At 45.1% G+C, this 72,089-nt stretch overlaps 1 protein-coding gene across 1 annotated transcript; it reads right to left on the bottom strand.

Annotated features, from left to right (window-relative positions):
* Nucleotides 1-12,571: 12,571 nt before the first annotated feature.
* Nucleotides 12,572-37,490, bottom strand: LOC126482149 (peptidoglycan-recognition protein SC1a/b-like). The gene is made up of 4 exons (XM_050106126.1): nucleotides 37,487-37,490; nucleotides 37,248-37,358; nucleotides 24,905-25,122; nucleotides 12,572-13,074 (listed from the first exon to the last, which is right to left on the bottom strand). The coding sequence occupies exons 1-4, from the start codon at nucleotides 37,488-37,490 to the stop codon at nucleotides 12,670-12,672; spliced, it is 738 nt and encodes a 245-aa protein (XP_049962083.1). The 3' UTR covers nucleotides 12,572-12,669.
* Nucleotides 37,491-72,089: the final 34,599 nt, after the last annotated feature.

Here is a 72,089-nt window from a genome sequence, read left to right as displayed (position 1 = left end):
TCGACAACTGTAGATATTTCGACAGGTGCACGAAGGTAAAATTGAAGCAGTTAAGATTTATGCAAGGGGATTAAAAACCACGGTTTGCAGAGCAATTTCGGAAAGATATATTCACTGTGAACACTAGTGCCATCACACAACCAAAGATTACTGACGTCAGAATTTAGCGTTGTGAAAATTAATAACCAACGGTGAGGTGGAATTAACTCTGTCCCCTTTTCTGTTGTTGATAACGGAGAGAGCAGGACTCCATCCAGAATTTAAAGAAAAACTTCCATCTCTATTTATAAGGATACTTGCTGATTCAATTTCAGATGCATCCGTAATAACGCTACCCCAATAGTTGGAAATCACCGTGTTCGTATATTTCATGGATTATCGGTGTAAATCTGATTTGCCCGGCTGTTGTAAGGGTGTGTGATGCTTACGCTCAGTACACTGTTCCTCCACAGTCCAGGTAGTCTGACCAATATACGACATAACACAACTGCGAGGAATACGGTAGATATCCAAATTACGCAAACCGAGATCATCCTTTACGGAACCTAAACGGAACCTAATCTTAGATGGTGGTCGAAAAACACATTTCACGTCACATTTCTGCAAAATACAACCAATACTGTTGGAAATGCTCCGTGCATAAGGCAAAGAGAATATTTGTTTCACGATGGAGGTGAGAAAAAGTGGCTGCCTTCCCCTCCTCACACTGACTTGCATCTTCAGGCTGATAGATGTCAGCCCAGCTAAGAGTTAGGGGGTACTTCGTACCTTGGTTCACAGGGCACGCTTCATCTCGGATTCTGAGAGTGTTTCAGCTGAATTAGCCCATCTTGAAGTCACCTCCTGTCAGAATGGTTGTAGTGAAAGATCAGATGTGCATTGCGCTATCGACCAACCGTGCGCCGGGTGAGTGATGACAATACCAAGGTGGGACCACAGTCTACGGTCCTTTCTACCTTACGCAGGGAGAAGTTCCAACGATATTGGTCGTATTTTGCGGAAATGTGATGTGAAATATGCTTTTCGATCACCATCTAGTTGGTATCCTCTTCGTTTCCGTAAAGGATGATCTGGTTTGCGTAAGGTGGGTGTCTATCGCATTCCTTGCAGTTGTGCCATGTCATACATTTGGACTATCAGGACCGTGGAGGAGCGATGTATTGAGCATAAGTGCCACACACGCTTACTAGTTATGAACTTCTTCTTTTACCTCGTCGTCGGAGCTGAATCGGTTTCTGGCCAAATGTTCTTTTAACCTTGGGAACTGGGCGCCAAGTCAGGACTATAGGGTGGATGGGTGATAATGTTCCACTGAAACTGTTGCAGGAGAGCAACGGCTTGCCGAGCGATGTGTGGGCGAGCGTTGTCATGGAGAATGTGAACGCCCTTGCTCAACATTCCTCTTCTCCGGTTCTGAATTGCCCGTTTGAGTATTTTCAGAGTCTCACAGTACCTGTCAGCGTAAATGTGATCCCAGCGATTCAGTTCCGACGATGAGGTGAAAGAAGAGGTTCATAACTTTCTGAACAGCATGGCAGCGAGCTGGTATGACATGGCCATACAAAAACTGCCACAGCGCCTACAAAACTGCATCGACAAAAATGGTGATTATGTCGAAAAATAGCTTAATGTTCAAGCTGTAAACTGATGTAAACCATTGTAGAAACAAACAGGTCTGTGTACTTATAAAAAAATAGGAGACCTTACTTTTGGAATTAATCTCGTTTCAAAGCGTGTTTTAAGCCGTGAAGTAACGTCAGAGCTTATAGTCACAACCATCCTCATTACTGTATTTGCAGAAAGCCATGCACATCTAATAGCAGAATTTACGTCAGTTTTATTTTTGAAACTACCAAATAATGAAACTGCAGCTTATACAAACCGTCTTCGTGCGGTTTCTCATTATGTGCAGTAATTTTTGAAACACGGAATGACGCCTCAGTTGCTGCTTTATTTTTGTGAAACGATTACAAAAAAGTTGAGTGTTGAGCATCAAATTGAGTTTTAGCTGCTTTACCTTTTCTTTCGTTAGAGCAGCATCCAGTAGGAACCTTTTTTCAACTCCTGAGTGAGAAGTTTTGAAGTAACGTTCGACGTTGCCGCTCTTCCCAACTGATAAGCTTGCGTAGCACAGTAAACATGCTCATTTGTCCTTCACCTGGTTAAAGATGTAATTGGTTTCCCATTCCGAATTAAAGTGATAGGGTTTTTTTCTTTTTGCTTGAACACGCCCTCATTAGAACAAACTTAGCTTGCAAGAGAAACTCCACATCGCATCCCCCTCAGATTTAGTTATAAGATGCCCCAGTGGATAGCACGTCAAAAGCACAGACCAAGCATGAAAATAGGAAGAAGGTATACTGAACTGTGAAAAAAAGAAGCAAAATCGAAACGATGAACAGTCCAAGCTCAAGCTGTGCAACAGCGACCAAATCTGAGTAGCCACGACGTCGCCGTACGAGTAATGTGGTTACGGTGTTTGGACTGCCAAGGCGAAGATCCGCTTTCATATCCCCCTCGTATCCCATATATACATTTTTTTCACAAAATTATGAACTGTCAGATTTTAGACATTACCTCTCATCACGGATAATTCAGTAGCCGACGGCTTTCCCTTTACGGCCTCGAGCAACGGCGTTTGCGTAGAGCTGTCAGTGCTAACAGACAAGCAACACTGGGTGAAATAACCGCAGAAATCAATGCGGGACGTCCGACGAACGTATCCGTTCGGACAGTGCAGCGTGATTTGGCAATAATGGACCATAGCAACAGACGACCGACACAGCGCGACATCGCCTCGCAGTGCCTCTCCTTCTCTCGTGACCATATCGGTTGAACCCTAGACGACTTAAAAAACCGTGGCCTGCTCGAGTGAGTACCGATTTCAGTTGCTAATAACTGATGGTACGGTCTGAGTGTGGAGCAGACCCATCGAAGCCATGGACCACAGTCGTCAAAAAGGCACTGTGCAAGCTGGTAGTGGCCCCATTATGGTGCAGGCTGTGGTTACATGGAATGGACTGGGTCCGCTGGTCCAACTGAACCACTCATTGGCTATAAACGGTTACGTTCGGCTACTTGAGGACCATTTGCAGCCATTCACGGACTTCATGTTCCCAAGCGGCCATGAAATTTTTATGGATGACAATGCGCCATGTCACAGACCACAATTGTTTTAAGAACGCTCTGGATAGTTCAAGCGAAGGACTTGGCTGCCCAGATCGCCTGACATGAACCCCATCCAACATTTATGGGACATAACTGAGAAGTCAATTCTTGTACAAAATACTGCACTGCCAACACTTTCGCGATTAAGGACGGCTACAGAGACAGCATGAGCCGATATTTCTGCAGGGGACTTCCAACGAGACCTTGCCACGACGACTAGCTGGTGCACTACTATGGGCAAAAGGACGACGGGGACGACATAAGGAAGTATGCATGTCTTTTGCAACACCAGTTCAGGAACAAGTCAGAGAGAGAGAGAGAGAGAGAGAGAGAGAGAGAGAGAGAGAGAGAGAGACTGGTGTTCATTGTCGCACTGCTAAGTGAAATATTGATAATGTGTAGCGCCTTCTTCTAGTTATATCGTGTAAATTATTATTATTATTGTTGTCACTTATGCTGAAGTGATGTGCTAAGCACTAAACTAAACAAATTCATAGATTTTACAAAAGCATATGATTCAGTATTACAATAAAAATTGTACAGAATTCTTTTGGAACGTGGAATACCAAAGAAGTATGTTAGACTTACAGAAGTGAGTTTGAAAAACACAAAAGGTAGAGTACGCGTGGGGAAATTGGAGTCAGAAGAATTTGTAATAAAGAACGGACTTAAGCAGGGAGATGCCCTGTCTCCGCTACGTTTTTAATTTAGTCCTAGAATATATTGTACGAATGGCAGCAGATAATTCAGAGGGTGTGGAGTTAAATGGAAATATTAAGATATTAGGGTTTGCAGATGATCTAAACATCATTAGCGATAGGAAAGAATCTGTAACAGCAAATGTGAATGCGTTAATCAAGGCTAGTGAAGATGTAGGTCTAAGGATAAGTGAAGACAAAACTAAATACCTGGTTACTACTAGAATGCCAACAGCAGTAGATCAGGAAATGTTAAGAGTTGGAGACTTGCAGTTTGAAAAAGTGAACACATTTAAGTATCTAGGAGTGGACATCTCTTTGAGAAATGAGATTGAATCCGAACTGAAGAAGAGATTACGGGCAGGAAATGCGTGCTACTTCTCACTGAATAGATTACTTTCATCACGGATATTGTCTAGGAATTTAAAGATTAGAAAATACAAAACTATTATTCTATCCAGTTATGCTGTATGGGTGTGAGACTTAATCTCTCACTGTGCAAAATGAAAAGCCGTTTCGAGTATTTGAAAACAAAATTTTGAGGAACATTTTTGGAGCAAAAAGGGATGACATTAGCGGATAGTGGCGAAAACCGCATAACGAAGAAGTTCACGAACTCTATTCAAGCCCTGACATAATCAGTATTATTAAATCACGTAGGCTGCGATGGGCGGGTCACGTAGCTCGAATGGATGAGGGCAGGGCAGCGCGCAGAGTACTGGTAGGACACCTAGAGGGAAAACGTCCGAGGCGTAGATGGGAGGACAATGTGAAGGCTGATTTGAGGAGCCTAGGTATTGAAGGGGAATGGAAGGAAATAGCCCAAGACAGGGACAGATGACGAAAATACGTTGCTGCGGTAATGGACTCTCGAGTCCGGTATGACCAGTGAGAGAGAGAGAGAGAGAGAGGCTGGTGTTCATAGTCGCACGGATAAGTGAAATATTGATAATGTGAAGCGCCTTCTTCTAGTTATATCGTGTAAATTATTATTATTATTGTCACTTATGCTGAAGTGATGTGCTAAGCACTAAACTAAACAAATTATTATTACAAAACAGTAGTTAAAATAAATGTTGCATATGCCTTTACTGTCAATCTTGGATATAACAGGAAACAAAACTGATTTTGTTCTGCCAAGTACAGACATAAGAAAGGAAAAAGTAAGAAGATAGACACTTTTCCGCTTGATAAACACCAACAAAAAACAAAAACAAAACCTCACAAATGATTCCACTACAAACGCTACCATTTCTTTTCACTGTCACCTTGCGGAACACATCGTTTATGGACCAATCGACCCACCTCGTAATTGAAGAAACTTTGGAATGCAGTTTAGGCAAACTCCTTACCAAACTGTCCAGAGAAGCCTGTGGGATATTGACCCATTCCTCCATAGCGGCTTCTTTGATGCCCTGTAAGGTCGGTGGTGGGACAGGACGATTGCAAACCGCTCGTTTAACATGGCCCATGCATTCTCATTACAGCTGAGATCTGGAGAATATGGAAGCCGGTCCATCCAACTGATTCAATATGGGAGCCTTTCCAGCCAACTGATTGTATGCTCCACTAGGGAAACGTTCATAAGACTGTGACGACTGGGGCGTCCGTTCTCATCCATCACCGTGAATCCCGCTCCAGTATGTTGCCCAAATGGAGTCACAATGGGTGGAAAGATGTCCCGTTACTTTACACCAGTCATCCTCCCATGTACTGGTACAAGGGCTGTCTGCGGCCACACATGATTCCACACCAAAACATGATGGAATCGCCATTATAACGGTAGCGGTTTGCGATACAGTTAGATTGTAAAAGTTGTTCTCGTTGCCTCCACGCAGGAGTATTAATATTGTCAGGGCGCAGACCGATACGAGTCTCAACAGAAAAGAGCATGTTCCCCACTGCTGCCTAGTACACAAAGAGTGACTTTGTGCCCATGATACACGAGTGCTTCACCGAAACCCATTTAGAGGAGGAGCTTGGAGGGGCCTTCTGGCATGTAATCCCAGCTCATGGATCTTATTTCGTATCGTCTTAGTTGACACCCGCACTCCTATAGCTGTTTGGAACTGCCACCGTAGACACGTTGCATTGTATTGAGGGTTTGTGCCTGCCGCTATACGCAGATATCGGTCCTGCGCCCTTGTTGTTTTTCATCTGCGGCCACTTGAAGATCCTTAACTGATCTTGTCGCTAGAAACTTGTTCGACTGACTCACATGAAGATTCGCTGCAACACCCATCTGTCTCATTCCCTCCTCCGTTAGAGTGCCTATATGGAGCCTCTGACCGTTATTGTTCTCCGAACCATCCCAAAGCAACTCAAATCTCCTGATTACAAAAAAATGGTTCAAATGGCTCTGAACACTATGGGACTTAACATCTGAGGTCATCAGTCCCCTAGAACTTAGAACTACTTAAACCTAACTAACCTAAGAACAACACACACACATCCACGCCCGATGCAGGATCCGAACCTGCGACCAAAGCGGTTGCGCGGTTCCAGACTGAAGCGTCTAGAACCGCTCGGTCACTCCGGTCGGCCTCCTGATTACACACAGCTCAAGTACTACAATGTTTACATGTGAAATGGTTAGCACAGACTGCACATAATGCTCCCTCACGATAGAAACATGAACTGTTTCTGCTAGACTTGCATTACAAAACAAACCAATGTAGATATTGTAACACATTTCTGCATCGCAACGTTCGATATTAAAGTTTCAGAGAAGTGCGACATTTATTTTGACCACTGTATTAAAATGTTACTTGTTATGTTGTTTTTATTATTAAAATCTAAAGCAGCTAAGGTATGTTAAAAAGTGGGGTAACAAGATACTATATTAAGAGGGGGGTGGGGGCAGCGGAAGAGAAAGTAAGAAACTGTGACACCCATTCCCGCCCTTCACAAGCTCATTCGCTTGTGTTTAGGTGTAAACAATGCTTATAACACTCGCCAAGCCCGGCTGAGTATTAAACTACTGTGTGTACTTGCCATCATCCTGCTGGATCTCAACGGATCCATGTTTCTGTGAGCCGCTCACCGCCTTGAGAATGCGCATCTTGCCGACTGACGACATGTACTCAATGCAGACAGTTCTGTTCGCGCTCCTTTATTCGCCACACGCCAACCTAGTGGTGGGGATGTGTTCCGTAGTGCTCGCTGATTTGCTCAGCACAAACAATACGGAACAGTACTTCCCCTTCCTTGCCTGCAGCGTGACTCAGCGCGGGCAACGGCAAGGCTGAAGGGTCAAAGCTGCAGAACCATGGCGACGCAGTACTTCGATGACCTCACCGGAAAAAATACCAGTCACTCACTCAAAAGAGGACATAATTTGGAGTGTTGCAGATGGTGTAGGACTGGTACGAGGCGTTCACGTGACCCTCAGCAGCTGAAGTAAGTCGTGGCATTAAAGTGGTGCGTATGTGCCAGTCACCATCATCATCTTCAATTTGTGGAGTAAGCCGCACAATTTGTACCGGAAAAATCTCGTCCTGGGACGTTCGACAGACACATCGCTGTCTAGTTCAAGGCGATTCTAGGCCGTGCGGTTTTGTTGCATTCTATCTAAATGGTTACACTAGTTGACTCTATAATTTTTAATTTTGCTTACCAAATCGCAAATCTGTACCTCTTGTCTTGTTTCTGTGTTTCGTATTTTGCTTTTAACTGCCCTGAGAAGTTTCGTACCGCTGTTGCCTTATAAAGCTTCAGTATAGTCTCCTTTCTGGTTTCTAGAGTTCTGTAAATTGAGCCACACATATTATATTATATATTATTTATATTATATATATTCTTTTGTTATATGTCTAAAGTTTACGAAGTATTGTTTCTATGTCACGATCTACCGTTGGCGACATTTCACATCTAAGTTAGTTAAAGCTTGATTCCCTCTCCAATATTTTGCCATTTTTCTCAACTTTGGATCATCTCGTTTTTTTCCATAAACATGCCATTGCTTTTGATATATATGGAGAAATTTTCAGTCCATTTTCTTCTGCTATATTTCTTAAGAATATAGCCCCCTTTGTAAATTATCCTCTCTGTCATTCAATAACAACGTCTTTTCCTATTTGTGTTAATAGTCATGTAGCACAGGGAAACGGTCCTTACGGAATTTATGTCTCTTTTATCCTTTTGACACGAAATGTTTGGTTTGGTTACATGACAACACTGAGGCGAGTATAGCCTCAGATAGTTAAGTGTTTTTATCTTTTACACCAGATTATGTAACTTTAAGCGTTCTGGAACTGGTCGTGTACAAAATAAAGTATTTTGGGTTAAGCAACTGTTGTGCTGTTTTTTCAATTTACAAAATTTTAAAAAATAACAACGTCGTCTGCACATAAAATACTGCTCAATCTATAACGCGGTTAAAAGCATTGTTCCACACGTGAAAATTTGTTTCCATCTTACCAGGAATGCGGCCATATAGTTGTGCAAATGCCAGTCATTGATATGGAATCGTTGCTGAAAGATGTGTCGATGGCAAAAAGAAAGTTGGACATGCCTGTGAGTAACAGGGAACGAAGTTGCCCCATTTATTTATGTATAGTGCTGAGAGACCAACGTGGCTACAAGGATTGCAGTATCGCTTTCAACCAAATAACATGTCGTAAGAAAAGTGGTCGTACAAAAATCATATCTGACAGAGACCAGAGGCGGGTGTTGTGACTTGTTACTGACAATTGATTACAGTTGCTGCTGTCAGTAAATGCAGCACCATGTCAACTAATTAGCCATCGAACATTACGAAGGGAATAATAAAAATTGCAGAAGTAGAAAACATCGCTGTTCAGTCGTATGCTGCCATTATCCACTAACGCCAAATTGCGCCGTACTGTCCGGTGGATACGTTCGTCGTACATTGATTGCTGCGGTTACCTCACACAGTGTTGCTTGTCTGTTAGCACTGACAACTCTATGCAAACGCCGTTGCTCTTGGTCGATAAGTGAAGGCCGTCGGCCACTGCGTTGTCCGTGGTGAGAGGTAATGCCTGAGGTTTGGTATTCTCAGCACACTCTTGACACAGTGGATCTCAGAATGTTGCATTCGCTTTCGACTTTCTAACTGGAATGTCCCATGCGTCTTGGTCTAGCTCCATCTGCCATTCCGTGGTCTAGGTCTGTTAACTCGCGTCGTGCAGCCGTAATCACGTTGGAAACCTTTTCACGTTACTCACCTTAAGTACAAATGACAGCTTCGCCAGTGCACTGCTCTTTTTTACCTTGTGTACGCAATACTGATCCCCCCCCCCCCCCAATTCCTTTTACGAGGGTCACTCCAAAAGAAATGCACACTATTTTTGTAATAATACAGTTCATTCTGCAAGTGTGAAAGTTTTACAGTGTGTAGATACATCCTTCCCGCTTGTTTTCAAACTTAGTTCAACATGTTCCCGAGAGTGGCGGCGTCACAGCATGTCTTCAAGATGGCTGCTACACTTGACGTTCGTTAGAAGCAACGTGCTGTCATAGAATTCCTGTGCTGTGAAAACGAAACAGTGGGAAACATCCACAAGAGGTTGAAAAAGGCGTACGGAGATGCTGCTGTCGATTGCAGTACAGTTATTGGGCAAGCAGGTTACGTGATGAAAGCAATCACGGCTATATCGAGGATTGTCCTCATAGCGGCAGGCCTCGTACTGCACACACTCCAATGTGCTGAGAGTTAATGAGTTGCTGACTTCTGACAGACGCATCACAGTGAACGAATTGTCACGCTACGTTGGAATAGGGGAAGAAAGTGTTTGCAGAATGCTGAAAGTGTTGGCGTTAAAAAAGGTTCGTGCCAGGTGGGTTCCCAGGATGTTGACAGCGGCTCACAAAGAAACAAGAAAAACGGTATGCAGCGAACTTTTGGAACAGTACGAGAATGGTGGAGATGAATTTCTTGGAAGAATTGTGACAGGTGATGTAACATGGCTCCATCATTTTTCACCAGAGACGAAGAGGCAATCAATGGAGTGGTATCATGCAAATTCACCCAAGAAAAAAAAGTTATGGCTATGGTGTTTTTCGATTCCGAAGGACTCTTGATTGTGGACATTATACCAAGTGGAACCACCATAAATTCTGATGCATTTGTGACGACACTGAAGGAACTTCAAGCTCGACTGAGTCGTGTTCGACCACATCGGCAAAAGCAGGATGTTTTGCTGTTGCACGACAATATACGGCCAATTGTCAGTCAAAAAACCACGGAAGCGATCACAAAACTGGGATGGACAACACTGAAACACCCGCCTTACAGTCCTGACCTGGCTCCACGTGACGATCATCTCTCTGGGAAACTCAAAGACTCTGTTCGAGGAACAAGGTTTCAAAATGATGACTCCCTTGTGCACGCTGCCAAACAGTGGCTCCAACGGGTTGGTCCAGAATTTTACCGTGCGGGTATACAGGCGCTGGTTTCAAGATGGCGTAAGGCAGTTGAGAGGGATGGAAATTATGTGGAGAAATGAAGATATTGTTCCTAAAGGACGTATCTAAACACTGTAAAACTTTCAAACATGTACACTATTGGCCATTAAATTTGCTACACCAAGAAGAAATGCAGATGATAAGCACCAAGAAGAAATGCAGATGATAAACGGGTATTCATTGGACAAATATATTATATTAGAATGACATGTGATTACATTTTCAAGCAAATTTGGGTGCATAGATCCTGAGAAATCAGTACCCAGAACAACCACCTCAGGCTGCAATAACGGCCCTGATACGCCTGGGCATTGAGTCAAACAGAGCTTGGATGGCGTGTACAGCTACAGCTGCTCATGTAGCTTCAACACGATACCACAGTTCATCAAGAGTAATGACTGGCGTATTGTGACGAGCCAGTTGCTCGGCCACCATTGACCAGACGTTTTCAATTGGTGAGAGATCTGGAGAATGTACTGGCCAGGGCAGCAGTCGAACATTTTTTGTATCCAGAAAGGCCCATTCAGGACCTGCAACATGCGGTCGTGCATTATCCTGCTGAAATGTAGGGTTTCGCAGGGATCGAAAGAGGGGTAGAGTCACGGGTCGTAACACATCTGAAATGTAACGTCCACTGTCCAAAGGGCCATCAATGCGAACAAGAGGTGACCGAGACGTGTAAACAATGGCATCCCATACCATGAACGCCGGGTGATACGCCACTATGGCGATGACGAATACACGCCTCCGATGTGTGTGCACCGCGATGTCGCCAAACACGGATGCGACCATCATGATGCTGTAAACAGAACCTGTATTCACCCGAAAAAATGACGTTTTGCCATTCGTGCACCCAGGTTCGTCGTTGAGTACATCATCGCAGGCGCTCCTGTCTGTGATGCAGCGTCAAGGGTAAGCGCAGCCATGGTCTCCGAGCTGATAGTCTATGCTGCTGCAAACGTCGTCCAACTGTTCATGCAGATGGTTGTTGTCTTGCAAACGTCACCATCTGTTGTCTCAGAGATCGAGACGTGGCTGCACAATCCGTTACAGCCATGCGGATAAGATACCTGTCATCTCGACTGCCAGTGAAACGAGGCCGTTGGGATCCAGCACGGCGTTCCGTATTACCCTCCTGAACCCACCGATTTCATATTCTGCTATCAGTCATTGGATCTCGACCAACGCGAGCAGCAATGTCGCGATACGATAAACCGCAATCGCGATAGACTACAATCCGACCTTTATCAAAGTCATAAACGTGATGGTACGCATTTCTCCTCCTTACATGAGGCATCACAACAACGTTTCACCAGGCAACGCCGGTCAAATGCTGTTTGTGTATGAGATATCGGTTGGAAATTTTCCTCATTTCAGCACATTGTAGGTGTCGCCACCGGCGCCAGCCTTGTGTGAATGCTCTGAAAAGTTAATCATTTGCATATCACAGCATCTTCTTCCTGTCGGTTAAATTTCGTGCCTGTAGCACGTCATCTTCGTGGTGTAGCAATTTTAATGGCCAGTAGTGTAGAATGAAAGATGGATTTAAAAGAAATAGTGTGCATTTCTTTTGGAGTGACCCTCGTATATGTGCATATCGCTGCCCCATGACTTACGAACACCACTTCACTGCCATCACTTGCGTCTGTGTTGGAGGCTCACATAGCCACGTGGTTCCAGTTCCACGCCGTTGACAGCACACCAAAGGAGAGCGACTTAACAGTTTGTCTTTGCCCTTAGTCAGAAACTGAAATGCAAACGGTGGTTTTTGTTTGTTGTTGACATACAGTTTTATGTTTTCTTTACAGAGATTATGATGATTTCGAACAGGACAATGTAGAGAGCGAATTTGACCTGTCAGGGTAGCCGAGAGCGCTACTGCGCTTCTTCCTGGACTCGTACAGGCGTGCCGGCCCCGGATCTAATCCGCCCGGCGGATTAACGACGAGAGTCCGTGTACCGGCCAGCCTGGATGTGGTTTTTAGGCGGTTTTCCACATCCCGCTAGGTGAATACCTGGCTGGTCCCCACGTTCCGCCTCGGTTACACGCGTCGCAGACATATGGAACACGTTCGCACTATTTCACGATTTACACTAGATGCAGCCAGCTGGGGTACACTGATTCCATCCCTGGGGGTTCGCGGTGGCAGCAGGAAGGGCGACCGGCCACCCCTAAAACTTACCTTGCGAAATCCGTTCTCACCACGCCGACCCTGCGATCGCTGTGGGACTATGGCGTAAGGGAAACAAGAAGAAGAAAGAAGAATGTAGAGAGCGTATTTACTAGGAAAGTTTACATTTATTTACATGTTTGTTGTCAACTGTGTTACATAATGATATTTCGTGATGACAAGATTGGATTGTTGAACAAGCAGATCTACTGGCCGGAGCTGTCGTCGCCGTCGGCTGGACGGATGCAGTGGACGCCCCGGTAGCAGTACCACCGGCACCGGTGCGGCCAGTCGGCGATCTCCATCAGCGCCCAGCGGCCCGGGCTCAGCGTTTTCTTGAGCTGGTTGTGCGCCAGCAGGCGGTACTCGGCCGCCAGCATGCCCGTCCTCACGCCCTCGTCCAGTACCCACCGCAGAGCCGACGACATCTGCCTCGTCACGTTGTGCTCCGCGTAGTTGCCGATTAGCGCCACCTCCACTTTGCAGCTCTGCACGAAACTACTACTGGTGTTCGTGCCGTTCCAGCCCCGGCCCTCGTAGATATTGCCGCTGCTGTCGATCAAGAAATTGTAGGAGATCTCCGGCTGCTGATACTTCTGCCAGTGCAGCTCCTGCGAACAAGGAAGACTTCTTGACTGGGGGGAAAAACGCAATTATGGAGTGACACAAGTTTCAGTTCTGGATCCACTATCTATGTATGCTGCCTTGAAAGGTCTCTGTTGGATTCCTTTCATGTTAATTTCTTAAATCTGTTGTCATTTGCGGCATACATTCCACTTCTAAATTTACTGTGGTGTGTCTGACTCTATCTGGGAGGAGACTGAGCAGTGGAACATGTTACTTTTACACATAAACAAGAACGATCTGTCACACTACTACACTTTAAAACACAGTTTATATGTAATTCATGTCACACAGTCTCATAAAGAACCTACATCCGCTTTCTTTTATATGCTGTGTATGATAAGATACTGTCATCCTCCTTCCCTTCTGTGTGAAAGGATGAATGAGCAAATGTATTTCTACTTGCATGCTTGATGGTAGCAGACAAGCCTGTCTGCTAGAGAATAGTGGGACCAACGTCGCAACAGGTAGCTACGCTTTCTAAAAGCAAAGAGGTTTCTATTCTTAGTATGGTCCTGTCTGTCCCTTGTCATGTTGGTATAGGAAGCTGCCTCTCTGGTCACTTCCGTTTGTATCTGTGAAGCACCCTCGTTAGGGGCCCACACCAGTCTGTCTGCGGCGAGCGTCTGAAGTGGTAAGATCTCCGGCTAAGCGCGTGTCTGCTAAGTCTGTAGGACAATAGATTTCTTAAGTTCAGCCTAACTGGAAATTTAATCACCTTTGTTTCAGGTTTAGATGTAAAATATCTTATGTCATCTTAAATTGCACCGCAGTGTAATTCGAGTGTGAAGTTCAAAATATCGTCCAGTAGTTGCTTTGTCACTACTTTGTGAGCAAAGTGGAACCACGTGTTGATGAACCGTAACTCTAACTAAGATCATCAATCTTAAATGCGAATGTGCGTGAGATATAACGTCTCGTCTTGATAATATTTTTCAATATAGCAACTTTTCTTTATGTTCAACCCACGTTGGGTGTACTTTGTGAGACCAGTACCACGTGCTTATACAATTGTTTGACCCATCAGATTAATAGTAAGACGATAGCAACCAGTTCGAGGTTTTTCTTTTGTAAATTGCGTTTCGATGTAATTTATTTTAATTATCAAAATTATTGTGGAGTTACACTCTTTGTGTAAACCAAGTTGACCACGTGAAGCATGTGGTGTAATCATCAAAGTAGCCCTCAGCTATTCTTTTCGGGAAGATTTCACAGAGAGTTACTATGAATTTAGTATACCAGTGTGTGGTAATTTCATGATGGACAGGATTGCGCTACGAACGTAACTTCTTTGGGTGAAAATTGAATCGGTTGGTTGTGGTTAATTTCCTCTTTCATATGTTTCAACGTTCTTCATGTGTTATTTTATGAATGCAGTGTTGTATGCAGTCTCCCAATCTTGGCTCCATATTTGATGTGTTCCGTAAGATTACAAACTCGCAGTTTCACAATCCTAAATAAGGCACCAGTTTAGTTACGAATCAAGTTTAATATGCTGAAATTTTAACGGAACAATGATCAATGTTAAAATAAATGTCCAAATATAAACCGATTTATATATATATATATATATATCACCGGTTGTCATAAGATGACTATTAAAAGATTATGATTAATGTTAGTATGGTTGGGAATTTGGTAAGCTACACTCGATACCTGGTGAAACAGTTGCTCAGTAATGCAAGGTTAACTTCCCCAGATAGCTCACAGCTTTTAACCCGCTTTTATTGTCTTGAATATCAGCACCACTTTCAGAACTACTTAATGCATCAACATTTCAGCCTTTCATAAAGAAAAGAAAAACAAGCGTCCAAATTCAGCCTCCAGACCGCTTTCCTTTATTTCCATATGACCGGTTTCGGGCAAGCTGCCGATCATCAGATCTTTTTCAAAAATTATTTTGTAGTTATAATTGGTGCATATTACAAGTGGTTTAAAATTTAAGTTCAGAAAGCTTCAGCGTTCTTAAGACATTACTTCTAATAGAAATTTGTTGTACATATCATCTGATACAGGTGCAGAGTAACCTGGCGAATATGAAATTGAAAGTCCACCGTCATAGCTACCCATACACTAGTCTACTGAGGCTTCATATACTTTTTTAAGAAGCCTCATTGGTGCAACATATACAGCACTAATGTAATTCGTAAGAAAAGTTCCTGTGTATAACATTAAACACTAATGTGGAATTTAATAGCAATAAAATATTCTAAATGAACTTTATACACAAATTATCAAAACATCTGCTGCGCTAATATAATTCAAATGCTTCGAGAATCAGATTTTCACTCTGCAGCGGAGTGTGCGCTGATATGAAACTTCCTGGCAGATTAAAACTGTGTGCCGGACTGAGACTCCAACTCGGGACCTGGCCCGCGAAAGGCAAAGGTCCCGAGTTCGAGTCTCGGTCCGGCACACAGTTTTAATCTGCCAGGAAGTTTCATAATTCAAATGGTTCAAATGGCTCTGAGCATTATGGGACTTAACATCTGAGGTCATCAGTCCCCTAGAACTTATAACTACTTAAACATAACTAACCTAAGGACATCACACACATCCATGCCTGTGGCGGGATTAGAACCTGCGACCGCAGCAGTCGCACGGTTCCAGAGTGAAGCGCCTAGAACCGCTCGCCCACACCGGCGGGCGCAATATAGTTCTTAAAAAAAAGTTCCTACGTATAACATAAAACAGTGATGTGGAAATTAATAGCATTACAATATTTTTAAAAGAACTTTATAAAACAATTATCAAAAAAATTTTAAAATATTTCTTCTAGGGAAGCAAGAGATGCAAAGTTTGTAGCGCTTGAAAGTGCCCTTTGTGAACTGATGCAATTGATAGAAAGGTTCCTAAATGTAACGTCGATGAGGGAATTATTATTGTTAAAAAGTTCGAAAAAGCTTTAAAACAAGTCAACAGTATCTTTTACAGTTTTTATAATAATAATGTCGTCATTAATGCTTCATTTGTTACATTTAGGAACATCTTTTCAGTATTATATCAATCCATAGGGGGCACTTTCAAGCGCTACAAAAGTTTCGCGTGCTGGAATACATATAAAAATATCTCAAAGAAATTTTGATGATTGCTTTACAAAATGCTTTTAAAATATTTTAATGCTATTAAATTACACAACAACAGTGTTTTATGTTAGAAGCATTTGTTATGAATTACATCAGTCCAGTCTCTACAAATAGAGGAGGCTTTTCAGCGCTGAGGTGTTGCTCAAATAACGTTTCTTAAAAAAAAAAAAGGATAAAGCTGCAGCAGGTTAGTCTACGGCTAGTTATGAAAATGAAATTTCAGTTCCACACTCTACAGGTTACTCTGTAACTATAACATAAGGTACGTTGCAGAAACTTATAACTAATTTCTTAAGAATGTAGGAGCTTTCCGAACTTAAATTTTGAACCATTTGTAATTTGAACCAATTTTAATTACAAAATATTTTTTTATAATAGATGTGAAGATGGGCAGTTCGCCATAAAACAGTCATATGGAAATAAAGGTAAGCTACCTGGAGACTAAATCTGGACACATTTTTATAAGTAACGATCGCGGTAACTCCATGAAGACGAATAAGTCTAGTTTTGATAAAATTGCCTTTCATTCAGTTCATAGAATGCAGAATTATTTCTCTTTGCGGGTACAATGACAGTTTAAAATGAAACGCTTTCATTCTACGGTTAAATCTGCCTCCTTCCTTACCTACAACTGAGCTTATGTCATCATTACATATCCCTAGAAATGGTTAAATGCAGGTAATTGTACGAGTTCACTGATTCCAATTGTGATTCAGTGATATTGTACGAGAGCGTGCTGAAAAGTAATGCCTTCGAATGTTTTATGTGAAAACTGCTAGAACTTTTCAAATAAAAGAAACGTTATTAACATTCTACATCTTTATTATTCATATCTACATATTTATTTCTCAACGTAGTCACCCTGGCGACGACACACATTTCTTCCAATGAGAGACCGGTTCGTTGATTCCGTAACTGTATAATCTTTGACTTTTTTGACGGAGCCACAACCTCACCTCTGCTTGCACCGCTCTATCACTACCAAAGTTACCTCGTCGAAGAAGTTTCTTAAGTTTTGGAAGCAGATCAAAATCGGATAGCGCAGAGTCGGGACTTCATAGAGGATGATCGATGACAGTGAACCCAAGGCGTCAGATCGTTGTAGATGTCTCAGTGCTCTTGTGTGGTCTAGCATTGTCTTGGTGATTGAGACGGTGCTCCATCTGTGAACGAGCTCTTCGAATTCGAAACTCGATTGCAGCACGCTGTTTCAAACGCACCGCCATGCATGGTGTCCATAATTTAAGCTCCAATATCGAAACGCTGTAGATGTCAAATTTTCGCTGCATATTGAAACGTCACGGAACAAAAAAATTGCGAACATTTTTTACCAATAGATGGCACTGTAGTCATCTTTACGTAAAGGGGGGGGGGGGGGGTGGTCGGCTATTAATGACAGGTGAATCACAATACGACGACTACTATAGCTGCACACTATATCACACGTACTGTTCACTGTGCATGACTACACTAATTCGGCAGGCTACAGTTATGTTATGTTAACTGGGGACCTAGAAACGACGGAGAGGCTCCGTCCCCGCCGCAGCCGCAGTAGTCCGCAACCCCACGACGACTACCGCAGTCCACTTCACGCCTCCGCCGCCTCACACCGAACCCAGGCTTATTGTACGGTTCGGTCCCCGGTGGACACCCCCCCCTCCCCGGGGAACGTCTCACACCAGACGTGTGTAACCCCTATGTTTGCGTGGTAGAGTACGCGTACGTGGAGAACTTGTTTGCGCAGTAATCGCCGATATAGCGTAACTGAGGCGTAATAAGGGGGACCAACCCGCATTTGCCGAGGCAGATGGAAAACCGCCTAAAAACCATCCACAGACTGGCCGGCACGCCGGACCTCGACACAAATCCGCGGGACCGGCGCTCCTTCCTGACCGGAAAGCCGTGCGTTAGACCGCACGGCCAACCGGGCGGGGCGGGCTACACTTGTGACACTGTTCAATATGCTGTCTAACACTTTCTCCCACAAGCTGAAATCGAGAAACAGCATTTTCCGCAACAGGTCGGAGTGTCTCGGGGGTCACGCTCAGAATGCGTTGCTCAATACGTGCCTTCATTTCAGCTACGTTCGTAATTGGAGCACTGAACACAACTTCTTTCAGATAAACCCAAAGTCAGAAGTCACAATGATTACGATCAGCTGATCTGGATGGCCAGACTGTTGAGCAATGACGACTGATATTCCTAGCATTTCTGAAATGCATCTGCAGCAGCCGCGTCACTAGTTGTGCAGTGTGCAGAGAAGCGCTGTCTTGCAAATATACACTCCTGGAAATTGAAATAAGAACACCGTGAATTCATTGTCCCAGGAAGGGGAAATTTTATTGACACATTCCTGGGGTCAGATACATCACATGATCACACTGACAGAACCACAGGCACATAGACACAGGCAACAGAGCATGCACAATGTCGGCACTAGTACAGTGTATATCCACCTTTCGCAGCAATGCAGGCTGCTATTCTCCCATGGAGACGATCGTAGAGATGCTGGATGTAGTCCTGTGGAACGGCTTGCCATGCCATTTCCACCTGGCGCCTCAGTTGGACCAGCGTTCGTGCTGGACGTGCAGACCGCGTGAGACGACACTTCATCCAGTCCCAAACATGCTCAATGGGGGACAGATCCGGAGATCTTGCTGGCCAGGGTAGTTGACTTACACCTTCTAGAGCACGTTGGGTGGCACGGGATACATGCGGACGTGCATTGTCCTGTTGGAACAGCAAGTTCCCTTGCCGGTCTAGGAATGTTAGAACGATGCGTTCGATGACGGTTTGGATGTACCGTGCACTATTCAGTGTCCCCTCCAAGATCACCAGTGGTGTACGGCCAGTGTAGGAGATCGCTCCCCACGCCATGATGCCGGGTGTTGGCCCTGTGTGCCTCGGTCGTATGCAGTCCTGATTGTGGAGCTCACCTGCACGGCGCCAAACACGCATACGACCATCATTGGCACCAAGGCAGAAGCGACTCTCATCGCTGAAGACGACACGTCTCCATTCGTCCCTCCATTCACGCCTGTCGCGACACCACTGGAGGCGGGCTGCACGATGTTGGGGCGTGAGCGGAAGACGGCCTAACGGTGTGCGGGACCGTAGCCCAGCTTCATGGAGACGGTTGCGAATGGTCCTCGCCGATACCCCAGCAGCAACAGTGTCCCTAATTTGCTGGGAAGTGGCGGTGCGGTCCCCTACGGCACTGCGTAGGATCCTACGGTCTTCGCGTGCATCCGTGCGTTGCTGCGGTCCGGTCCCAGGTCGACGGGCACGTGCACCTTCCGCCGACCACTGGCGACAACATCGATGTACTGTGGAGACCTCACGCCCCACGTGTTGAGCAATTCGGCGGTACGTCCACCCGGCCTCCCGCATGCCCACTATACGCCCTCGCTCAAAGTCCGTCAACTGCACATACGGTTCACGTCCACGCTGTCGCGGCATGCTACCAGTGTTAAAGACTGCGATGGAGCTCCGTATGCCACGGCAAACTGGCTGACACTGACGGCGGCGGTGCACAAATGCTGCGCAGCTAGCGCCATTCGACGGCCAACACCGCGGTTCCTGGTGTGTCCGCTGTGCCGTGCGTGTGATCATTGCTTGTGTCTTGCAGTGTCCGGAGCAAGTATGGTGGGTCTGACACACCGGTGTCAATGTGTTCTTTTTTCCATTTCCAGGAGTGTATATATATAGCGTGAGTCACCTAACGTTACCGCTGGATGTATTTCGTAAACCACATCAAATATTGACGAATCGATTCCACAGACCGAACGTGAGGAGAAGGGCTAGTGTAATTGGTTAATATAAACCATAAAAAAATGCACGGAAGTATGTTTTTTAACACAAACGTACGTTTTTTTTAAATGGAACCCCGTTCGTTCTGTTAGCACATCTGAACATATAAACAAATACGTAATCAGTGCCGTTTGTTGCATTGAAAAATGTTAATTACATCAGGAGATATTGTAACCTAAAGTTGACGCTTCAGTACCACTCCTCCGCTGTTCGATCGTGTGTATCGGAGAGCACCGAATTACGTAGGGATCCAAAGCGAACGGTGATGGACCTTAGGTACAGAAGAGACTGGAACAGCATATTACGTCCACATGCTAACACCTTTTTATTGGTCTTTTTCACTGACGCACATGTACATTACCATGAAACTTTGCCAAGAACGAACTGCAGCTGTATCCTTAGAAATTTACTGTAGTGCACGAGTCAAAGCGTCCAGAAAAACTTTCGCTTGTTGGTGTTTTCTCAGTGAAGTGTAATCAGGATTTTTGGATCCTCATATTTTCATTTCTTCAGATGAGGGATGGTTCAGTCTGCCAGGATGTGCGAACTAACAACCAAGTGCCATTAGGCTTCGGAAAATCACCATCAGAACGCGGATCTCAAGATTGCTATTTGGAGCGCAATGTCTAGTGTCCGCATCGTACCTCAATTCTTTCGCCAAATTGTTAATGCTAACCAGTAAGTCCATAAATTGTTTAATCCACATGTGGACCAACTCACAGAAGATGATGAGGTCCCATACTCCGAGGAGTGTAGTGGACGATACGGGAGACCCGCACCGCTGTATTTGGGGAGGTCCTAGTGGAGGTGGTTTGTCATTACCTTCCTCCAATGGTAATGTGGATGAATGATGATGATGAAGACGACACAACACCCAGTCATCTCCAGGCAGCAAAAATACCTGACCCCGCCGGGAATCGAGAACGCTACCGCAAGACCACGAGCTACAGACAAAAAGCATGAAGAACTGCATTTATATTTTCGTACGGAGCAACACCTCACACCACCTTAACAAGCTCGTAACTTGTGCTGGGGCTGTGTGGTGAGTTGAAGACAGAAGCGGCGGTGCAATCTCCTGGTCGCCTCAATCGCTTGATGTCTTTCCATGTGAGTTTTACCTGTGGAGCAGATAGAATGGTCAGGTTTACTTAAATAATCTTCACACACTAGAAGAGCTACTGCAGAAGATCGAAAACGCCATTGCTGCCTTCCCTCTAGCAAAGATGCTACGTGTGTCTCTCACTGATAAATCGAGCACAGCGCTGGACTGACGTCAACGGTAGTCATTTCCAGCATTTTCTGTGATGTTCATTAACAAAGGTCAGTCCCGTGTCGTTATTACTGAAAATATTTTTTCGGATCAGTTTTATTTTGTAGACCCTGTATGTACGCAGAACAGTGCTCTGCGATAACGATAAATACGTGCGAGAGTTTTCATTGTTGTTATAACTCGTTCTATAGACTGACTAACAGATTCATTTTGGTGAATAACGTGAGAAGAGTACGTTTGGTTGCATAGTGTCGGTTATGGCGATGTCTCAAAAACTGACAAGAAAAACAATTATATAGAATTATTCACAGAAAACAAAACTGAGCAACAGTGGGATGAACAGACTATTATTTGAAAGTTTAAATTTTAACTTTTAGTTAAATAATATATCTCCTGAATAAAAGTGCTTCCAATCGAAGCTTGTTATTGTAATATACTAAGACAAGCCGGCCAGAGTGGCCGAGCGGCTTTGGGCGCTACAGCCGGAACCGCGCGACCGCTACGGTCGCAAGTTCGAATCCTGCCTCGGGCATGGATGTGTGTGATGTCCTTAGGTTGGTTAGGTTTAAGTAGTTCTAAATTCTAGGGGACTGATGACTTCAGCAGTTAAGTCCCATAGTGCTCAGAGCCATTTGAGCCACTAAAAAAAAAAAAAGAGAGAAAAGAAAAGCGATGCACCACGAAGGATTTATCCGAATGTGACAGAAATCGGTACATATGATGTACATGTACTGACGAACAAATGATTACAATTTAAGAAAAATTGGATGATTTATTCAGAGGAAGTGCTTCACAGAAACGAACACGCCAATACTACGTTGGTCAACCTCTGGCCCTTATGTAAGCAGTTATTTGCCTCGGCATGGATTCATAGAGTTGTTGGATGTCTTCCTGAGAGATATCGGGCCAAATTCTGTCCAGTTAGCGGTTTAGACCTTCAAATTCCCGAGATGCATGGATGGCCCTACCCATAATGCTCCAAGCGTTCTCGGTTGGCGAGCGATCAGGCGACTGTGCTGGCCAAGGTCGGGTTTGGCAAGCACGAAGGGAAGCAGTAGAAACTCTTGCCGTATGCGGGCGGTTATTATCTTGCTGAAATGTAAACCCAGGATGGCTCGCCATGGAGGGCAACAGGCCGGGACGTAGAATATCGTCGACGTACTGCTGTGCTGTAAGGGTGTCGCGGATGACAACCAAAGGGGTCCTGCTTTGAAAACAAATGGCACGTAGACCATCACTTCTGGTTGTCGGGCTGGATGGTGGGCGACAGGTTGGTACCACTCCGCTGTCCGGAGCGTTTCCAGACACATCTCATTGAATGGAGTATAATTGTCTTCAGTGATGAGTCCCGCATCGAACTGAGTCCCGAAGATTAGCACAGACGTGTCTGGAGATGCCTTGGACAGCGTTGGGATACCAACTTAACTGTCAGCCATCATACGGCCAGACAACCAAGAGCGATGGTATTTTTATAGCATAACCCCTTTGGCCGTCATCAGCGGCATCCTTACAGCACAACAGTACGTCGACGATATTCTACGACCTGTTTTGTTGCCCTTCATTACAAGCAATCCTGGGCTTACATTTCAACAAGATAACGCCCGCCTGCGCACGGCTAGAGCACGTTTTTAGCATTATGGACAGGGCCCTCAAACTATCTTGAGAATTTGGCGATCTAAAGCGCCAACTGGACAGAATTTGGCACGATATTCTTCAGGAGAATATCCAATACCTCGATTAATCAATACCAAGGGGAATAACTGCTTGCGTAAGGGCCAGAGGTGGACCAACGCGTTATTGACCTGTTCATTTTGTGAAGTTCTTTCTCTCGAATACATCACCCAATTTTTCTGAATTTTAATCATTTGTTTGTCTAGAAATATACATCAGATCTGTAGGTTTCCATCGCTTTCGGATAATTCCCTCGTGGAGTGTCGCTTATTTGTCTTTTTTCTTTCTTCTGTTTTTAGTCTTAGAGTGTACTTTAATTTCTTCAGACACTTTTTCGGCATCCTTGTGTAAAACAGGGTACTTGAGATAGTAATTTATCTTTTTCTGTTTTCCAATAAATATGTAATAGTACTCATTAGTTTAATACTGATACACTATGTGATCAAAAGTATCCGGACACCCTAAAAAAACATACGTTTTTCATATTAGGTGCATTTTGCTGCCACCTACTGCCAGGTACTCCATATCAGCGACCTCAGTAGTCATTAGACATCGTAACAGGGTAGAATGGGGCGCTCCGCGGAACTCACGGACTTCGAACGTGGTCAGCTTGTGTCATACGTCTGTACGTGAGATTTCCACACTCCTAAACATCCCTAGGTCCACTGTTTACGATGTGATAGTGAAGTGGAAACGTGATGGGACACGTACAGCACAAAAGTTTACAGGCCGACCTCGTCTGTGGACTGACAGAGACCGCCGACAGTTGAAGAGGGTCGTAATTTGTAATAGGCAGACATCTATCCAAACCATCACACAGGAATTCCAAACTGCATCAGGATCCATTGCAAGTACTATGACAGTTAGGCGGGAGGTGAGAAAACTTGGATTCCTAGCGGCTGCTCATAAGCCACACATCACGCCACTAAATACCAAACGACGCCTCTCTTGGTATAAGGAGCGTAAACGGTGGACGATTGAACAGTGGAAAAACGTTATGTGGAGTGAGGCATCACGGCACACAGCGTGTCGATCCGATGGCAGATTGTGGGTATGACGAATGCCCTGTGAACGTTATCTGCCAGAGTGTGTAGTGGCAAAAGTAAAATTCAGAGGCGGTGGTGTTACGGTGATGGTCGCGTTTCTCATGGATGGGGCTTGCACCCCTTGTAGTTTTGCGTGGCACTGTCACAGCGCAGTTTTTGCCGCGTAGGATTACCGAGCGGTCTAAGACGCTGCAGTCATGGACTGTGCAGCTGGCCCCGGCGGAGGCTTGAGTCCCCCCTCGGGCATGGGAGTGTGTGTTTGTCCCTAGGATAATTTAGGTTAAGTAGTGTGTAAGCTTAGGGACTGATGACCTTAGCAGTAAAGTCCCATAAGATTTCACACACATTTGAACATTTGTTTATGTTTTAAGCACCTTCTTACTTCTCACTGTTGAAGAGCAATTCGGGGATGGCGATTGCTACTTTCAACACGATCGAGCACCTGTTAATAATGCACGGCCTGTGGCGGAGTGGTTACACGACACTAACATCCCTGTAATGGATTGCCCCTCACAGAGTCCTGACTTGAATCCTACAGAAGACTTTTTGGATGCTTTGGAACGCCGACTTCGTGCCAGACCTCACCGACCGACATCGATACCTCTCCTGAGTGCAGCACTCCGTGAAGAATGGCCTGCCATTCCTCAAGAAACCTCCCAGCACCTGACTGAATGTTTGGCTGCGAGAGTGGAAGCTGTCATCAAGGATTAGTGTGGGCCAACACTATTTTGAATTCCAGCATTACCGATGGAGAGCGCCGCGAACTTGTAAGCCATTTTCAGCCAAGTGTCCGGATACTTTTGATCACATAGTGTACGAGTGTAGCAGTATGGCTTATTAATGTGGAGCGGGCAAAAGTCGCGGGCCTGGTGTGACCCGGTGTCGTATTATTGATGCAGGGAGCTGAGAACTGGCAGAAACTAAGCAAACACACCTGTATGGCTTGCAGCACCGGTGTACAATCGGAGAGACCGAAGCAGCGCCCACCCGCCGTGTGCTTCACCACCACGTACGGCGTCGGATGCGCCAGCTGCAGTCCCTGTCGCTGCGGCCGCAGGCTCCAGGACGAGTGCGGCACGATGTGCCGCTCCGAGTTGTACTTGGCCTGTGACACGTCCTCCGAGACCTCCACCGCGTCGTCGGGCCCGCAAACTGCACAGGCCAAAAGAGCGACATTACTCTCCACACACAGCTACCAGACCAAAATAGAACCCGATCTCAGCAGTAGCAAAGCAGGCGGTAACTAAGAGGGAGCAACCACTCGCTTGCCTTTAAATATACTTGGTGTTCCAGGAGCAACAGCCAGTTTTCAGGGATGTGACAGAAACGATCATTTGAAGCAAAAAGTTTCATATGGATATATGCACTGTTCCGAACGGCTTCCAAGACAGAACACATTTAATGTACCGGGTGATCAAAAAGTCAGTATAAATTTTAAAACTGAATAAATCACGGAATAATGTACTCGTAGATAGAGAGGTACTAATTGACACAGATGCTTGGAATGACATGGGGTTTTATTAGAACCAAAAAAAATACAAAAGTTCAAAAAACGTCCGACAGATGGCGCTTTATCTGATCAGAATAGCAATAATTAGCATAACAAAGTAAGACAAAGCAAATATGATGTTCTTTGCAGGAAATACTCAATATGTCCACCATCATTCCTCAACAATAGCTGTAGTCGAGGAATAATGTTGTTAACAGCACTTAAAGCATGTCCGGAGTTATGGTGAGGCATTCGCGTCGGATGTTGTCTTTCAGCATCCCTAGAGATGTCGGTCGGTCGATCACGATAAACTTGCGACTTCAGGTAACCCCAAAGCCAATAATCGCACGGACAGAGGTCTGGGGACCTGGGAGGCCAAGCATTACGAAAGTGGCGGCTGACCACACGATCATCACCAAACGACGCGCGCAAGAGATCTTTCATGCGTCTAGCAATATGGGGTGGAGCGCCATCCTGCATAAACATCGTACGTTACAGCAGGTGTTGATCAGCCATGCTGGGGATGACGCGATTCTGTATCATATCGGCGTACCTCTCACCCGTCACGGTAGCAGTCACAAAACCAGACTCACGCATTTCCTCGAAGAAAAAAGGCCCGATAACGGTAGATGTGGTAAATCCAACCCATACCGTGACTTTCTCGTCGTGCAACGGTTTCCACGACAGTTCTAGAATTTTCGGTAGCCCAAATTCTGCAGTTGTGGGCGTTGACAGACCCTCCGAGCGTGAAATGAGCTTCGTCGGTCCACAACACGTTACTCAACCAATCGTCATCTTCCGCCATCTTTTGAAACGCCCACACCGCACTTGCCCTCCGCTTCACTAAATCGCCAGGTAGCAGTTCATGATGCCGACGGATTTTGTACAGATAGCATCGGAGGGTACGCCTCCGTGCCAACCAAACAGTAGTGTATGGAATGCCGGTGCGACTGCACGGGCGCTGACTTCCCCGTGCATAGACGAACCCGCTACAGTCTCCATTTCTTGCTGAACTGTCTCAGCAGCATTACGCCTTGTGCTCGGTCGGCCACTACGGGGTCTATCGTCTAAACAACCCGTGGCTTCGAACTTCGAAATCATTCTCGCCACAGCTGCATTTGACAATGGATCTTTATCCGTTCGAATCCCCTTCCTATGGCGATAGCATCGTAACGCTGAACTAGCACATTCCCCATTCTGATAATACAGCTTCACTAAAAGCGCCTTTTCAGGTAACGTCAACATGCTGCGACTGCTGGCGCATCTGATTCTCTCTCTCATTACAGCTCCTTGTATATACGATTGTCATGCGCAGTCACTGACGTTTTTGCTGTCCAGCGCCATCTGTCGGACATTTTGTGAACTTTTTTTGTTCTCTTAAAACCCCATGTCATTCCAAGCATGTGTGTCAATTTTTACCTCTCTATCTACATTATTTCGTGGTTTATTAAGTTTTCAAATTTATACTTACTTCTTGATCACCCGGTACATTGTTGTTTATTTTTTGTATCATTCTATATACTGCCAGGTTTACACATACACACATGTACAACAGTCAGTAAACAGCACAACATGCCTTTTACAAAGCATCAATTGAAGAATATTGTTAAGACATTGACCTCTAAGCATTATCGAACGCGTCACGTTGCAGCTGTTGTACGGTCCACAATAAATATTCCAATATCCCACCGTCAGCTTCACTGCATTTGTCCACTCTTGCGAAAGCCGGTTGTGCAGCTTGTCTGAGTGCTTCTACTCGTACCCTAATGAGGGCAGCAGCGTCCGTTATGCGACCAAGTAGTTCATCTCGAGTATTCACCCTCCGTTTGTACACACCAGATGAACCAACCCCATACACAAAAGTCTAACGGCATAAGGTCTGGCGAGCTTGGTGACTATCACGACCAAGCCAGCGATCAGGATAAGTGTGGTTGAGATTTCCCTCACACGTCAGGTAAAATGTGGAGGGTCTTCGTTATGCTGGAAGTACAGTGCAACGCACGTCCTCAAAGTGGTCAGCCTGCCGCTGTGGCCGAGCGGTTCTAGACGCTTCAGTCCGGAACCGCGCTTCTGCTACGGTAGCAGGTTCAAATCCTGCCTCGGACATGGGTGTGTGTGATGTCCTTTAGGTTAGTTACGTTTAAGTAGTTCTAAGTTCTAGGGGACTGAAGAAATGGTTCAAATGGCTCTGAGCACTATGGGACTTAACTACTTTGGCCATCAGTCCCCTAGAACTTAGAACTACTTAAACCTAACTAACCTAAGGACATCACACACATCCATGCCCGAGGCAGGATTCGAACCTGCGACCGCAGCAGTCGCGGGGTCCGGACTGCGCGCCTAGAACCGCTAGACCACCGCGGCCGGCGGCACTGAAGACCTGAGATGTTAAGTCCCATAGAGCTTAGAGCCATTTGAACCAACGTGGTCAACAAACAAATTTTCCACAAAATGCAAGTAATTCTGTCCAGTCGTTCGCTCGTCTGAAATGAATGGACCTATGAATATCTTACAGATCATGCACCACCTAAAAAAAAAAAAATAACGTAACGATGGGATTATTTCCTTTCGATCATGGGTAAAATTCTTATTTCTCATTCGGTGACATAACTCGATTAACACGCAGCAAACAAAACTGTCATATTTCGGCCTAATCTTGACCTGGGTTACGCTACTATCACCACAACCATATTCGCCTCGCAAACTAATGACCACTCTGTTTCCTACCAAACAAATAAACTACACTAGACAGTCGTCGTCTCTGAGCATAACCACGAATTACTTATTATCCATATACTAGATATCTAGTGATTAATATCAGTCCTGCAAACTGCCTTAGTGCAAGGTTCTAATCCGGGTATATCTGGCTGGCATCTATTGTGAGGACAATTTAATAGACAGCTTGTGAAAGTATGCGGAGTTGTGAATGGCGAACGAACGAATTACCGAAAAGTGGCAAACCATAGCGACGGTTTCTTACCAGCACCATTTGAACATCCAGCTACTCAGGCGATGTGCCGCTAACAAGCCTGTGTGTCGCTCACTGAACGCGCGCGCGCGCACTCACTCTCTCTCTCTCTCTCTCTCTCTCTCTCACACACACACACACACACACACACACACACACCATATGCATTCCTCCAATCTTCCAATAGCAACGGAAGCCACTAGTTGTGGTGCTTGTACGCTACATATGCGTGGAATTCAGATTTATAAACTCCCGAAAATCGTTTGGTACGGTGCACCACTGCAGCCTGTTAACGAAAGTTCGAACTTATGGAGTACGCTCCCAGAGAGGTGAGTGGCTCGAAGACTTCTTAAGGGGCTCCGGAACGCCCTATACTTGCAATGTTAAAATAACGCTTATAAATTACATCTTTCCTCACAAAGTATTTGAGGTAGGAAGTTGAACTTTTTACAGATTATTTATGGGAATATGGGCTACAACTTAACACAGAGATTTTACAAAATTTTAGTTTAGTTATTAAAGATGATTTTTTTTTCAATTGTAATGAAAATCCACAACATTTTTTTGCAATTTTTTATTTATATATTCAAAAATATACAGTTTTTTTGGAAAAAGGCTGTGTTAAATTATGCAGAAGGTACTGTGTAACATTTACTGAAAGTTTGAAACAAACATGTTTGGAAGATCCTTAGAAAACATGTAATTAGTATGAGAAAATAAAAGTTTTGGGAATCGAGCGACAAAGATTGGATTAACTTTTTAGTGCATTCCAGGTCCATAGGATGGATTATCTTCATCCTCTGCAAACACCTCCTCCAGCTTCCTCTTGTTCCTCCTCCTGTTTACTCTTGCTTGTGTTTCTAGACTCTTTACAGCCCTGTCTGCAGCCCGAAGGCGTTCCTTGTCTAAAGCAAGCATCGCTCGTTGTTGTGTTCGTAGATTTTGCTACCATTTTCTTCAGTTGCAGTTACTGCAACACTGTTCCAAAAGGTGGTCATGTATGAACACTTATCACATTTCAGTTGTATTTCACTAGCAAGTCCTACGTGCTTTATTATGGAGAGTTCCAGACCAACTTCACTACAATGAATACATCTTAGACAGTTTGAAAAAATTCCTTTGAGAACCGACATATCAAATATTTCATTCACATCCGATTCGCCCATAAAACATTCATAGTTTTCACTCGTTGAACCAAGCTTCTTCTGTGAAGTATTTTCTTTCCCACTTTGACTGCTATGGGCAGGTGTACTTGAGAGGTTAGGTTCACTCACTTGGTTATCGTCTTTATTGTTTACAGTAATAACACATACCTTTGGCTTTCCAACATTTCTCCTTTTCTTAAAAGCCTTCAGAGGATTTCTAATAACTTTACTTTTACTCATTATTATACTTCAACAAAACAGAGACACAAGAAACAGAATTAATTACGAATATTTTCGAGATAACGACAGAGTAAATAAACATGAAACAATCGACAATCACACCAGCGATATATATTGAACCATCACGGGTTAGCCACAACACATACTTTATCTCACATCACTAAAATGTACCTGATGAACACGGACGTTAATAATAACACCATTTGACAGCAGTTTAACAGCGCCACAGTGGGTCACGCCCATGTAGAACACATTTCAAAAAAAATTTAAAAATAGTTGTAGTCTTCGGAATTGAATAAATTATATATCTATTAAAAGGTAATAGTCTGCAGATTCAGAAAACGCAAAAAAGTAAAAATTGAACTTTTCATGATTTTGAGCCTCTCTGGAGCCCCTTAAGTAATAGAACCCAGAATACTGTACTCGACGGCCAGAGCTCATCAGACACTTGGGTCACGTCAGGAGTGCCCCAGGAAAGTGTGACATGACCACTGTAATTCTCTACGTACACAAATAATCTGACGGACAGGGTGAGCAGCAGTCTGTGGCTGTTTGTTGACAATGATGAAGTCTGATTGTAGGAGGATACAAAATGGCTTCGACAATGTTTCCAGTTGGTGTGATTAATGTCAGTCAGCTCTAAATGCAGATGAGTTGGAGAAACAATCCCATAATGCTGGAATACAGTATTAGTAACGTGCTGCTTGACACAGTTCCGTCGGTTAAATACCTAGGCGAAAAGCTGCAAAGCGATGTGAAATGGAACGAGCATGTAACGATTGCAGTAGGAAAGGTAAATTGTTTATTGGGAGAGTTTTGGAAAAGTGTGGCTCGTCTGTAAAGGTCATCGGGTATACAACAGTAGGGCGATCCATTCTTTAGTACTGCTCCAGTGTTTGGGATCCACTTCACGTCGGATTAAAGGAAGACATCGAAGAAATTCAGAGGTAGGTTGCCAGATTTGTTACCGGCAGGTTCTATCAACATGCAAGTGTTACGACGATGCTCTGGGAAGTCAAACGGGAATCCATGGAGGGGAGGCGAAGTTCTTTTTGGGAAACTCTATTGAAGCTGAATGCAGAACGACACTACTGCTGCCAACACAAATTTCACGCAACGACAACAAAGATAACAGAAATTATGGCTCGTACGGAGGCTATCTTTGCGAGAGGAACAGGAAACGAAATGACCAGTAGTGGTACAGAGTACCCTCCGCCACGCACCATACGTTGGCTTGCGCAGTACTTATGTAGACGTAGATGGAAACGTTTTCTTATGAGAGGACGGCCCACTCTCTGACTTGGTATTTACGCTATATTTCAGTCAATGGTGGACGCTGTGAAGCGCCCACTAAATTTTACGAGGGTGAGTCAAATGAAAACCTTAAATTTTTTAAAAATATTATTTATTGTGCAGAAGTGGTACAAAGCTGTATCACTTTCCAACATGATCTTCCCCACGCTCGACGCAAGTCTTCCAGCGCTTACAAAGTGCATAAATTCCTTTAGAAAAAAATTCTTTTGGTAGTCTGCACAACTCATGCACCGCGTGGCGTACCTCTTGATCAGAACGGAACTTCTTTCCTTACATTGCGTCTTTGAGTGGTCCAAACATATGGAAATCACTTGGGGTAAGGTCTGGTGAATATGGTGGATGAGGAAGACACTCAAAATGCAGGTCTGTGATTGTTGCAACTGTTGTACGGGCAGTGTGGGGCCTTGCATTGTCGTGTTGCAAAAGGTCACCTGCTGGCAGCAGTCCACGTCGCTTTGATTTGACTGGAGGCCGCAGACGATTTTTTTAGGAGGTCTGTGTATGATTCACTGGTGACAGTGGTCCCTTCAAGGCATGTAATGCTCCAAAATGACGCCTTTTTTGTCCCTAAAGAGAGTCAGCATCACCTCCCCTGCAGATGGTTCTGTTCGAAACTTCTTTGATTTTGGTGATTAGGAATGGCGCCATTCCTTGCTCGCTCTCTTCGTTTCCGGTTGGTGGAAGTGAACCCAGGTTTCGTCCCCAGTAACGAGTCTTGCAAGGAAGCCATCACCTTCTCGTTCAAAGCGCCGAAGAAGTTCTTCACAAGCATCAACACGTCGTTCTCTCATTTCAGGAGTCAGCTGCCGTGGCACCCATCTTGCAGACACTTTGTGAAACTGGAGCACATCATGCACAATGTGGTGTGCTGACCCATGACTAATCTATAAACATGCTGCAGTGTCATTCAGTGTCACTCGGCGGTTGTCCTTCACTATGGCTTCAACTGGTGCAATGTTCTGTGAAGTCACACCATTTGCGAACTTCCTACTCCATTCGTAGACTTGTTGCTGTGACAAACATGCATCACCGTACTGAACCTTCATTCGTTGATGAATTTCAATCGGTTTTACACCTTCACTACACAAAAACCGAATAACAGAAAGCTGTTCTTCATTGGTGCAAGTCGCAAGTGGGGCGGCCTTCTTTATACTGATACTGTGACGGGATGTATTCATCTGCAGAATGCTGCCACCTACAGGCCATTCTGCACGCTGTTTGTAGGATGCTTACCAACTTACAGGATAACGGCGCGAAATTTCGATTTGTTATTACAAATTTAAGGTTTTTCATTTGACTCACTCTCCTACTTTTATTACGTGCTATATAAACATGAGGGCAAAGAAATAATAACTGAGAAAGTCAATAAATAAATGAATAATTTAAAATATATGGCATTGTCGTTGGTGGGGAGGCTTGTGTGCCTCAGCGATACAGAGAGCCGTGTCGTAGGAGCAACCACACGAACGCGAACCAACTGAGCAACATCTAGCAGTAGTTTTGGAGAATGGACTGAGAGTTTACTTTACAAAAAACACTGCCAGAAAAACTGCACAAGCGAAGTACCTCAGAATACAACAGTAGCAGTTTTTTACCAATTATGCCAAACGCATCCATTCTCGAAAACATTATTAAATGTCGACGCCCTACCTATTATACGTGGAACGCAACAATAAAAATCTTTCAACGACGAAAACAAGAAATTCCAGCAGAACATCAAGAACGAATCAAAAAACTGGCGCACCAGGCCGAGTAGACACTACGTCCGAACAACGCCGAATGTTTCTATGTCCGGATATAGCCTACACGCAATACGGGGACCAACAGATCTCGCAGTTCTCAAGACTGTTGACGGTTACCTATGTCAGACGTACAGAGAAGTATGCCAACGCTTAGGACTACTGGAAAACAACAATCACTGGTTGAAGCCTCACTCTGCTGAACAACACGAAACCGGTCGAATCCAAAACAGCTGTGTGGCCCCTTCAAAGAAAGTACGAGTGATGACATACCGTAACAAATCCGGCAAACTTATCCTGAACTGACCATCGAATTAACGACGACATCTCCAATGAAACAGTCATTCGTCTATTAAGATAAATGTTTAGCAACAAACAACGAGACCTTAGTTCAAATTGGGATGCAAGCACAACGAAAAAACGCTATCAGTGTGCTAAACTTTGAAATCACAAGGGAAAAGGCTACAACTTCAACGAACTACTTCAATGCATTGCTCACAACAAACCACTCCTCAATAACAATCAAAAGGAAATTCACCCCGTTATCATGAACCTGATCGACAAAAACACTGGCGGAATTATTTACTTGGACGCACGAGGCGGCACCGGGAAAACGTTTTTAATAAAGCTACTGCTGGTGGAAAGAAGTGCTAAACAACACATCGCACTTGTACTGGCATCATCCGGCATTGCAGCCACACTTATGGAAGGGCGGGACGAAGTGCCCATTATGCCCTACACATACCGTTGAATGTAGCCGAAGAACAATTCCCGGCATGTAAAATCTCAAGAGCATCTGGACGAGGTGAACTTCTAAGGCAAGCTAAAATTATCTTCTGGGACAAATGCGCAATGTCACATAAAAAATCACCCGAAGCCATGGACAGAACCTTACAAGACTTACTAGAAAACTGAATTGATAGGAGGAACTCTACTCATACTTTCAAGGAGATTTTCGACAATTACTTCCCGTTACCCCCAAAGCCAAGCCGGCCGGGGTGGCCCCGCGGTTCTAGGCGCTACAGTCTGGAACCGCGCGACCGCTACGGTCGCAGGTTCGAACCCTGCCTCGGCCCTGGATGTGTGTGATGTCCTTAGGTTAGTTAGATGTAAGTAGTTCTAAGTTCTAGGGGACTGATGACCTCAGAAGTTAAGTCCCATAGTGCTCAGAGCCATTGGAACCAATTTTGAACCCAAAGTCAAGCACCAGCAGACGAGAGTTGTTTCTCCAACTCATCTACATTTAGAGCTAACTGACATTAATCACACCAATTGGAAATTTTGTCGAAGTCATTTTGTAAAAATCCTTTAAAAATCACATCTCCGGCCCCACATACAAATACCGCGACTAAAAAAAAAAAAAAAAAGCTGAAAGTTCGGCTATCGAAAGGCGAAACAACACTACTGACAAGACGACGGGCCTTATTAAACTCAACAGCGATTTCTGCAACATAGACACTACTGAAAACGAACTCATCGACCAAATTTTTCCAAACGTTGTTCACAACTGGCTATTTGAAAGGGCAATTTTGGCAACTAAAATAATACTGTTGACGATATCAACTTTAATATTCAAAACAAAATTCCCGGTGAAGAGAAAATACATAAATCGGTCGACACGACGGTAAACTTTGAGGAAAGTGTGAACTTCCCTACAGAATTTCTAAACTCTTTGCAAGTACTAGAAATGACATTACAGTGCCTTCGACTTACAATTGGATCTCCGAGCACATACTACCCAGAAATCTCAACTCACCAAAACTATGTAATGGAACAAGGATGATCGTCAAACAGCTATCGAATAACATCATCGAAGCCAAACTTATAACTGGAACGTACAAAGGAGACACGCTCTTTATCTCCAGAATACAACTGATCTCTTCTGAACTGCCACTCCAATTTAAAAGATTGCAATATCAGATCCGGGTAGCCTACAGTTTTACAATTAACAAAGCGCAAGGGTAAATTTTAAAATATTGTGGCAATCAATCTCAAAGACTTCTGTTTCTTTACGGTCAACTATACGTAGGTTGCTCTCGAATAGGATATTCGAAAAATTTGTACATATATCACATAGTTAGAACATGTTTTCAATAAAAAGTTTTTACCTCTTATACTTTAGCAAGTATGGTAAAATGCTTAGAATATGTTTTCAATTTTAAAAAAATTTTCCTCTAATTGTTTCTAGTTTATTCCTTTATTCCAACTACTATACAATCTCAAATCAACTCCCTGAGCGAAGCAGCTGGGTATAATCGTACAATAAAGAGTCTTTCTGTCATATATTTGGCAATACTTCACATTTGTTTCTGCTGAGAGTCAATTGTCATTCCCTGCACTGATAGAGATGTTACAGTTCCTATCTAGTTACGAAATGAATCATGACTCTAATCGGATTATATAGTACAGTTTTATATTTCAGAAATATCTGGGCTTACATACTTAACTTACGATACCATTTTGTCCTTCATTTTTATCTGTTGAACTCCCTGTGTGTTACACGTTTCAAGTTTATATTAAAGAACGCGATTAAAGAAAACATAAACCCAGGAGGTATGTGGTAGAAACACCACTAGGGGAACCGTGTCGGACGTGGACTGTCTTATTCTGTTTCAAGCGAAGTACAGGTAGCAATTATTGAACTACATGAAATTAAAGCGTCAAAACGATATGCGTTAGGACGCTCAAACTGTACGGTTCAAACGGCTCTGAGCACTATGGGACTTAACTTCTGAGGTCATCAGTCCCCTAGAACTTAGAACTACTTAAACGTAACTAAGGACATCACACACATCCATGCCCGAAGCAGGATTCAAACCTGCGACCGCAGCGGTCGCGCGATTCCAGACTGTAGCGCCTAGAACCGCTTGGCCACCCAGGCCGGCGCAAACTGTACGGTTGATCGAGGGGCATGATGGAACTTAGTATGGTTTGGTTTAGCGAGGAAGCCAATTTTCATTTGGATGTGTTCGTCAATAAGCAAAATTGGCGCATTTGGAGGACTGAGAATCCGCATTTCGCGATAGAGAAGTCTCTTCGGCCTCAACGGCAGACTGTCTGGTATGCAATGTCCAGACAGGGAACAATTTGTCCGATATTCCTTCATAGCATGGTAACTACCGAACGCTACGTGAAGGTTTTGGAAGATGATTTCATCCCCATTATCAAAAGTGACCTTGATTTCGACAATATGTGGTTCATGCAAAACGGAGCTCGACCCCATCGGAGCCAGAGAGTCTGAGGATCGCCTTCTAGCTCTGGGGTATTCAGAGGCCACTGGCGAGGGGCCTTGATTGGCCGCCATATTCTCCTGATCAGAACACATGCGATTCCTTTTTCTGGGGCTATATTAAAGACATGTTGTACAGTAATAACGGCAAAACCACTGCTCAGCTGAGAACAGCCATTCAGGAGGTCATCGACAGCATCGATGTTCAGACACTTCAGCGGGTCATGCAGAATTTCGCTATTCGTCTGCACCACATCATCGCCAATGACGGCAGGCATATCGAACTTATCGTAATCAAAAGTCGAATATCTTCAGTGACATGAAACTTCCTGGCAGATTAAAACTGTGTGCCGGACCGAGACTCGAACTCGGGAAGCTGTGAGGAGGGGGCGTAGTCGTACTTGGGTAGCTCAGATGGTAGAACATTTGCCCACGATAGGCAAACGCCCCGAGTTCGAGTCTCTGTCCGGCACACAGTCTGAATCTTCCAAGAAGTTTCATATCAGTGCACACTCCGCTGCAGAGCGAAAATTTCACCCGGGAGCTTTAGTGACGTTTATATATTGAACAAAGTGTCTGCACGCCATGGTTTGTAGCTAATTTACGATTTTTTTCATGTAGTTCAGTAATCATCACCCTGTATATGGCATGGAAATGGAAATTAGCGTTTGGCGTCATTAGCCGGGAGGCCCCTTACGGGGCAGGTCCGGCCGCCTTGGTCAGGTATTATTACATTCGACGCCACAGTAGGCGACCTGTGCGCCAGATGGGGATGAAATGATGATGAAGACAACACAACACCCAGTCCCTGAGCGGAGAAAATCTCCGAGCCAGCCGGGAATCGAGCCCCGGCCCATAGGACGCCAATCCGTCACGCTGACTACTCAGCTATCGGGGCGGACCGTATGTGGCACGAATTAAATGCATTGAAATGAAATGTATCGATCTTTGGGTATGGCATCAATGAAGATACAGTGATGTGCAATGTAATGCATGTGTAGCGATGTTAGCATTCACTCTGGCAAAGGCAATCAGCTGTAGTTCAAGTATCAGACACCTTTGGTCCCAAAGAGGAACATTATGTCATTAGTGCAGAGTGAACTAAAAACTCGAAGTATTTTAACTTACCATTCTGTCTGTCTTAGGAACTTACTTGAAGAGAAGTCTGCGAAGTACAACACTCCTGCCAGGATGACCAGGATGATGATGCCGGAGGCAGCCAGCATCACCGCCGCCACCCACACAGGTCGTCGACGTCGAATTCCTGCATAAGATCATTAAAAAAAAGTGATCAGTTCTTTTCCATTAACTACTAGGGCATACTATTCTCTGTAGTAGCTGGTCCTAACGTATAGGTATGTTTTCAGTATAAAAGGTGGCAATATCACAGACCCATGGATGCTGATCCGGTGATATATCTGCTGATATCTATTGTAGTCTATTTGCATTGCACACAATCGATAATAATAATTTTTAATTTTGCAAGTCTACACTACTGGCCATTAAAATTGCTACACCACGAAGATAAAGTGCTACAGACGCGAAATTTAAGCGACAGGAAGAAGTTGCTGTGATATGCAAATGATTAGCTTTTCAGAGCATTCACACAAGGTTGGCGCCGGTGGCGACACCTGCAACGTGCTGACATGAGGAAAGTTTCCAACCGATTTCTCATACACAAACAACAGTTGACCGGCGTTGCCCCGTGAAACGTTGTTGTGATGCCTCGTGTAAGGAGGAGAAATGCGTACCATCACGTTTCCGACTTTGATAAAGGTCGGATTGTAGCCTATCGCGATTGCGGTTTATCGTATCGCGACACTGCTGCTCGCGTTGGTCGAGATCCAATGACTATTACCAGAATATGGAATCAGTGGGTTCAGAAGGGTAATTACGGAACGCCATCCTGGATCCCAAACGCCTCGTATCACTAGCAATCGAGATGACAGGTATCTTATCCGCATGGCTGTAACGGATCGTGCAGCCACGTGTTGATCCCTGAGTCAACAGATGGCGACGTTTGCAATACAACAACTATCTGCACTAACAGTTCGACGACGTTTGCAGCAGCATGGACTATCAGCTCGGAGACAATTGCGGCGGTTACCCTTGACGCTGCATCACAGTGCGCCTGCGATGGTGTACTCAACGACGAACCTGGGTGCACGAATGACAAAACGTCATTTTTTCGGATGAATCCAGGTTCTGTTTACAGCATCATGATGGTCGCAACCGTGTTTGACGACATCGCAGTGAACGCACATTGGAAGCGTGAATTTGTCATCGCCATACTGGCGTATCACCCGGCGTGATGGTATTGGATGCCATTGGTTACACGTCTCGGTCACTTCTTGTTCGCATTGACGGCACTTTGAACAGTGGACGTTACATTTCATATGTGTTACGACCCGTAGCTCTACCCTTCATTCGATCCCTACGAAACCCTACATTTCAGCAGGATAATGCACGACTGCATGTTGCAAGTCCTGTACGGGCCTTTTTGGATACAGATAATTTTCGACTGCTGCCCTGGCCAGCACATTCCCGAGATCTCTCACCAACTGAAAGCGTCTGGTCAATGGTGGCCAAGCAACTGGCACGTCACAATACGCCAGTCACTTCTCTTGATGAACTGTGGCATTGCGTTAAAGCTGCATAGGCAGTTGTACCTGTTCACGCCATCCAAGCTCGGTTTGACTCAATGCCCAGGCGTGTCAAGGCCAGAGGTGGTTGTTCTGGGTACTGATTTCTGAGGTTCTATGCACCAAAATTGCGTGAAAGTGTAATTACATGTCAGTTCTAGTATAATATATTTGTCCAATGAATACACGTTTATCATCTGTCCTTCTATTTTGTGTAGCAATTTTAATGGCCAGTAGTGTATATATTACCCACTCGGGATGGAGTGCCACTGTCTAAGCTTCAATGTACAGTATCCTGGAGTGGATAGATGTGTTTTGACAGCGCCATTTCTCCTAGTATTCAGCACAGTTACGGAAAGCCAGTTCGCTTGAGAAATACGGTTCAGGCGCTAACTGTGGCTGAAAATGATCCTGTCTGTCCAGTTTTGGAGGCTGCCTGTTGGCCTCCATGTTCTGAGCATTCTCAGTAGGTTGGATTATTTGTAGGCAAGAGTTTATTTATTAGGCGCCCGCTGCGGCTCGCGTTGGTGCTGTTTGTAGGTTTTCGTCCTGTGTTGGAGGCCAGACCGTATCGTTTAGTTGGCATGGTTGCGGTTGTTTGTCTTCTTCTCGTCTTGACTGGCGCCACTCGGTTTCGCAAGCGTTGCCTGTCCTCTAGTGGCAGCAGCGGCGGTTATCAATACTGTAACTGTTCCCCTATCTTTGGGCGACGTCGTTGTTTTCCCGGGTCGTGTGAGTGTGGCAGTTCGGTGGGGACTCAGGAGGAGCCAGGTCCGCGCAGTGCGAGAACACGCCGGGACCACTGGGGGCGCGCATGGACTGCCGTATGGAAGGGCTGTGATCACGAGGGTGTACAACCTCGTCATAAACCGGTCCAGCAAGCTTTAAGATGAGTGGGTTTCAATCCAGGTAGAGTGGAGTCAGTCACCCATGTGGGCCCTGTAGCATGTGATGTTGTGACAGTTTATCATCGCACCGTCATGTGCAGTTTGGTGGATCTGCGTACCGCTTAGTACTTGAGGACTCTACTGTGTTAAAAGCACTTGGCTCGGTGATTAGACAGTGTGGTTACTCAACTGTGAATTAATAAAGCTGTGAAGAGATTTGTTTCATTCTGCCAACTGTCGTCCGAGTTTTCACAGTGAGTTTAGTGTGCGTTTGTGTACCTAATGAATTTTATGTCACTCATATGATACTTGGTTTTGGTTGCTTTGCGATTGTTTCCGCAATGACGTGTGGTTGCTGATTCTGGTTGGTTACATCTCAGTTTTGCCTTGCACGCAAATCGAGTGGGGTTTTAGTTACCGTTAGTATGTCTGGTGTTGTGTACTGTGATTTGTTTGTTCAGATTTTCGGGTTTGTCGAATCGGACGGAAATTTGGTAGTGGTTCGTTTCTCGTTCCGGGCGCTCTAATCACAATATTCTGGGGACATATGCAGACTGCCGGTTCCGACTTTGGCGTATTGTTCCATCGCTGCATTTGGTTTATCGGACGCCAGGTAGCTTCAGCAAGATTATCATTAGTCATTCGTTAGACTGCCACTAGTCGGAATTACCATCTTCTGAAGTGAATGCAACTCTTGGCTGCCTATCTCATTGGTCGCGAAAGTGTTTGTTGCCAGACCTTCTCAGAGGTCGATTCCTGGAGCACCGTCTGTGACTGGTCCTTGTGTCTTATTATTGTATTGTTTATTACCGCACCTTGTAATGCTTACATTAAAGGTTATGTATGTCTAGTTAATAGCTCTGGTCGCCTTCTGGAATAAATCTAGTAGTGTAAGGGTTCTGTTACAAGGTTACCATCATCTTATTTCACCCGTTTGGTGGTCAGTTGCTTCTTTCTTTTAATTAACCATTGCTTGTATTTGCTGTTTTACAGCAGGTTTATAAATTTTTTTATATAATTGCCATTCCTGGTGTGTAAGGCCTTCAGCCGTGATTGTGGTCATTTGCTTTGAAAAAATAATCCGATATTTGTAGTTTAGCAGTAAGCCTTAACACCTTATTTACCGCCATTCCTGGTGTCTGATACCTTCTGCAGTGTTTGTGGCCACTTACATTTTAATAATTCAATATCTGTATTTATTACCATTCTTCGCATGTAAGGCCTTCAGCTGTGATCACAGTGGCTTGTTCTTTTAAAACATTATCTGTATTTTACGGTGATTTGCTAACTTGTAATGCACTGAAAGCACTATTATTTACACAGTTGTTTATTCCTTCATTAATAATGTGTGGTATTTTTTTAAATTTATTGTTGAGTCTGGAATTACTGTTTTAAAAATAAATGTGTGTAACTGTAAAAGGCAATCAATCATAACTGATTATGGCCCCGTCCACAACCGCAATCGAATCCTGCTTTCCCTTGACTACCACCATGTCTCAGATTCTGTTATGGATATTGTGTCCATGGAGTGGAAGAACTTCAGCTGCTCTCTATTTGCCTATGGTGGGGACTCATCCGAGATGTGGAACAGTTCTTTCTGGATGCTGTAAAGCGTATAGGATGCAGCCAACAGCAGGTTAGAGTCTGTGCAGAATAATGTCGCCAGTAGATATGCAATTGGCAGGGCACGCATGGGGAGAGCAGTAGTGGTGGGGGCGTCGACAGGCACTGTAGGGGAAACGCCGAGAGCTGGAGGGGAGTTGCTTTTCCGAATTGAAGCCTACCCGCACATTTTTTTGTAAATATTAAGTATAGCCCCTCCAAGCCCACCCTTGCATGGTAACCATTCAAAAGACGTCTACATTCACCTCTGCTTTGGGTAGTATGTAGAAAGTATCCCGCTGAAAATGCAACAACAAAAGCAGCGATTTATTTTTGCCTGGCTTTTAAACCACTGTTAACTTTTGGAGAAGTGTCATGAGTGGCAAATTTTGAGTAAAACCTACTTTTCCTTGTTTCTGTGTCAAAATTTGATTCTTTTGCCAAAACACAATGGAGTTTACATAATGTCACCTCACTAACATGTAGTGCAGGCGCAACTGCAAGAGAATTCTGTACTAGTGGTTTATTGTGTTTATTAAATGAGGAACTGAGGACAAGTAAGGTCAGTAGTTTATGGAAAAGCACATCCTCTGTACAGAAATAAACGTGAAATGCCTTCAATTGTGCTGTTCCTAAACCTACAGCATTTTTCGATTCACCAGCTATCGATCGCCCTTAAAAATTACACTAGTGGCCATTAAAATTACTACACCACGAAGATGACCTGCTACAGATGCGAAATTTAACCGACAGGAAGAAGTTGCTGTGATATGCAAATGATTAGCTTTTCAAAGCATTCACACAAGGTTGCCGCCGGTGGCGACACCTTCAACGAGCTGACATGAGCAAAGCTTCCAACCGATTTCTCATACACAAACAGCAGTTGACCGGCGTTGCCTGGTGAAACGTTGTTCCGATGCCTCGTGTAAGGAGGAGCAATGCGTACCATCACGTTTCCGACTTTGATAAAGGTCGGATTGTAGCCTATCGCGATTGCGGTTTATCGTATCGCGACATTGCTCCTCGCGTTGGTCGAGATCCAATGACTGTTAGCAGAATATAGAATCGGTGTGTTCAGAAGGGTAATACGGAACGCCGTGCTTGATCCCAACGGCCTCGTATCACTTGCAGTCGAGATGACAGGCATCTTATCCGCCTATATCTGCATGGCTGTAACGGATCGTGCAGCCACGTCTCGATCCCTGAGTCAACAGATGGGGACGTTTGCAAGACAACAACCATCTGCACGAACAGTTCGACGACGTATGCAGCAGCATGGACTATCAGCTCGGAGACCATTGCTGCGGTTATCCTTGACGCTGCATCACAGACAGGAGCTCCTGCGATAGTGTACTCAACGACGAACCTGGGTGCACGAATTGCAAAACGTCATTTTTTCTGATGAATCCAGGTTCTGTTTACATCATGATGATGGTCGCATCCACGTTAGGCGAAATCGGAAAAGTCTGTAGTTCGTGAAATAACACTGTAGATAATGAAGTTTTGCATAATCACAATAAGCAGAACACTCTCCTCTTTGCATGCTATCATTTGAAAAATCACATTTCGATATCCCAAACCGTTCATGAAATATAGTGTTGTAGATATTTCATTCTGGCTTTGTAGCTGGTGCGCGATCGCAAATGAGTGTGCTACATCAGATAAGTTTTATTGAGAATGGTGACATATAGAGATTTCCACCCAAGTCTAATGAAAATATTAACTAAATTTCATATGCAGCAAGCTATTATGTAATGTTTAACAAACGTAAAAAGCATAGTAACCGCTAATTTTAATTGCAAACTTTTCGAATTTCGCACAATGTCTTACTTAAATGCTAATATCACATTTTCGAAACGATGAGTACGTCATCATGAAGCAGAGATTTAAAGCTATAAGTGGGGAAACAATGAAATTTTTTTACCGAATTGTTTCTGTTCAACAGTTTGAGAGAAACTGCAGGGATTATGGCTAGATTCTGTCATCGCAGCGCGGCGCCGAGCGCTCGAAAGAGGGCAAACAATGTCGGCCTGTCCTTCCAAACAAACGACTGAACTCGCCCACTGCTTTGGACGAAAACTGGCCACCGTACATCGGCCACTGCATCCTGCGTGGACTTTACCATACTACCAAACATATGTGTCCCTTCAGATCAGAAGAGTACTTTTCTATCCAGGTTGCTAAAGAATGCTGGTCTTGTAAGGTGAAGGCGGTGCTCACCATGTGCAGCATCTGATCGGCTGTGGACCGTTGGTACAGAGCCGAATCGAGGGTCTAAACCAGAGGCTTAGACGTTTAAGAGACGGCGTTGCTGCGAATTCTTGGATTGATTCGTGGGGCGGAGACATGCTGGGTTCTGCTAAACAAATCAGGAGTCCACTGCACACGGAATGTAGCTGCACAGTTAGCGGGAGCAGAGTCGAGTAGATTCAGAGGTTTTAAAGTATTATCCCACATGTTGTGCAAAACAGGTCGGAACAGTGTTGCAAAATCAGACAGAAAGTATCTCAAAGAAAACAAAATTTCTTAGTTTGGCAACGGTTCACAGAATCTTCTAATTTAGTGTGGACTTCATTGCGAGACGCTTTAAGTGATGTCCACAGTGAAACGCTGTCCCAAAATCTAGTAGGATATAAAAGAAGATCAGAGCGTATGTGAGGGATATTAGTGGAAAAACCCCTTACGTTCATTGGGTGATAGCAGAGGTAATGGAAACGAAAAGGAGAGTTATTCAACATTGTTTTCCAAAACTGTTTCACTAAAGCTGATGCAATAAATATTCCAAACCAGTTGGGAGTAATTTCAAAATGGTGTATCTTAGTAGTGTGTGATGTGCTGTAACGTCACCCAAAATAACCTGCGATTTTACACTACTGGCCATTAAAATTGCTACACCAATAAGAAATGCAGATGATAAAAAAGTATTCATTACACAAATATTATACTAGAACTGATATGTGATTACATTTTATCGCAATTTGGGTGCATAGATCCTGAGAAATCAGTACCCAGAACAACCACCTCTGGCCGTAATAACGGCCTTGATACGCCTGGGCATTGAGTCAAACAGAGCTTGGATGGCGTGTACAGGTACAGCTGCCCATGCAGCCTCAACACGATCAAGAGTACTGGCTAGCGTAATGTGATGAGCCAGTTGCTCGGCCACCATTGACCAGACGTTATCAATTGGTGAGAGATCTGGAGAATGTGCTGGCCAGGGCAGCAGTCGAACATTTTCTGTATCCAGAAAGGCCCGTACAGGACCTGCAACATGCGGTCGTGCATTATCCTGCTGAAATGTAGGGTTTCGCAGGGATCGAATGGAGGGTAGAGCCACGGGTCGTAACACATCTGAAATGTAACGTCCACTGTTCAAAGTGCCGTCAATGCGAACAAGAGGTGACCGAGACGTGTAACCAATGGCAACCCATACCATGACGCCGGGTGATACACGCTTCCAGTGTGCGTTCACGGCGAATTCTCCAAACACGGATACGACCATCATGATGCTGTAAACAGAACCTGGATTTATCCGAAAAAATTACGTTTTGCAATTCGTGCACCCAGGTTCGTCGTTGAGTACACCATCGCAGGCGCTCCTGTCTGTGATGCAGCGTCAAGGGTAACCGCAGCCATGGTCTCCGAGCTGATAGTCCATGCTGCTGCAAACGTCGTCGAACTGTTCGTGCCGATGGTTGTTGTCTTGCAAACGTCCCCATCTGTTGACTCAGTGATCGAGACGTGGCTGCACGATCCGTTACAGCCTTGCGGATAAGATACCTGTCATCTCGACTTTAGTGATACAAGACCGTTGGGATCCAGCACGGCGTTCCGTATTACCCTCCTGAACCCACCAATTCCATATTCTGCTAACAGTCATTGGATCTCGACCAACGCGAACGGCAATGTCGCGATACGATAAACCGCAATCGCGATAGGCTACAATCTGACCTTTATCAAAGTCGGAAACGTGATGGTACGCATTTCTCCTCCTTACACGCGGCATCACAACAACTTTTGACCAGGCAACGCCGGCCGACTGCTGTTTGTGTATGAGAAATCGGTTGGAAACTTTCATCATGTCAGCACGTTGTAAGTATCGAGCTGGCCGGAGTGGCCGAGCGGTTCTAGGCACTTCAGTCTGGAACTGCCCGATCGCTACGGTCGCAGGTTCGAATCCTGCCTCGGGCATGGGTGTGTGTGATGTCCTTAGGTTAGTTAGGTTTAAGTAGTTCTAAGTTCTAGGGGACTGATGACCACAGATGTTAAGTCCCATAGTGCTCAGAGCCATTTGAACCATTTGAACCTTCATGTTATGAATGTCACCCACGTTTAAAGCCAAAGGTAGGAAAACAAACGTCCGACCTTCATTTGCGTTAGATGTCTTGCGTCACTGCTGAGTTTTCAGAAAAATATGTTGAAGCAACAACGTCATTCTGCAGAAACAATTGAAAAATTATCTCCCACGGACACAGCCTTATAGAAAATACCTTCAGTGGCGGTGGGAGGGTCTGAGTGTTCCAGCGAAGTTGAAGGCTACACCGACAGTAGCATACCTGCTGGCAGGGACATACAAGTCGGACAGGCCTCGACAGAGGAGCCAGAAGAACTATGTCTCACATAGAGCGGGAGGGAGGGGCGGAGGCTCTCGCTAGCGGAGTAAACCTTAAGGGAAAATTCTGGTTCAGAAATGATTCAGCTGGCTCTGAGCACTACGGGACTTAACATCTGAGGTCATCAGTCCCCTAGAACTTAGAACTACTTAAACCTAACTGACCTACGGACATCACACACATCCATACCCGAAGCAGGATTCGAACCTGCGACAGTAGCGCTCGCGCGGTTCCGGACTGAAGCGCCTAGAGCCGCTCGGCCACAACGGCCGGCCGGAAAATCCTGGTCTTCCAAGTTAGGGGTTGGATGGGGGGCTAGCAACCCCACCTCGGATACCACACATCGACCTCAGAAGAATAAGTAGATTACACGATGGTGACACAGCAAAGAAAGGGGTTACTCAGGAGGAAAATGGATATCATGATAGCCACCTGGAATGTGAGGACATTTACGAGGCCTGGTAAACTGCAAGAAATTAAAGAAGAAATGTATAAGTATACAGTGATAACAGTTGACTACAAGAACTACTATCGAAAGGACATGGAATGATTGCAACAGCTAAACATACAGGGTGCTCCATTGATAGTGACCGGGCCAAATATCTCACGAAATAAGCGTCAAACGAAAAAACTACAAACTTGTCTAGCTTGAAGGGGGAACCAGATGGCGCTATGGTTGGCCCGCTAGATGGCGCTGCCATAAGTCAAACGGATATCAACTGCGTTTCTTTAAATAGGTACCCCCATTTTTATTAGATATTCGTGCAGTACGTAAAGAAATATTAATGTTTTAGTTGGGCCACTTTTTTCGCTTTGTGATAGATGGCGCTGTAATAATCACAAACGTTTAAGTGCGTGATATCACGTAACATTCCGCCAGTGCGAACGGTATTTGCTTCATGATACATTACCCGTGTTAAAATGAGCCGTTTACCAATATCGTGTTGATGTATGGCTATTGTGATCAAAATGCCCAGCGGGCATGTGCTATGTATGCTGCTCGGTATCCTGGACGACATCATCCAAGTGTCCGGACCGTTCGCCGGATAGTTACGTTATTTAAGGAAACAGGAAGTGTTCAGCCACATGTGAAACGTCAACCACGACCTGCAACAAATGATGATGCCCAAGTAGGTGTTTTAGCTGCTGTCGCGGCTAATCCGCACATCAGTGGCAGACATATTGCGCGAGAATCGGGAATCTCAAAAACGTCGGTGTTGAGAATGATACATCAACATCGATTGCACCCGTACCATATTTCTATGCACCAGGAATTGCATGGCGACGACTTTGACGTCGTGTGCAGTTCTGCCACTGGGCACAAGAGAAATTACGGGACGGTGACAGATTTTTTGCACGCGTTCTATATAGCGACGAAGCGTCATTCACCAACAGCGGTAACGCAAACCGGCATAATATGCACTATTGGGCAACGGAAAATCCACAATGGCTGCGACAAGGGGAACATCAGCGACCTTGGCGGGTTAATGTATCGTGTGGCATTATGGGAGGAAGGATAATTGGCCCCCATTTTATCGACGGCAATCTAAATGGTGCAATGTATGCTGATTTCCTGCGTAATGTTCTACCGATATTACTACAGGATGTTTCACCGCATGACAGAATGGCGATGTACTTCCAACATGATGGGTGTCCGGCACATAGCTCGCGTGCGGATGAAGCGGTATTGAATAGCATATTTCATGACAGGTGGATTGGCCGTCGAAGCACCATACCATGGCCCGCACGTTCACCGGATCTGACATCCCCGGATTTCTTTCAGTGGGGAAGGTTGAAGGATATTTGCTACCGTGATCCACCGACAACGCCTGACAACATGCGCCAGCGCATTGTCAATGCATGTGCGAACATTACGGAAGGCGAACTACTCGCTGTTGAGAGGAATGTCGATACACGTATCGCCAAATGCATTGAGGTTGACGGAAATCATTTTGAGCAGTTATTGCATTAATGTGGTACTTACAGGTAATCACGGTGTAACAGCATGCGTTCTCAGAAAAGATAAGTTCACAAAGGTACATGTATCACATTGGAACAACCGAAATAAAATGTTCAAAGGTACTTACGTTCTGTATTTTGATTTAAAAACCTACCTGTTACCAACTGTTCGTCTAAAGTTGTGAGCCGTATGTTTGTGACTATTACAGCGCCATCTATCATAAAGCGAAAAAAGTGGTCCAACTAAAACATTCATATTTCTTTACGTGCTACACGAATATGTAATAAAAAATGGGGGTTGCTATTTTAAAAAACGCAGTTGATATCCGTTTGACCTATGGCAGCGCCATCTAGCGGGCCAACCATAGCGTCATCTGGTTCCCCCTTTCAAGCTAGACAAGTTTCGTTCTTTGTAGTATTTTCTTTCGACGCTTATTTCGTGAGATATTTGGCCCAGTCACGATCAATGGACCACCGTGTATATTGATGTATAGTGGAGGGGAAACATATATTGATGTATAGTGAATGGAGATGCCGGCCATCACGGTACTGGCTTTCTTATACATAGCTAAGAGAAGATAAAAATAATTAGTTTCAAAGCAATCAGATACAAGTTGTGTCCTTTGAGAGCTGGGACACGGAGTTTCAATATCACGATGATGTTTGCCTACGCTCCTACGGAGGAATCAGATGAAGATGACAAGGATGCAGTTTACTTCGAAATGGAGAAGGAAATCAGCAAAGTCAGAGGCATTACCAAAAACTATCCTTGGGGATCTGAATGCAAAAATAGAGAAAGAAGTGTACGGAAACATAACAGGAAGGGACTGTCTACGTGGAGTCTGACTAAGTCTGATACACTTTGCCAGTGGCAAGTAAGTAATAAAAAGCTCATGGCGTCCAAGGAAAGATAATACGAAGTGCATGTGGGCATCGCCAGAGGGAGTTACGAGAAACCAGACAGACCACGCTACATATGATTATAGATAAACGGCACACATCAGTAATTATGGAAGTTAGCGGCTGTAGAGGGTTAGATGGAGACACAGATCATTAGTTGGTGAGGATTAGATATAGGCAGAAGACAGGTATAGTAAGAATCAAAAAGAGTAGGAGAAAAGTGAAACACAATATAGAAAGACTCCAAATTAAAGAAAAGCGGAAGAATGCAAGAAGAAATTAGAAGAGATTATCAAGACAAGAAAGAGCACATGGATGTGGAAACTAAGTGAGGGATACTGGTGTTGCGGCGTAACGATAAGCGACGGCACGAAGAGGAGGAATGCAAGAGCAAAGAAGGCTGTGAGACGACATCAGCCAATAGCCTCCTGACAAGGATCGCACTTCGACCATAGATATTGGTAGACTGGTCATGACGTATATTTCGTGGCACCAACATCTCTACTGCTATACCACGTGACTATTGGCAAAACAATGGTGGTATCCTGTTGTGCTTATGGTTGTACCGAGCGTTTTGTGAAGGGAAGTAACATTAAATTTCACGTGTAAGTATTATTAGTATAATTTAGCGGCATTTCTTGAATACTGATAAACTATTGTGTGTATCATATCCTTACCCAGAACGCCACAGTTACGTAAATTGGCGGTTTGAAGTGCTGTGTGTGTTTGCAATCGTATATATTTCTTAAAATGGTAAGCTACAAAGCTGCTTTTTCTCTTTCGTATAGGTTTCCAAAGGATGAAGGGCGCAGGCGGATGTGGATACAGGCAGTGAAACGAAAAGATTTCAAGCCTACTGCGCACACACGCATCTGTTCGAAGCACTTTGAAGAATATATATATATATATATATATATATATATATATATATATATATATATATATATATATATATATATGGGAGAGGGTAAGGAGTCATTCCAATCCCGGGAGCGGAAAGACTTACCTTAGGGGGGAAAAAAGGACAGGTATACACTCGCACACACACACACACACACACACACACACATATCCATCCGCACATACACACCTATATATACACTCCTGGAAATTGAAATAAGAACACCGTGAATTCATTGTCCCAGGAAGGGGAAACTTTATTGACACATTCCTGGGGTCACATACATCACATGATCACACTGACAGAACCACAGGCACATAGACACAGGCAACAGAGCATGCACAATGTCGGCACTAGCACAGTGTATATCCACCTTTCGCAGCAGTGCAGGCTGCTATTCTCCCATGGAGACGATCGTAGAGATGCTGGATGTAGTCCTGTGGAACGGCTTGCCATGCCATTTCCACCTGGCGCCTCAGTTGGACCAGCGTTCGTGCTGGACGTGCAGACCGCGTGAGACGACGCTTCATCCAGTCCCAAACATGCTCAATGGGGGACAGATCCGGAGATCTTGCTGGCCAGGGTAGATGACTTACACCTTCTAGAGCACGTTGGGTGGCACGGGATACATGCGGACGTGCATTGTCCTGTTGGAACAGCAAGTTCCCTTGCCGGTCTAGGAATGGTAGAACGATGGGTTCGATGACGGTTTGGATGTACCGTGCACTATTCAGTGTCCCCTCGACGATCACCAGTGGTGTACGGCCAGTGTAGGAGATCGCTCCCCACACCATGATGCCGGGTGTTGGCCCTGTGTGCCTCGGTCGTATGCAGTCCTGATTGTGGCGCTCACCTGCACGGCGCCAAACACGCATACGACCATCATTGGCACCAAGGCAGAAGCGACTCTCATCGCTGAAGACGACACGTCTCCATTCGTCCCTCCATTCACGCCTGTCGCGACACCACTGGAGGCGGGCTGCACGATGTTGGGGCGTGAGCGGAAGACGGCCTAACAGTGTGCGGGACCGTAGCCCAGCTTCATGGAGACGGTTGCGAATGGTCCTCGCCGATACCCCAGGAGCAACAGTGTCCCTAATTTGCTGGGAAGTGGCGGTGCGGTCCCCTACGGCACTGCGTAGGATCCTACGGTCTTGGCGTGCATCCGTGCGTCGCTGCGGTCCGGTCCCAGGTCGACGGGCACGTGCACCTTCCGCCGCCACTGGCGACAAGACCGATGTACTGTGGAGACCTCACGCCCCACGTGTTGAGCAATTCGGCGGTACGTCCACCCGGCCTCCCGCATGCCCACTATACGCCCTCGCTCAAAGTCCGTCAACTGCACATACGGTTCACGTCCACGCTGTCGCGGCATGCTACCAGTGTTAAAGACTGCGATGGAGCTCCGTATGCCACGGCAAACTGGCTGACACTGACGGCGGCGGTGCACAAATGCTGCGCAGCTAGCGCCATTCGACGGCCAACACCGCGGTTCCTGGTGTGTCCGCTGTGCCGTGCGTGTGATCATTGCTTGTACAGCCCTCTCGCAGTGTCCGGAGCAAGTATGGTGGGTCTGACACACCGGTGTCAATGTGTTCTTTTTTCCATTTCCAGGAGTGTATATTGTGTGTGTGTGTGAGAGAGAGAGAGAGAGATATTTATTACCAATAACCCTTCCCACTCCAAAAGCAATGGCAATGTGCATTGCTACTACATAAGAAGAAAGGATGATTTTTAGTATCCTGGATTAAATCTGACTTTGGTACAAAAAGGGGTGAATTACGCTGGTATTATTTTAAAGAACAATTTGTAAAAACAAGTTAGGGGTTTGATTTCTCATCAGGGTTTAGTTTTATTTTGTACTTCCCAGTTACAAAACATACGAATATCAGAAACAAATACTGAATACCATTTGCAAAAAGGTAGTTATATGGCCTATGTTAGTTTCCAGATAATAAGCTATAATGTATGGGATCAATAATATGCTGCTACAAAAATCTTTGGTCATTTACCAAAAAGCACTAAAAGCCTGACAGATAGCCAACCAGCATTTAAAATCAAACTAAAAGAATCTATGAATGACAGCTCCTACTCAGTAGACGATTTTTTAGGTATAAATAAGTGACTGGAAGAATTGTCATGTAATGATAGGTCTACCTTTCATTAAACTGACACATCGTTGTGAAGTATCGTATTCATGATCTGTGGAACAAGTATTCATGTAAGTAGGTACTGATTTTGTAGCTATCTTATTTGATACATCTACGAAACAAATTGTTTAACCCAAAAAAGAGCTTTCAAATGAAACTGCTTTACGTTTTGTGGGTGAACGACACAATTGAGTTCGTTACATTCGATGTGAACACGTGTGTTTACGTTACAGGTTTCGTTGTTTATGCCGTTTTATGAAGTCTATAACACTTTCTACAACCAAGGCACTAAAACACACACACGCAATATTTACATTTTATGCAGTGCATAACGCGTATTGTTAGTAGAGAATGCATCTCATAATGGGTAACACTGAAATATTCGCGGCGAATATATTGCCGAACATCGAAAGTGTTTCAGCAGTTCACAAAGTTCATTGTGAAGTAATGGCTGTAAAACTAAATTTTTACAGTGGTTACGCAATAATTTATCACTTCTAACTGTGTTTACATAAGCTACATTTAATGTGGTGAAGTTAGCAGGAAATCCACTGAGAAATACTGGAAGTGAAATCAGGAATCAGAATGCTGCCTTGAACTCCCGCTGGCGTTCTGCCAACAGTCACGTGATTCTATGTTGCAGCCACGCCGGATGTATAGCCGCTGCACTGCTTGCCCAGTCTATTAGTATCTATGGTTGAAGGGATCGCAACACGACAGGAGCGACCTCTAGCCGAAGAGAATATAAGCGCCGCTCCTGCCAGCCTCGGCCAACTGCTCTTCCGTCGCCACGCAGAATATGTAACCCAAAAAAGACTGAAACCGATAAAGGTATTGTACCCAATGTTCACCGGCAGGGAATCGAACCTCTACACCAAGCTCCGGCTGTATCGGATGGCTGTCCACCCTTCCCTCACCTATGGCTCCACTGCGTGGCCTACGATTAGTGCCCCCCAGATGCAGCCCCTCCAGCACCTGCAGAATAAGGTGCTCTGGTGGAGCCTGCATGCCCCTCCCCTCACGAGGAAATGGACATGGCCACTCTCAATACGTGCATGCGAGAGAAGGCGCGACGTCTCTATGCCAAAGTAGAAACCCTACGTGACACGGTCGCTGGCGTACAAACCATTGGCACCACAACTCGCGGCGCTGGCACCAGCGCCTTGTTCCTCTAATCATCCTTGGGGACTCAGATACCGACCACAGTTAACGATAGTATTCTTACGCCCATTCACGAAGCGTTAGTATTAACTTGACTACTCGTTGGGCGTCGATCGTTGTAAACCACTAATGTTGCTACCTAATGTTGTCCGTAGTTATGTTACCTCTTGCATGCAACCTGAACTTCCACCGTCGGAGGGTGGTAAGGGACTTCAAGTCCCACCGCCAGACCTTCAAAGTGCACTCCAGTGATGTCTTTGGAACAACATCATTGTCGAATGGAACAGTTTTACAATCCACCAACACAGTAAGACCGTGAGCCTCGGCCGCACAGTGCCAGACCGGGACACACAGACTAGCATGTACTAGAAGACAGTATTAGGCCAGCCTTTAGTGATCCACAAACTGTGTAACAAACTTACCTGAACACTGTATATAGCAAAGGACTCTGACTTAATTGCATGTCGTCCATCGCTTGCAACACCATTGTAAATTCAAAGTAAAGTATTGTCAATCTTCTACACTCATGCTCATAAATTAAGGATAATGATGATACATGGTGAAACAACGCTCTGGTGGGCGGTTTTCGGGTTTAAATCACCTCGAGGTATGACCATGCGGTGCATTTGACCTGCGGTCGTCGCACGGTGGCGCTGGCAGCAGTCCACATACGCAGAGGTATGTTGGTGTATGTCAGAGTACGGTGCAGCGAGTAAGTGTGCAGACGTGCTGATGGTGACTGTGTGTTGAAATGGCTCAAAGAACACATATTGATGACGTTAGGAGGGGTAGAATATTAGGGTGACTGGAGGCTGGTCAGACACAGCAGGTCGTAGCATGGGCCCTCGTGTGCCACAAAGTGAGATCTCAAGATTATGGCAACGAATCAAGCAGACAGGAAACGTATCTGGGTGCTATAGTACGGGACGTCCACACTGTACAACACAACAAGAAGACCGATATCTCACCATCAGTTTCCGCAGACGGCCACGGAGTACTGCAGGTAGCCTTGCTCAGGACCTTTCCGCAGCCACCGGAACAGTTGTCTCAAGGCACACAGTCTACAGACGACTGAACAGACATGGAGACATGGTTTATTCGCCCGGAGGCCTGCAAGATGCATTCCACTGACCCCTGGTCACAGAAGAGCCCGTAAAGCCTGGTGTCATGAACACAGTACATGATCATTGGAACAGTGGTCCCAGGTTATGTTTAAGGACGAGTCCAAGTATAGTCTGAACAGCGATTCTCGCCGGGTTTTCATCTGGCGTGAACCAGGAACCAGATACCAGCCCCTTAATGTCCTTGAAAGGGACCTGTATGGAGGTCGTGGTTTGATGGTGTGGGGTGGGATTATGATTGGTGCACGTACACCCTGCATGTCTTTGACAGAGGAACTGTAACAGGTCAGGTCCACTGAGACGTCATCTTGCAGCAGTGTGTCCGCCTTTTCAGTGGTGCAGTATCTCCCATCTTCCTCCTAATAGATGATAACGCACGGCCCCACCGAGCTGCCATCGTGGAGGAGTACCACCTTGAAACAGAAGATATCAGGTGAGTGGAGTGGCCTGCCTGTTCTCCAGACCTAAACCCCATCGAGCACGTCTGGAATGCTCTCGGTCGACGTATCGCTGCACGCCTTCAAACCCCTAGGACACTTCAGGAGCTCCGACAGGCACTGGTGCAACAATGGGAGGCTTTACCCCAGCAGCTGCTCGACCACCTGATCCAGAGTATGCCAACCCGTTGTGCGGCCTGTGTACGTGTGCATGGTGATCATATCCCACATTGATGTCGGGGTACATGCGCAGGAAACAGTGCCGTTTTGTAGCACATGTCTTTCGGGACGGTTTTCTCAACTTATCACCAATACCGTGGACTTGCATATCTGTGCCGTTTATGTTCCCTATGCACCTATTCTATTAGCGCCAGTTTTGTATGGTGCCACGTTGTGTGGCACCGCATTCTGTAATTATCTTTAATTTATGAGCATGAGTGTAAGTTGTAATAAAAACTATTAATGTGATTTGCTTGAATTGTTGTGTAGCATTCCGAGAACGCTTCACCCTTTAGGCACTCTATACGAGACGAGGGGGCAGGACCCAGCAACTGGAAACAGTTATCAGTGTAGCCATGGAAGAATCACTGGGGAGGCAGAATAATAACTCTGAAATGGTTAGACTAGCAATGCTCACTGGTAATCCAGAGAGAATTGAGTGAGGCAAAGAACGCTGCAAAGTAAATCAAGACTAGCAGCAAAAAACTATAGAGAGACGAGGAAAACAGCAGATAAGTTATATATAGTGATGAAACGGCAATATGGAAGGTGGAAGATAGCGCAGTTGGACAAAATAGGGAGTAATAATGAGAAACGAAAGTTCTGTGAAAGATCCACACTCTAGAGAAATGAAGACAGGACACCAACCAAGAGCAGTCTTCTATATAGACAAAGATGGGAACCTAATTGGAGATAAAAGCAAAGCTTGGAAAGATGGCAAGAGTATTTTGATGAGTTACTTGGTGGAAAGGGGGGAGGGGACAGAACTGGAATTAGAATCACAAACAGACAAGCAGGAAGTCGAATCACCAAACTTAGAGAAAGTGAAGAATGCAATTAAAAACTTCAACAATAATAAAGCAAGAGAAGACAGCATAGAGGCCGAATTATTAAAATTTGGGGGAAAGAAGATGGAGACGGCTGTCAATGAATTAATAAAGGAAATATGGATAAAGGAAGAAATGCCTAAGGATTGGACCGTGGAAATAACTTCCCCTTTACACAACTATGGTGATAAGGCAGGGTGCAACCATGAACGAAGGAAGGAAGACTGGGTTTAACGTCCCATCAATATCGAGGACATTAGAGACGGGACACAAGCTCGGATTGTGTCAGGGATGGGGTAGGAAATCGGTCGTATCCTTTCAGAGGAACCATCCTGGCATTTGCCTGGATCGACTTAGGGAAATTACGGAATACCTAAATCTCGATGGCTGTACGCGGATTTGAAGAGTGTAACAATTACCGCGGGATTAATCTCTTAGATAAAACGTAAAATGTGTTTAGTAAGATTTTAGCCCGTCGGCTAGAATTCCACGTGGAAACGGTACTGGGGAATTATCAGGCTGGATTTAGGAGGCACAGATTCACAATGGACCAGATATTTTTATTGAGACAAGTGCTACAGAATTTTCATTACTGTGACAAGCGTTAACTGCATTCGTTTTACGTTGAGTTTAAACTAGCGAATTGGCAGTCTTGACAAGAATAAGATCCTCCGCTAAAATTAGTGAGGTTACCCGAAAGCACAATGAAAACAACAGTTTTCAAGAACAGTATAGAGCAAGAGTTGTCAGGAGAGTTCCATGTGCGGAGGAAGCTGTGCCAAGGAGATGTGATCTCTGCGTTACTTTTAACTTAGCACTTGAGAAGCTAATTCGGCAAATACCAACAAACCTAGTTGGAACAATATTTAAACGGCAGGTCCAGATGGTGGCATACGCTGATGACACGGTATTAATCGCAAGGAATATCAGGGCTTGGAAGAATAATTATGCTGCACTGGAAGGAGCAGCGTGGAAATTAGGACTGGAAGTTAATACAGGGACAGCAAAGTGTATGATGATGCGAGATCCTAGTGAGGCGGAGAGGCTTCCATAAAAAAAATGGAGAAGTTTAAATACTTAGGCTCAATAATAACAGAAGATAATACACTGAAGAGCAAAAAAAACCGGTGCACCTGCCTAATATCGTGTAGAGCCTCCGCGAGCACGCAGAAGTGCCGCAACACGACGTAGCATGGACTCGACGTGTCAGAAGTAGTGCTGGAGGGAATTGACACCATGAATCCTGCAGGGCTGTCCATAAATCCGTAATAGTACGAGGGGGTGGAGATCTCTTCTGAACAGTGCGTTACAAGGCATTCCAGATATGCCCAATAATGTTCATTTCTGGGGAGTTCGGTGGCCAGCAGAAGTGTTTAAAGTCAGAAGAGTGTTCCTGCAGCACTCTGCAGCAATTCTAGACGTGTGGGTGTCGCATTGTCCTGGTGGAATTGCCCATGGCCGTCGGAATGCACAGTGGAAGTGAATGGATGCAGGTGATCAGACAAGATTCTTACGTTATGTGTCACCTGTCAACTGCACACGCCCCACTCCATTACAGAGCCTCCACCATCTTGAACAGTCTCCTGCTGACATGCAGGGTCCATGGATTCATGATGTTGTCTCCATACGCCGTACACGTCCATCCGCTCGATACAATTTGAAATGAGGCTCGTCTGACCAGGCAACATGTTGCCAGTCATCAACAGTCCACTGTCAGTGTTGACGGGCCACGCGAGGTGTACAGCTTTGTGTCGCGCAGTCATCAAGGGTACACGAGTGGACCTTCGGCTCCGAAAGCCCATATCGATGATGTTTCGTTGAATGATTCGCACGCTGTCACTTGTTGGTGACCCAGCATTGAAATCTGCAGCAATTTGCGGAGGGGTTGCACTTTTGTCACGTAGAACGGTTGTCTTGAATCGTCGTTGGTCCCGTTCTTCCTGGATCCTTTTCCGGCCGCAGCAATGTTGGAGATTTGACATTTTACCGGATTCCTAATATTCATGGTACACTCGTGAAATGGTCGTACGTGAAAATCCCCACTTCATCGCTACCTCGGAGATGCTGCGTCCCACCGCTCGTGCGCCGATTACAGCACCACGTTCAAACTAACTTAAATCTTGATAACGGGCCATTGTAGCAGCAGTAACCGATCGAACAACGGCGCCAGACACTTGTTGTCTTATATAGGCGTTGCCGAACGAAGCGCCGTATTCTGCTGTTTACATATCTCTGTAGTGAATACGCGTGCCGATGCCAGTTTCTTTGGCGCTTCTGAACAGCAGCACATATCCAAGAAAGGCTAACAAGTGAAATCCGACGTTATTGTTCCTTGGAGAATATATTCAAGTCCAGAAATGTTAGTAGGAACACAAAAAGCCCAAATACACTCCTGGAAATTGAAATAAGAACACCGTGAATTCATTGTCCCAGGAAGGGGAAACTTTATTGACACATTCCTGGGGTCAGATACATCACATGATCACACTGACAGAACCACAGGCAAATAGACACAGGCAACAGAGCATGCACAATGTCGGCACTAGTACAGTGTATATCCACCTTTTGCAGCAATGCAGGCTGCTATTCTCCCATGGAGACGATCGTAGAGATGCTGGATGTAGTCCTGTGGAACGGCTTGCCATGCCATTTCCACCTGGCGCCTCAGTTGGACCAGCGTTCGTGCTGGACGTGCAGACCGCGTGAGACGACGCTTCATCCAGTCCCAAACATGCTCAATGGGGGACAGATCCGGAGATCTTGCTGGCCAGGGTAGTTGACTTACACTTTCTAGCGCACGTTGGGTGGCACGGGATACATGCGGACGTGCATTGTCCTGTTGGGACAGCAAGTTCCCTTGCCGGTCTAGGAATGGTAGAACGATGGGTTCGATGACGGTTTGGATGTACCGTGCACTATTCAGTGTCCCCTCGACGATCACCAGTGGTGTACGGCCAGTGTAGGAGATCGCTCCCCACACCATGATGCCGGGTGTTGGCCCTGTGTGCCTCGGTCGTATGCAGTCCTGATTGTGGCGCTCACCTGCACGGCGCCAAACACGCATACGACCATCATTGGCACCAAGGCAGAAGTGACTCTCATCGCTGAAGACGACACGTCTCCATTCGTCCCTCCATTCACGCCTGTCGCGACACCACTGGAGGCGGGCTGCACGATGTTGGGGTGTGAGCGGAAGACGGCCTAACGGTGTGCGGGACCGTAGCCCAGCTTCATGGAGACGGTTGCGAATGGTCCTCGCCGATACCCCAGGAGCAACAGTGTCCCTAATTTGCTGGGAAGTGGCGGTGCGGTCCCCTACGGCACTGCGTAGGATCCTACGGTCTTGGCGTGCATCCGTGCGTCGCTGCGGTCCGGTCCCAGGTCGACGGGCACGTGCACCTTCCGCCGACCACTGGCGACAACATCGATGTACTGTGGAGACCTCACGCCCCACGTGTTGAGCAATTCGGCGGTACGTCCACCCGGCCTCCCGCATGCCCACTATACGCCCTCGCTCAATGTCCGTCAACTGCACATACGGTTCACGTCCACGCTGTTGCGGCATGCTACCAGTGTTAAAGACTGCGATGGAGCTCCGTATGCCACGGCAAACTGGCTGACACTGACGGCGGCGGTGCACAAATGCTGCGCAGCTAGCGCCATTCGACGGCCAACACCGCGGTTCCTGGTGTGTCCACTGTGCCGTGCGTGTGATCATTGCTTGTAGAGCCCTCTCGCAGTGTCCGGAGCAAGTATTGGTGGGTCTGACACACCGGTGTCAATGTGTTCTTTTTTCCATTTCCAGGAGTGTATATTTTACTTACTTAAGAACTATAGTAATGTATGGATCGGAAGGCTGGGTGATCACGACAAAGGAGGAAGGCTGGTTATTGAAAAGAATGATGATGATGAGGTTTCATACTGCGTGGAGCGTAGGGGACGATGCGGGAGACCCGCACCGCCGTACTAGGCAAGGTCCTAGCGGAGGTGGTTTGCACTTGCTTCCTCCGACAGGGATGAATGATGATGATAAAGACGACACAACAACACCCAGTCATCTCGAGGCAGGAAAATTCCCTGACCCCGCCGGGAATCGAACCCGGGACCCCGTACACGGGAAGCGAGAACGCTACCGCAAGACCACGAGCTGCGCACAATTGAATGGGAGAAGGAAGATTTTGAGAAAGATATTTGGGGCGGAGCGAGAGGATGAAAGGGGGAAAACAAGGACAAACACAGAACTACAGACATTCATGGACACATGAATATCGTGGTGGATATCATGGAAGGAAGAATAAGGTCACCGGACATGTACAAAGAATGCCAGAAACTGGAAGTATTAAGAAAGCGTTTATAGAATAGCTTTAAGGGAGAGGAAGGCACAGGAAAAGGTGGCTTGAAGATATAGAGGAAGACCTCAAAGCGCTGAGAGCCAGGAACTGTAGAAGGAATGCGATGGACAAAGAAGAATGGAGGCAGGTGGCAATGGAAACCAATGTTCTACGAGGACTGTAGCGCCGACCAGTAAGTAGGTAATGTCAAAAAAATGGATAGAAATTTAATGAACTCATCTGATCGCATTGCCCATGGACTTGGTCGTTTCGCAGTGTTGTATTCTTGATTCTTTTCCAGTATTTACAGCATTTGGTGGCACACTGCTTGCGATATTTATCAAAAATCGTCTTGTACCGCCATCATCTACTATGAAAATTTTTACTACTTCTATCAGTTTCGACTGTTAAACATCATCACCAGCAGAGTACGTTTCCCGATTTCGGTATGTGTGCGGATACAAACATCATGTTTCATCTCACGCTACATAACGTCAAAAATACAGAACGTCAGAACTCAATACATATGTTTGTGTTTAAATTTAATGGAACTTCTGAAGTCCATTTCGTTTTATGACACTGTGTAGGTTCCGTGACTAGAAAAACTTCTTGCGGTGATTATTTGAAACAATCTACATTGAGCAACACTAAGAGTTTTCGTAGCAGTCGGTGGTGGTGAACCATGATTTTCGAATATATACCTTTACTAGTTTAGCGCCAGGAGAGTCTCTGGTGTAGACTGTACGGCCTTCAGAGACTTTTTTTTTTTAATCGAATTTTTATTTTGTTCGCAACTCCTTCTAAGCTTTTCGTGCTAATTAAGGCCATATAAGCATGGTCCTTTCCGAAAGTATTTCTGACCAAAAATAGTGAAAACGTATCTTTTTAAATTTCTAACTGAGAATCCAAATTCAAATTTTCGTAAATTCAGCTTTAAAAATGCTTTCATAATAAAATATTTTCATAAAAAATGTCATCCAAAATTTCACCCTCTTAGGGTGAAATATTTTATAATCTTATTGTTGTTATTATTATATCCTATGCAACTGTGGCACAATACAAATGCTAATGACAGCCAATTATATTTTGGAGGGGAGGGGGTGAAGGGAGGAAGGGACAATAAGAAACTGTGGACCCTATTGGACACGACCCTGCATCTGTGCTTGTTACAGCTACCGGATGGTTATAACTACAGTGCAGCAACTCACGGGGTTCCACTGTGAGCTGTAATTATCGTATGACAGCGAAACATGATAAATATGCTAATGCGCTAATGCGGGAGCGATTTACACTGGAAAAAAATTAGTTGCAATTTTAGCTACCAGGTACAAAACTAGCGCTGTACAGCATCTTGCCGACGTCTCCTGTGTTCATATTGAACGAATTGTGTAAACGGCGGTTAATAACAAAATCAACGTTATGCCTTTCTCACTTGTTTAACCTTTTCTGCCCACGTCCAGGTCCTTAATCCATTACATATCGAAGTATTTCAATGTCTTTCTTGCATTCAGCGCCAGATTTGCACATGGTGACCAAAATTGGAACTATTTTTTTCCCTGCATAAATCGGTTCCACATTAATATATTAGAATATCTGCTGAGTTTAGCTGCCTTACGATAATTACAGCCCACACTGGACCTCTGTGAGTAGCTGCATTTTATTTACAATCACGTGGTGCAAGCGAATTTGAACACTGGCGTTTATCTACCAGCACTCGATCACCTCTTTTCGTTCCCGTGTAAATGCGGCCTATAACGCTTGCAAAATGCGGTTGCCTATAAACTGCTGTGTGTACTTGCCATTATCCTGCTGGACCTCTACGGCTAGCGCGGCCTCCGCGTGTTTATCTTGCCCCCCTACCACCTCGGAGATACGCATCTTTGCGACTGACGCCAGAAGGTCACTGGAAACAGTCGAGCAAGCGCCCACCACTTCCCCTCCCTCAGATCAGGTGGCGGGGAGTCGCTGCGAATTCCCGCCGATTCGCACTGCACAAACAAAACAAGCGGCATACGTCAGAGCGGATGGGACTTCCCTTCTCTGCCGGCCTCGTGACGGTGCTCTTCCTAGTGTCAAAGCCGGGGTACAGCGCCAAAAATAAGAGAAAGGATGAAGGCTGCAGAAACAGTGACGACGCACTATTTCAGACAAAATACTAGTCGCTTCCTTAAAAGACGCCATTAGTTACTATGGCGCTCTGTAGAAGCTGTAGATCTGGTACTACCTCCTAACCCTTTTGTGGGCAAAATTATTGAGCAGTTTTTTTAATGAATGGTGAGCAGATAGTAGTTAACAGATAGGTATATTTATCATACAGAATATCAAATTTGCTCCAACTGTGAAAGTGAGGTCACACAACAAGGTGGGAAGTATTCTTCCCACAGCCCTTCCTTGGAGTTAAATGACAAAAACAACTTTTTCAATATATGTCATATTTATTTGATAGATTTACTTCTCTTGTTACAATGATTCTTCACAGTTACTTGCCATGAAATTTTCTGTAACATTGGCGTATACACAGTGGTATTTGACAATATGTACAAACACAGCGAGTGCTCTTTTCCGCAGCATTGGTACTACAATGACGGCACGTCCAGTAGGTTTCTCCTAAAATGGGTCGATGCTCCCCTACAGCCAAATGACGAAAATCTTCGGGTACTTTACCCCTTTTTGCCAGAAAGACAGGTTTTTGTCCACGCCTTTTTTGGGGTGAGAAGCCAGCGATCAATTGTCTGGCTAGATGGATCCCGCGTGTGAGCTGATCATGCTGTCCACTTTCTCTTTTACTAATTTTCCACAGGATAAAACTGTTCACTGATGCAACGCCAACCAGGAAATAAAATATTCTGTGCCATCATTTTACAGAACGTCTGCCAATAGCATACCTTTCTCGTAGTTGATCAAACTTATCGTCACCACCCATTATTTTGTTGTATTCTGCCACAACTTCAGGACAAGAAATCTCTGTACTAGTACCACCCTTGTTTTTTCTTTTCACTGTTGCTGTTTCTCATGAGTCATGAATTGAGGACAGGAAAGTGACTGGACGGTTATCCATCCATTTTACTGCTGAAATAGCTCCTTTTGTTTCAAACTGGAATTCTCCCCGTTCCAATTTTACGTTTTCCTTCATAAATTTGGGTAAATCGAAGTATTTACCTGATACTATAGCTTTGAGGAAAAAATCTCAAAATGTCACGCAAACAGCACTGAAAGGCTCCTCTACAGAGCAACACTCAGCTAAACAATGCCTCTGCGCAAAGGTACAGCAAAAACGGCGGGAACTTCCGATTGGAAGCAGTAACCTATACTGTTCACTAGGTGGTAGCACCGTACAGAGATGGGGACTGTGAATCCCACGGGACTAGGAGCGAGTTCATTGTAGTGGGAAGCATGTTTCCCACGGCTCACGAAAGGGTTACAGGAGCCCTGCAACGTGGTGTGTATGTGCCTCTGCGTTGTGCGGAATCAGAGCAGTAAGAAAGGTCGACGAGGAGACAGTACAGCAGAAAAGAGCTACCGCGTTTGAATGTGTCCTCGGCCACATCGTGAATAAAGTTGCCCAATTTGTTGGTGTATCAACGCGGACTGCCCAACGTCCCCAAAAGAAATGGTATACGCTGGGGCGAAAAAAGTCACGAGATATCTCCTGATATCGTGTCGGATCTCCTTTTGCCGTGCGTAGTGCAGCAGCTCGATGTGGCATGGACTCAACAAAAGTTGGAAGACCCCTGCAGAAATAATGAGCCATGCTACCTCTACAGCCATCCATAATTGTGGAGGCATTGCTAGTGCCGAATTTTGTATACAGGGTGAAAAGTATTTAAACCGACAAACTCTGGGAGGTTGTAGGGGACATCAAAAAAAATATTTGTACAAGAAGATTTCTCTGGCGCAAATTAATTAATCCAACAAACACTTTTCCATTTTTTTATGACCTAGAGACAACACATTAAGACAACCCAATTTCAATTACAGTATATTTTCAAAAATGTCTCCATTGACACGTAAACAAAGGTTACACTGTCGGATCATGCTCTGACTGACAAGGCCAAAAACCCCAGGAGTATCTTGAATTGTTCCTGCTACTGCTACTATCCGGGCAACCAGATCCTCTTCTGATGCAACAGGAGTTGCGTAAACAAGGTTGCGCATCTCTCCCCACATAAAAAAGTCCAGAGGGGACATATCTGGGGATCTGCCAATCCACGTTTCTGGGAACCGTCGGTCCAGGAATCGACACACACGACGACTGAAATGTGCCGGCGCCCCGTCTTGTTGGAACCACATGCATTGTATTGTAGGGAGCGGGACGTCTTCCAGCAATTCTGGCAATGCTCTGGCGAGAAAATTGTAATAATGCCTGCCATTTAATGGCCTAGGTAGCAGATACGGCCCAATTAAACAGTCCCCAACAACACCGATCCACACATTAACGAAGAACCGCACTTGATGAGCTCTAGTAACTGTGGCATGTGGGTTATCCTCGCTCCAAACATGCGAATTGTGCATGTTGAAGACTCCGTCACGCCCGAACGTTGCTTCATCGGTAAACAACACAAAGGATGGAAATGTAGGATGCATTTCACACTGTTCCAGGTACCACTGCGAAAACAGTGCTCTGGGTGGATAATCAACTGGTTCCAGGCTGTGGACACGCTGTAAGTGAAATGGACTCAACAATTGCTCTCGAAGGACTGTTCTTACATTCGTCCGATTCGTCCCCATGTTACGTGCAATTGAACGAGTGAAGGATCCCGCTCCACATGCTGCAAGACAGCTTCCTCAAATTGCAGCGTTCTTACCGTGCGAGGGCGCCCCTGTCCAGGTAATCTGCTAAATGATCCGGTCTCACGCAGACGTTGGTACACAGCAGCAAAGGTCGTATGATGCGGGATATGGCGATTAGGATATTGTTGTTGAGAAACCCGCTGTACAGCTCGTCCGTTGTGGTGCACTACGTAGTACGCACCAACCATATCAGAGTACTCACTCCAGGTGTTAAAATACATGGAGAAGAAATAAAAACTTTGAGGTTTGCTGATGACATTGTAATTCTGTCAGAGACAGCGAAGGACTTGGAAGAGCAGTTGAACGGAATGGATAGTGTCTTGAAAGGAGGATATAAGATGAACATCAACAAAAGCAAAACGAGGATAATGGAATGTAGTCGAATTAAATCGGGTGATGCTGAGGGAATTAGATTAGGAAATGAGACACTTAAAGCAGTAAAGGAGTTTTGCTATTTGGGGGGCAAAATAACTGATGATGGTCGAAGTAGAGAGGATATAAAATGTAGACTGGCAATGGCAAGGAAAGCGTTTCTGAAGAAGAGAAATTTGTTAACATCGAGTATAGATTTAAGTTTCAGGAAGTCGTTTCTGAAAGTATTTGTATGGAGTGTAGCCATGTAAGAAAGTGAAACATGGACAATAAATAGTGTGGACAAGAAGAGAATAGAAGTTTTTGAGATGTGGTGCTACAGAAGAATGCTGAAGATTAGATGGGTAGAGCACATAACTAATGAGGAGGTATTGAATAGGACTGGGGAGAAGAGAAATTTATGGCACAACTAGACTAGAAGAAGAGATCGGTTGGTAGGACATGTTCTGAGGCATCAAGGGATCACCAATTTAGTATTGGAGGGCAGCATGGAGGGTAAAAATCGTAGAGGGAGACCAAGAGATGAATACACTAAGCAGATTCAGAAGGATGTAGGTTGCAGTAGTTACTGGGAGATGAAGAAGCTTGCACAGGATAGAGTAGCATGGAGAGCTGCATCAAACCAGTCTCAGGACTGAAGACCACAGCAACAACAACACTCCAGGTGTATCGCTCCATTACTAAACAGAGACAGTGCACTACTACACTGGTGGACAGCAGTTGCCTACAACTGAAGAGCGTAATACGCCCTCTGACATCTGAAGAGCGTAATACGGCCTCCACCGGTTTAAAAAATCCTCATAGGAAAAAATGAAGTTAGGGAAAAATATTTGTTTTGATGTCCCCTACAACCTCCCAGAGTTTGTCGGTTTAAATACTTTTCACCCTGTATGCACTGACGTCTCGCTTATGTCTCCCAAGTGTTCAATTGGATTCGTGTCGGGCGATCTGGGAGGCCAAATCCTTCGCTCGAACTGTCCAGAATATTCTTCAAACCAATCGCGAACAGCTGTGGCCTGTTGACATTTCGCATTGTCATTCATAAAAATTCCGTTGTTGTTTTTGGGAACAAGAAATCCATGAATGGCTGCAAGTGGTCTCCAAGCAGCCGGACATAACCACTGCCAGTCAATGATCGATTCAATACGGCCAGAGGACCCAGCCCACACCATTATGGAGTCACCACCATCTTGCACAGTGCCTTATTGGCAACTTTGGTCATGGCTTCGTGGTGTCTGCGCTACACTCGAAACTTACCATCAACTCTTACTAATTGAAATCGGGACTTATCTGACCAGGTCACAGTTTTTCAGTCGTCTGGGATCCAACCGGTATGGTCAAAAGCCCAATAGAGGTGCTGCAGGCGATGCGCTGCTAGGAAAAGCACTCGAATCAGTCGTTTGCTGCCTTAGCCCATTAATGCCAAATTTCACTTCATTGTCCTAATGGACACGTTCGTCGTAAGTCCCACATTGATTTCTGTGGTTATTTCATGCAGTGTTGCCTGTCAGTTAATACTGACAACACTACGCAAACGCCGATGCTCTCGGTCGTTAAGTAAAGCCCGTCGGCCAGTGCGTTGTCCTTAGCGAAAGGTAATGCCTGAAATTTGGTATTCTCGGCACACTCTTGACACTGTGGAATTGAATTCCTTAACGATTTCTGAAATGGAATGTTCCATTCGTCTAGCTCCATAGTTTAAAAAGTCTGTTAACTACCTTCGTGCGGGCATAATCATATCAGAAACCTTTTTACATGAATCTTCTGAGTACAAATGACAAATCCGCTTTTTAATTTTTAATTTCTTATATATTTTTTATTTTTAAAAACTCTTTTCATTTCCATTCCCCGCTGCTTGAGAGGTTTTTTAAAGTTTTATTCCGCCAATGCACTGCCTTTTTACACCTTTTGTGCACGATAGTACCACCATCTGTTCATGTATAAATCGCTATCCCAATCCACCTCAGTGTACCTCTCACAGCCATGGGCGTCCGAATAAATTTTTTCAAGAAGGGGCAAGATTCTAAAACCACCATTTTTGACAAAATTTACAGAAAATATATAAAACTTATTGTCTCTGACACTTTCAATACTTATCCAGTCAATATTTCGGAAGTAGATTATTTTCATAATTCTGTATACCATCTACTGGCATGACCTAACTTTCAGTAACTAAAGTAGGATTATGGAATTACGATACGACACTTTCAACGCAATTTGATTAAAAAGACGTAAGTAACTTTCCTTCTCAATAATAAATGCAAAAAAGACCGCTAATCTTACATCAAGAAAACTAAAATCCACAGTAATTATTATAACTGCGAGGAATGGCACAGCAAACATGTTAGGCTTCACGGGGTGACGGGGCGTTTCCCGCGCGATGTCGGCACCACGTACCTTCCAGGGCCCTAATGGCCACTTTGCCCCGCTCTCCCCTATTTGAGTATCCTTACTAGTCTGTGAAAATGTGTTTCGCCTTTTTGATTTAACGGTCTTCAATGACATTCTCATATCACTAAATTCTGCGTATCAGTCTAGTTAGGAACTGAAACTAGAAAACTTCACAAAAATGTTTTCATTCACTCACCAACAATATTAGGTTTATATAATTGCGAAGGCTTCCGCGGCCAGAGTCAGTCGACATAAAAATTTCCTGGGTATATTACCTCGTCATAATGTAAAAAAAAAACTACTGCTGCTGGAGCAAAACCAACGTTTCGGCCACGATTGCAGCGGCCTTCTTCTGGGTCTAATGGTGCGTTCTAGCTATGCAGTGTCCTTTATATTTTATTGTTTAGTGTTCATTGCGCATGCCATTACGTTAGAGTTTTATAAAGGTATTTAGTTTCACTGGACACTTAAGGAAGAAGAAGAGGGAACTTTATTTTAGTAGGTTATTGTGGTGGAGGGAGAACGTGACCTCTGTTGTGTGTTGGCTCTTGTGTTATGTACCTTGATTGGTGGTCACCGTCGAATGGTCACTGCTGGACGTCGGCCGCGCGGCGACAGTCACTCGCCGGCAGTGCTCGTGCCTCGTGTTGACAGTGAGGTCTGTTGGGCTCTGTTGGCAGCCAAGATGTGGCCAGCCTGAGTCCATCCTCCCTGTTCATGTTGTTAGGGTGTTTAAGTATTTCGGTGGCCTCTCTGATTTTGCGTTTCGTCATAATTGGCTGCTTCGCTGAATTTCATTTCTTTTCCGCAGTCTTGCTGGTGTTCTGCCACTGCGGATTTGTTGTGTTGCCCTAGACGAATATAACGCTCGTGTTCACGAATGCGCGTTGCTGTTGCCCTACCAGTCTCGCCGAAGTATGCCTCTCCACATTCGCATTCCACCTTGTAAACGCCTGCAGTGCGTAATGCAGCCACCTTGTCCTTAGTAGAGCCTAGCACGTCCTGGATCCTACGACCACTATAGAAGACAGGCTGCAACCCTGCGCGGCGAAGGTGTTTGCCTATACGGTCAGCAACGTTTTTCATATAAGGTAAGCGTACTGTTGGCTGCAGTTTGTCTATTTCTTGCTTATCTTTCTTGCTTGTGTTCGTCGACAAGGCTGTGTTTATCGACTTATGGCTGTAGCCACTGGCTAGAAACGTTGTGCGTAATCTTTTAAGCTCAGGTGTGATGTTTTGAGCATCACTTAGGCGCTGCACACGGATTGCCAAAGAACGGATGACAGAGTTCTTCTGCGCTGGGTTGTGGTAGGATTGGGCGTGCAGATACCTGTCTGTATGTGTAGGCTTGCGATATACTCTGTGCCCCAGTGTGCCCTCCGTTCTCCTGTACACTTCGACGTCTAGACCAGTAGTGAATGGGACCAATTCGCCTAATTACAATTTGGCAAAGTACCAAGCCTGCAAACTAAGACGTCTAGTTGGCAAGACGGACTCTTATGTGAAGAACTCGACGCACTTTATAGAACGCCTAAAGGGAGAAACAATTTTACCTATGGACATCAAGTTGAGAAACATGTGTTCTGAAAGCTACATTTATTTGGGTAAAGAGTAACTCAGCGAGAGCATTCGACGAGATGACTACAGGAAACTTTAAAAAAACAGGCAACAGCTACTTTTATCATCCAAGAACTGATCCAAGATGGTCCTTATGTATCCAGTTAGACACGTTGTCGTGCACCGATGGTAGCTAGACTTTATTCGTTATTCTATGACTTGACGTTGCGCTGTCTTGGGCCCCTTGTAGTTTGAGTAGGTACCAACTCCTGGAGAGCACGTATCTTCGATCTGGAAATTTCATCATTCATCTCTTCTATTGGAGAAAACCGTTGTTCTTCCTTTCGAATGGTGTAATGGTCGATAGATGCAGTCCAAACAATCCTTAGCGTCTACTACACTCCATCTGTCGAGTAAAACTGAATGCATTCTCAGCAAGCCTTGATAAGTCTTGTTCGTCCTCGACAAATAATACGATATAATTAACGATGGTCAGTTGGGTAAGAGAGTATCCTTATGGGAAATGGTTGTTGGGCAAGTGAGCTCCGGCTATGTTAATACTGTGTATGCAAACTGTCTCTGTCTATAGCTTGTGAGCCGGCCGGAGTGACCGAGCGGTTCTAGGCGCTACAGTCTGGAATCGCGCGACCTCTACGGTCGCAGGTTCGAATCCTGCCTCGGGCATGGATGTGTGTGATGCCCTTAGGTTAGTTAGGTTTAAGTAGTTCTAAGTTCTAGGGGACTGATGACCTCAGAAATTGAGTCCCATAGTGCTCAGAGCCATTTTTTTTATAGCTTGATAAGGGCTGTGTCAGGAAGTGACATACAGAAGTTGGAGGCTCTATTTCGGCAACATTGTTATAAGAGTAACGTTGCCGCAATAGCCACAGCGACAAGAAAGCGAGGCTATTTCCCGTGAACGACCTGACAACTAAACCCCAAGTTACGTAGCACTTGCTATAGCCGCAATGTTTTCCTTTGCATTCGGCAGTTCTAAGTCTGCTATTTAGTAGAATTTCTACAAGTCACTTCTGAAAACAGCTGAAAATTCTCTAATGAACAATAAGCCTTATTGCAGATTTCAGGAGGGGGCGCTGTCCCGTCAACCCCCTCCCCGCCCCTTGTGGAAGCCTGCGCTCACAACCCACTGTGTGGGGAAGCGAAATGTCGTAACTAATAGGACTCAGGAATCTCATCAAAGGTCATCGCTCACAACGGCACATAAAGCTTCACATCTCAAATGGACGAAATGGACGAAGCATCGCTGAATCTGGATTTAAATGCTGTAGTTAGAGAGAAGACAGGAGTGGTAAGATGGTGGGTTAAAAAAAAAAAAAAAAAAAAAAAAAAAAAAAACATTTGAACCAGAAATGGCTATTTATTTATTTAAAAATGGTACTGCAGATATGTGTGTATTTCTTTAGCATGTCTTCAGTAAGACTGAGAAACTTCAATAAATGAAAACAAATGAACAGCACACTTTTAGAATTAGAAACTGAACAATTTAGCTGAAGCTAGTAAACTTTCAAGCTTCATTTCACTCCGGTGGTTGTGTCTATCAAGACAGTATTAACTAAAAACAAAGAGGAAAACATTTCCATTAGCAGAAGTTACTCAGCAATATACTACAATAAGTACACGTATAGTTATCAACTCATAGCAGGTAATGAACGACAGTTAAAGAACACTATAAGACAAATGAGCAACCATGACAGATGTGCAGAAAAATTTAAGAAACAACGATCAACTAGTTTCAATTAATGGTAATATAGTTAACATTTCGCGCCCGCAAGCTAGCCCAAATAATACTTCTAAATCATAAATCAGGCTCCAACCCAGTAAAAAAGAACATCTGTAAAACAAACAAAAAAAACAGAAATCCTCGGCAGTGTACACAGCTTGCCTTTTTTTAAAATCTATACAAAGGCGTAGAAATATAATTCGAAGCAAAGTGCCCAGACGGCTTCAATTAAGACAGGAGAACTGAACTTGCTTTTTTGCTGAGTACACACTACAGATACAACTCATAATATCCACGAATTATGAGCAGAACACAAAGGCAACAGGCAGAAATAATCGCGAAACAGATCAAAATCGACGAAATAACGGTAGGCTCCTGTTACCAACACTGGGGTTAACTGAAACATTGAATACACTCCTGGAAATGGAAAAAAGAACACATTGACACCGGTGTGTCAGACCCACCATACTTGCTCCGGACACTGCGAGAGGGCTGTACAAGCAACGATCACACGCACGGCACAGCGGACACACCAGGAACCGCGGTGTTGGCCGTCGAATGGCGCTAGCTGCGCAGCATTTGTGCACCGCCGCCGTCAGTGTCAGCCAGTTTGCCGTGGCATACGGAGCTCCATCGCAGTCTTTAACACTGGTAGCATGCCGCGACAGCGTGGACGTGAACCGTATGTGCAGTTGACGGACTTTGAGCGAGGGCGTATAGTGGGCATGCGGGAGGCCGGGTAGACGTACCGCCGAATTGCTCAACACGTGGGGCGTGAGGTCTCCACAGTAGATCGATGTTGTCGCCAGTGGTCGGCGGAAGGTGCACGTGCCCGTCGATCTGAGACCGGACCGCAGCGACGCACGGATGCACGCCAAGACCGTAGGATCCTACGCAGTGCCGTAGGGGACCGCACCGCCACTTCCCAGCAAATTAGGGACACTGTTGCTCCTGGGGTATCGGCGAAAACCATTCGCAACCGTCTCCATGAAGCTGGGCTGCGGTCCCGCACACCGTTAGGCCGTCTTCCGCTCACGCCCCAACATCGTGCAGCCCGCCTCCAGTGGTGTCGCGACAGGCGTGAATGGAGGGACGAATGGAGACGTGTCGTCTTCAGCGATGAGAGTCGCTTCTGCCTTGGTGCCAATGATGGTCGTATGCCTGTTTGGCGCCGTGCAGGTGAGCGCCACAATCAGGACTGCATACGACCGAGGCACACAGGGCCAACACCCGGCATCGTGGTGTGGGGAGCGATCTCCTGCACTGGCCGTACACCACTGGTGATCGTCGAGGGGACACTGAATAGTGCACGGTACATCCAAACCGTCATCGAACCCATCGTTCTACCATTCCTAGACTGCCAAGGGAACTTGCTGTTCCAACAGGACAATGC

This window comes from Schistocerca serialis, chromosome 5, assembly GCF_023864345.2.
Source record: "Schistocerca serialis cubense isolate TAMUIC-IGC-003099 chromosome 5, iqSchSeri2.2, whole genome shotgun sequence".
Taxonomy (NCBI): domain Eukaryota; kingdom Metazoa; phylum Arthropoda; class Insecta; order Orthoptera; family Acrididae; genus Schistocerca; species Schistocerca serialis.
The sequence above is the reverse complement of the archived record's forward strand: the minus strand, read 5'-3'. Positions and strand labels throughout refer to the sequence as shown.

Excerpts from the sequence above, each read along its gene's own strand:
- LOC126482149 (XM_050106126.1), bottom strand. Across the intron at positions 25,123-37,247 it reads CTTCGCAGACTTCTCTTCAA|TTTGCGGGCCCGACGACGCG; the intron begins GTAAGTTCCTAA and ends TGGCCTGTGCAG. Across the intron at positions 13,075-24,904 it reads CGGTGCTGCAAGCCATACAG|GAGCTGCACTGGCAGAAGTA; the intron begins GTGTGTTTGCTT and ends CCTTGTTCGCAG.